Source organism: Mercenaria mercenaria, unplaced genomic scaffold (assembly GCF_021730395.1).
Source record: "Mercenaria mercenaria strain notata unplaced genomic scaffold, MADL_Memer_1 contig_791, whole genome shotgun sequence".
Taxonomy (NCBI): domain Eukaryota; kingdom Metazoa; phylum Mollusca; class Bivalvia; order Venerida; family Veneridae; genus Mercenaria; species Mercenaria mercenaria.
Window position 1 is genome coordinate 1 of NW_026463694.1, and position 63,571 is coordinate 63,571.

At 36.2% G+C, this 63,571-nt stretch overlaps 1 protein-coding gene across 1 annotated transcript; it reads left to right on the forward strand.

Annotated features, from left to right (window-relative positions):
* The first annotated feature begins 9,433 nt into the window (after positions 1-9,433).
* LOC128554832 (uncharacterized) lies at positions 9,434-38,561 on the forward strand. Its single transcript, XM_053536141.1, has 2 exons — positions 9,434-9,634; positions 32,255-38,561. Exons 1-2 carry the CDS (start codon positions 9,529-9,531, stop codon positions 32,938-32,940), a joined length of 792 nt encoding a protein of 263 aa, XP_053392116.1. The 5' UTR covers positions 9,434-9,528; the 3' UTR covers positions 32,941-38,561.
* The last annotated feature ends 25,010 nt before the right edge of the window (positions 38,562-63,571 follow it).

Genomic DNA, 63,571 nt, shown 5'->3' on the forward strand with positions numbered 1-63,571 from the left:
AGTCCACATTATGAAAAAAATTAACAAAAAATAGATACATTGTCGGCACTTTACGCGTACACGATTCTGCACAGTTTGTATTTATTAAAGTTTTCAGTTTTTCGAAGAATAAATGTGATACTATCCTCAAAATTGTTTGAGTCAAGTTTCTTTTTTGTACCACGTTTCTCTCCCGAAAAATTGACAGCATTTTGATTGGACATTTTGAACGAATGATGCTTTTCCCCAAGAAGTTTATGTTTATACAGTCTCATCGCGATTAACTCTAATTAATCCTTATTAAAGATCCCAACTGTTCAAAATAATTAATTCATTAGTTTAAATTAAAGGCAATTTTCATAACGTCTAAAAAACAAATGACTGCTAATTAAAGAAATCTTAATGTTTACATCAAACAAGTATCATTTTGGTACGTGCGAACAAGCATGACATCATCTCACTTTGATAATCGCCACACCTTTGATATGTCGGCATCACAGCTTACTGGTTAGGCAATAAACACGGACATGTGTTAAAAACCAACCACATTCACAATGACGTGTGAAAATTTCGCGCATATTTTCTCACTTTGACTTACCGAGTTTACAATGCACTTCAATTTTATTGACGGGACTGAAAATCCCTTTCGACTCATCCGGAATCTCGGTAAATAAAATTTTGACATAACCGAAGTTGAATTACATATATAAAGAAGGAAATTTGACGGGACTTAAGCGGAATTTCGAGGTAAGCGAGTTTGAGATATCGAGTTTCGACTGTATACTGATTTCCCTGTTAGCTCACCTGAGCCAAAGGCTCAGGGTGAGCTATTGTGATCACTCATCGTCCACATCCGTCGTCCATCCACACTTTCCTTTAAACAACATCTCCTAAACCACCAGGGCCTAGTTGTTCGAAACTTTAACTGGCTGATAAACTAACCTCCGGTTAAATTTCTATTCAAAATACTAGACTTGGTGGGACACTAGTATGATGTTTTGGTATTATTGTAAACATTTTCTAGTCTTCAAAATTCTTACCTCATACATTTGTTTTTCAAATTCTTCTGAAATGCCGAAAAATAACCTAAAAGTTAATCAACCGTTAGCTTAATCGCCTGTTAAAGTTTCGAACAACTGGGCCCAGGCCAATTTTGACAAAACTTCACAGGGATGTTCCTTGGATGGTCCTCTTTAAAAATTGTTCAAAAAATTGAATCCATACAGAACTCTAAAAATCTTCTTGTCCAAAACCACAGATCATAGGGCTTTAATATTTGATATGTAGCATCATCTAGTGGTCCTCTACCAAGATTGTTCAAATTATCCTCCTAGGGTCAAATATGGCCCCACCCTGGGGGTCACATGGTTTACGTTGACTTATATAGGGAAAACTTTGAAAATCTTCTTGTCCATAACCACAAAGCGTAGAGCCTCAATATTTGGCATGTAACATCATCTAATGGTCCTTTATAAAGTTTCTTCAAATTATGCCCCTAGGAAGAGGCCCCGCCACGGGGGTCCCAAATTTTACATAGAGTAATATAGAAAAAAAAACTTTAAAATTCTTCTCGTCTGAAACCGCAAGATCTGGGCTTTTGGTATTTGGCATGTAGCATTGCCTTGTGGTCCTCTACCAAGATTATTCAAATTATTACCCTGGGGTGAAAAGAGGCCCCACCCCGGGGTTCCCAAGTTTTACATAGACTTGAATAGGAAAAATCTTTAAAAAAAATCTTCTTGTTTGAAACTACTAGGCCTAGGCTTTAGATATTTGGTATGTTGCATTGCCTAGTAATCCTCTATCAAGATTATTCAAATTATGACCCCTAGAGTGAAAATAGGCCCCACCAAGGGGGTCCCAAGTTTTACATAGACTTACATAGGAAAAAAACTTTAAAAGTTTTCCTGTCCGAAAATTCAAGGCTTAAGCCTTTGATATTTGGTATGTAGCATTGCCTAGTGGTTCTCTAACAAGATTGTTCAAATTATGCCCCTGGGGTGAAAACAGGCCCCGCCCCGGGGGTGAAAACAGGCCCGCCCCGGGGGTCACTTGTTGTGTGTTATATAGGAAAACAGGAAGCTGCGTTCAATAAACACTTGATGCCTTCGGTGGCATCCTTGTCGATACAAAGCAACCTAAGTCCAAAACGAGGTCAAGTTCAAGGTCAAACTGAGGTCAGGTGATGGTTGAAATGATGAATGGTCACAGGTTACATCTGCATTGGTATCAAGTCATTCTAGTAAGGGGTATTGATGCTAGACAAACGGTCTCATTTGGTTAACCAGGAGATGGCCAATACAAAGCAACCTAAGTCCAAAACAAGGTCAAGGTCGAACTGAGATCAGGTGATGTTTGAAGATGAGGAATGGTCACAGGTTACATCTGCATTAGTATCAAGTCATTCTAGTAAGGGGTATTGATGCTAGACGAAACGGTCCTATTTGGTTCACCTTGTACTGACGGATGAACGGAAGGACGGACAGGACAATCACTTTATGCCTCCCGCATCAGTAGATCCCGGGGGCATAAAAATACTAAAAATAATCTGATCATATTTCCTAGACTGTTTAATTATATTTACCTGATGACCCAAAGCAATTAGGGCTCACTTGACTGTGACCTTGACTTGCTGAAATCGTGACCTACTGACCTACTTTATTGTTTTTGAATTTACAGTATAGAAATTTGGACCACCTGTATATTTTTTATACATATTTCAATACTCATCTTGAATACTCTTAATCGTGACCTTCTGACCTACCTTCTTGTTTTGGAAGATACAGCATGGAATTTTGGACCAGCTGTATAATTTTTTAACAGATTTACTTACTTATCTTGAAGAATCTTTACCATGACTTTCTTATCTATTTTTTTTGAAGCATTAGCAAAGAAATTTGTTTAAAGACACTGATTCTGGTATGCCAGGTATGTGGCCAATGGGAATGATAAGGTCTGCGTATTGGTGGTAATGGCCAATACACAAGACTGGACCATTGATAGACTTGCTTCTGTTTATCATAATAAGCTATAGCTACTGTGCAGTACATAAATTACAGGTGATATTTCTCACCTTCATAGCAAATCAGTTCTCACCTTTATAACGAGATTAGAAAGCTTTATTGAATTAGGGCTAAATAAACAAAGTGATAAGATACAACAGTGTTTTTTGTGGGTTTTTCATATTTTTAATAATCAAGTTTTTTTAACAATTACATTTCATCATTGCTGTTTTTTGTTGGTTTTTTTGTTTTTTGTTGTTTTTTTTAATCAAAAATATAAAAAATGCATTCATGCACATAGCTTTAAGAAGTAATAAATTATGTGTATTTTGAACAATGATATCTCTTTATTGCTGGATTTTATTATACATAAAAGAATCGTTATTTAGACAACACAAGAGGAATTATGCATTTTTAATATATAAAATCATTCTGTCCATATTCCATTTTATCTATTAAAAATGCAATTGAACGCTTCTTTAATTTCTAATAAAATCCAGCAATTACCATTTTTTTCTGGTTTTATTTTGTTACTTTTGATAAAAAGATCATAATCATTGAATAAACAAAGTTTTAATTTCTTTTATTAAGTTTTAAGTACTTATTTAATGGTTAAGGAGTGAGAATTGCTTTGCTATAAGAGTTATTGTTTAATTGGCCGGGACATTACTCAACATCAATTAAAATAATTTTGTGTACATTCTAAAAAAAACAGCATTTCAATCAATAAAATGCAAAATACAGGAAATAACCAATTTATCTGTAAGCAATAAAATTTATGATTCTCTGACAATAATTAGGCTACATGTCAAGTCTACAGGGGTTTTATGGACACTTATCAGACTAAACCAGACAGGATCTTGTATATTGGAGATTAAAAAGTCTGGTATTTGGGGGGGGGGGGGGTCACTTATATAGGAGATTTTCTTTGCCTTTAACTAAGCAATTAATCTCAGGTGAGCGATATAGGACCATCATGGCCCTCTTGTTTAAAAAATATATTTCTTGTTCTTTACAAATTAAGCACAACGATAAAGTCAATTCACACTTTCATGCATGCCTGATCTTCGTCACAGGTCTAGCCATCTTACGAGATTCAATTTTATTGGGTGATTTCATCCATAATTATGTTATAGGAATAAGGTCAGTAATTCGGTCGAAAATGTGCTTCTGTGCTTCCGTGGTGTAGTCGAAAGAAGTCCATAATAAATAGATCCTAATTTTCCAATTTTTTTCGCGCAAATTCGTGTAGAACGAGTGCTTTAATCACCATTTTTCACTACTAGAATATCCTCGAGAGTCCATATTCCGATGACATAAGGAAATCGACCCGCATAAATGCAAAAAAATTAAATAGGAAGTGTAGAAAAAATACTTACGATGAATGAATTAACCCTCCGGTAAGTTTTGCATCATCTCATCTGCATCATAGGTTAACTGGCCTGTACAAATTAATCAATAAAATGTTCCAACAACAAATGAACTTGTAGAAAATAATAAATTTAACTGTTTAACTGTTCTAACTACTTTGAAAATTTTATGCATGTTCAAGTTACTCTTCAGTGACACAGTGGGGGCACAGGAATGTGTCCCCCTTCTCACAACACGAACTGGTGTACAAAAGATCAAATGCAACCAGCGATTACAAGCCTGGCCATTTTTCACACCATCACACTTTGCCCATTTTACAAATATTATTGATGTACTTCTGGCTATTTCTTCTGGGCTAAACCTGTTGCAAACACAGCAAAGATCATCATCACTAATTTCAGAATCTACACTGTCGCTGTCAGAATCTAGCGCAAGATTTATATGAGATGGACCAGGTTGCGGAGAACATGCAAATACTGTTTTTTGTTTTGACTTTGTTTTTCTTTTTATGGAGACAGATTTCACCTGTGACTGCTTTACTGACTTTGTTACCTTTCTCTGGCTAATTTCAGGCACTTTCATTTTTTCAACAACACCTTCATTCAGTTCTTTTCCAGCAGCAATTTTACTCATAGTCTTTCTGGGTTTACCTTTTTTTCTGACTTTACTTTTCTCAACTGCTTTTCTTTTTCTTCAAACAAACTGACAGACACGGCTTCAACATTTACATCACCATCTACAAGAATACCACCCTCAACAGTTACCTGACTGTCATTATCATTGTCTTCATATATTTCAGCTGGCATAAGATATTCTCTTGGAACAACATCAGCATTGAATGGGAAAATCCCAGTACGGCGAAACCCTGACTGAATGTTATCCGGTGTCAGAGCTTTAGTATTCACATGGCAAGCCAACCCACATACATTATAACGAGAAATGGATGAAGAAGTTTGCCTGATAAGCTTGTGACATTGTACATTGTATATCTGCTGAAAAGGGCCATAGCATGCAACGTCTAAAGGTTGTAATATGTGACTGCAGTGAGCTGGAAGTATGAACAATACAATACCTATCTGCAGTGCCCACTCAGAAAGTCCTACAGTAACGTGTGACTTATGGCCATCGACTATCAGAAGTACTTTTTGGTTACTTCTGCCTGGGACATATTTCAAAGAATGGTTTTCAAGATAATCCCTGAAAATTACACCATTAGACCAGCCAGATTAACTGACAGTTCCATTTGTACCAGGTGATGATCCCGCTAAGAGCTCTGGCCTCATGCGTTTGCCTGGAAATACAAGAAATGGTGGTATTGCCTGACCAGCTGCACTTCCACAACCTAACAAAGTAACAGTCTGGCCTTTCCCTGAAGTAACAGCTGAAGGGCAGTATGATGAACTAGCAACTACATGTGGAGGTTTATGATCAACAGTTAGTCCCTTTTCATCCTCATTAAAAATCAAATGCGGCTTATCGATAAGGTCGTGTGTTTCTAAAGTGCGTTTCATGTTTTCAAAGTACTCATTTACGACACTTTCAGATGCCATTTTGGCTCTAACATGTTCAAGTGATCTGGGCTTCAGAACCTTAATTTCAGGCCATCTAGACGAAAAACCTCTCACCCACTTCATAGTTAATGGATTATCTTTAGATCTCTTACCAAGCACAACAGCATAGTCACTAGCAATGTCTACACATTCCTGTCTTGAGTACCCATACCCAAAATTAGTCATAGTCTTAAAATGTTCTACCAGATTAGCTTCTTCAAAGATAGTAAACAAAGGTAATTTCCCTGCAGCAACTGTATCAGGATTAACATGTCCTAATATTCTGTCCCTGAGCGTGGTTTCAGGCACTTTGTACACAATAGACGCTTTTCTGACTGAGGTGCCACCTTCAAGAACACACTATTATGCATTTGGGTGGTTTTCAAAATAATGAAGCAAAAGTGTGACATAGGGGTTAAAAATTCAAACTCATTTCTTATGGTGGTCACCTATTTTTTATGATAGCTAATACTTCAAAGTTGAAGGAAATAACTTTAGGAAAGTGTTGAGAAATGCCAATCGGAAAATATTTCAGCCTTTAATTCGAAAGTTCAGTGAATTTCCAGTAAGATGGGTGATAAATGTTGCATGGTTTTATGACAAGGAAATATGTATAACAGTATTTTTTTCAACATAAATGATAAGTAATGGGTGTATGTGTATGGTTTGAAACTTATTTAATCATATGTTTGTGGACATTGGTTTTTAAAATCACCCTTTCTGCACAAATCTGACATGAAAATAAAACTTTACATAGAAAAGTTGTTGCTGAATACAATATAACTAACATATAATTATAAAACCTATTTTTTCTCACATTTTGCATGTTTATAAACCACATGCCAAATTTCAAGAATGTCCAGTAATTCTAATTTCTAGAATTGTCAACTCAAAATTGAGTTATTTTACAGGTGCACAGGGGACAAACTGAAGATCAGTGTAATATTCATCCATTATTAGTTTTCTATTCATAAAAAGACTAATGGTAATCAACTTTAGACAAATACTATTAAAAAAATAGTTTATTCCACAAAATAACTACAAAATTGAAAATTTTCACTACAAAAACATGAAAATTCAACAGAATGTAATGCTTCAAATGAAAAATAAGTGACTTTAAACATAACTAACACATTGAAATCATTTAGTTTACATGAACTGCTTATTCAGAGTAGAAAAATGACAAAATGCCATGCATGATAAAACGGAATAGTAAAATTCATACATACTTTATAATTTTACTAAAAAGGGTGCACAGGGGACAAATTGTGTCAAAATATTTATTCATAGAATATGTTCATGGTAAGTAAAATTCTTTTAACTACACAATATTTACTAGTGAACATTTACATATGTAGGTAAACTTAAGAGCTTAAGAAGCAATTAAATTGATGTTTCCACTTTTAAACTTGAAAATTGGCAACTTCAGAAAAAAATGCGAACAATGAATTTTAAATTGTCCAGGGTTTCTTATATAATGCTAAATTATCAAGTAATGCCTAAATTTTGCATTCACACTGCTAAGAATATAGAACTGCCACCACAAATTACTGGAATGCTATGATAATTGATATATGTAAAAAAAGGGTGCACAGGGGACATCACTTTTGGCTTTGTGAATATTTAACAGTCTGTAATATGTGCAGTTGAACGCTGCTTTTGTATCTGTTGTTACTCCCCTTCAAGGAAAATAAAGTAAAATCCCATTTTATTTAAAGAATAAAAGAAATCTGACACTTAACAACTGAAAATGTGCACAGGGGACATTTTTAGGTGTATAGAAATTCAACAAGTTTCTGAGAAAAAAAAGTTGATTTATTAAAGAAAAAAATCATACTGTGTCTCCCAGCTGAAAGGATAAAGATCTTAGAAAAACATTAAGACTTTAGAAAAGTAATAGGGTTATGAAATTGTAGTGTTCAACATTTTAATTTAGTATATTTTTTTTCACTATTTTTTTGTGAAGGGGGTTCCATCACAAGATGTGAAATCTTGGTAACAATAAGATATATGTAATGAAAAAAAAGTATTTTATTTAAATGTGCAGAGTTTAAGTTACATAAAAAAGTCAAAGCTGTAACAATAAAGCATGATTTTAAAAAGTAAACCACAGTTGAAAACTTTACTTCATGTAAAATGTCACACTTTTTTGGGTGCACAGGGGACAAAATTAGCTATATAATTTAATATAACTTTAAAACTGCTTGAGCCATCAAAATAAGATTGCACACATTTATTGATTACATTTATTTGGATATAATTTGCTCCAAAACACAGTCTAAAACTGAACTGAATTAAAGTAAGGTGAGAGAGAAGAAAAAGCTTCATTATTTTGAAAACCACCCATTTGTGAGGCCTGTGGGTGAGTAAAGTCTGTTTTTCCTCCTAACAGGCTGAGGGTGTGCCTAAAAGATAAAAAATAAAACTAACCTCCATGAAAAAAATATATAAGGTGAAAAACAGAAAACCACTTGATTAAAATATGCTTGCCCTTTTTGTTTTAACCTTACTTCCTGTCCGCCATTACTATCAATGAATGGTAAACATTGCAGACGAACAGATTCAAATTTTCATTTTGGATTTTTTGGAGAAAAAGGGCATTTTTAAGGATGACCATTTGGAAATAGTAAAAAGTGAGTGTTTTCTCAAATATTACGTAATAGATGCCATATTTTCCTGTTTCTGACGCATTTTCGGATGTTGTTTACATTGGCAACATTTTACGTTCGTAGTAAAACTTTTCCCACGGTCGGCTGCGTGACCTCATGAAATACCGCGAGACACGAGATCAAAACAAAATGTCATCGGAATTAGGACTCTCACGGAATTAGGACCTCGAACGATACATTCTGCATGAAATGAGACGGTTTTCATGTTCATACACCCCACATGGCAAGTTTTGCAGATCGAAACCGGAAGTAGGTGTTTATTGCGCGGACGAGAGAAAATATGCGCCACAACTGACTGGCATTTCACTAGGAACTACATAACCCCTTTTTTCTTTTCATTTTTTCGTTAATTTGTGATAGAACTTCTATGAAAAATAGGTGTAGGAAAACGTGATGTTCTCTAAAGATACGTAAAGACGACCTGAAGTTGTCGTTTTTTATATGAAACAAAGAAGGATTTGAATTACTGACCTTTAACCTATAAGCACAGACTCATTTACCAAATGCGCAAGACAGTTACCTGCGCATATAACAAAAGGAAATAAGTTTGCCAGATTTACAAATCGTGACGCTAGTAACAAATTTGTTATTTGCGCTACCAGATTTACCAAACCTGCAGATTGGCTATTTGTGCGTAGGATGATTGGACATGCAGAGTAAACGACCCCTGCTGATTTAGGGCCACTCAATCAAAGATGAGCATGTATATACATTGGATCAACTGTTCAGACGGAAAAGAAGCTATGACTACAGTTCTACAATCTTCTATTGCTAAATACCCTTCCGTAGAAGTCTTGCATGTATTATGTGTGATCTTCCTTCATTGTCTTATTTGATTATCTGTTTCTGGTATTTAAAGGTAAACAAGATGTAACAAATGGCAGCTTGAAATTCAGAAAAACAAACGTTACATTTGGACCAGTGTCAGAAAGCCTAATCCATAAGTATGCAGAAGCCATGAAGTCTGTGGGAGCTTTGATAGGTGACAAGAATATTGGAACAATTTTCCGTGTAGGAAGACAGTATGGGATGACTGCTGCACACGTTATTGATTCCATTATAAGTAAGAATAAAATTGAATCATAATGCAGTATTAAGTATTTTGCAACTTGGCCCTTCTGATATACCTTACTGTAGCTCTAAGACTTTACCATTGAGTCCAATCATTTTGAGAAACCGGATCAGTAACGCATGATCTCGGATCAAGTGGGCGGTTTTGGTAAGAAAATTGTCTTTTTCAGTTATTTAGAAATTATTGTCAGAGACGATGTTCAGTGCAAGATGTGCTCTGAACATTATGGAATACTCGTTGCTATTTATTTTCCAGCAAATCTAAGCACTTTCTCAATTTATTCAGACTTTCATGCTGAAACAGCTGGTAAAAAATGCTATGACTCAGAAAAAGCGTTATTTCCAGTACGTTCTCTAATAACATACAATATTACCAATTCCGTGTTGTCCGTGATACATTCATGAAACACATTGGGGCTACAAAAGATGAATTAAAAGTTTTGAAAGGCCATTCATGTCTGAACTGATCAGTAATGCAGGAGCTAGAGGACCGGCGTTGCGAAATACAATGACGCAGGCGCTTCGGATTTACTTCTACGTTCGTTTTCATCAATTTCTAAGGGAAACATACTATTATTCATTTAATTTTCTTTCAGAAACAGCAATAAGTATTTTCTCCGGTCTGAACAGCAATTTATTAGTCCTCTACTGGTTGAAAACCAGTTTCGGGGACTATAGGAATGCGCTTTTCCGTCCGTCATTCCGTCCGTCCGTCCGCAATTTCGTGTCAGGTCCATAACTCTGTCATCCATGAAGGGATTTTAATATTACATGGAACAAATGTTCCCCATGATGAGACGACGTGTCATGCGCAAAACCCGGACCTCTAGCTTAAAGGTCAAGGTCATAAATTGAGGTCAAAGGTCAACAGGGATTTTTTCCTGTCCGGTCCATAACTCTGCTATACATGAAGAGATTTTAATATTACTTGGCACAAATGTACCTCATAATAAGACGATGTGACTTGCACAACTTTCAGACCCCTACCTCAAAGGTCAAGGTCACACTTGGCAGTCAGATATTAACGTGGCATGTACAGGGTCTGTTTCCTGTCCGGTCCATAACTCTGTCATCCATTAAGGGATTTTAATATTACTTGGCACAAATGTTCCCCATGATGAGACGACGTGTCGTGCGCAAAACTCGGAGCCCTAGCTAAAAGGTCAAGGTCAGCAGAGCTTTTTTCCTGTCCGGTCCATAACTATGTCATCCATGAAGGGATTTTAATATTACTTGGCACAAATGTACCTCATATTAAGACGATGTGTAATGCACAACTTTCAGAACCCTAGCTCAGATGTCAAAGTCACACTTGGCAGTCAAAAGTTAACATGGCATGAACAGGGTCTGTTTTGTGTCCCATCCATGAAGGTATTTTAATATTACTTGGTACATATGTTCACCATGATGAGATGATGTGTCATGCGCAAACGCTGACCCCTAGCTCAAAGGTCAAGGTCACAATTGGAGGTCAAAGGTCAATAGGGTTTTTTTTTCCTGTCCGGTCCAGAACTCTGACATCCATCAAGATATTATAATATCACTTGGCATAAAAGTTCTCCATGATGAAACGCCATGTCATGCCCAACACCCAGAACCCTAGCTTAAAGGTCAAGGTCACACTTGGAGATCAAAGGTTAATGGGACATTTTTCCTGTCCGGTGTATAACTTTGTCATGCAAAAAAGGATTTGAATATTACTTGGCACAAGTGTTCACCACTATGAGAGGGAGTGTCATGCACAAGAACCTAGTTCCTAGGTCGAAGGTCAAGGCCAGAAACAGATGCCAAAGGTCAGATACAAGAATGACTTTGTCTGGAACACTTCTTCTATATGCATGGAGGGATTTTGATGTTACTTGGCACAAATGTTCACCACCATGAGACACTCTTGTTTTTACCTCACCTGTCACAAAGTGACAAGGTGAGCTTTTGTGATCGCGCGGTGTCCGTCGTCCGTCGTCCGTCTGTCCGTCAGTCCTTGCGTCCGTCCGTAAACTTTTGCTTGTGACCACTCTAGAGGTCACATTTTTCATGGGATCTTTATGAAAATTGGTCTGAATGTTCATCTTGATGATATCTAGGTCAAGTTCGAAACTGGGTCACGTGCGGTCAAAAACTAGGTCAGTAGGTCTAAAAATAGAAAAACCTTGTGACCACTCTAGAGGTCACATTTTTCATGGGATCTTCATGAAAATTAATCAGAATGTTCATCTTGATGATATCTAGGTCAAGTTCGAAACTGGGTCACGTGCGGTTAAAAACTAGGTCAGTAGGTCTAAAAATAGAAAAACCTTGTGACCACTCTAAAGGCCATATTTTTCATGGGATCTGTATGAAAGTTGGTCTGAATGTTCATCTTGATGATATCTAGGTCAACTTCGAAACTGGGTCACGTGCCATCAAAAACCAGGTCAGTAGGTCTAAAAATAGAAAAACCTTGTGACCTCTCTAAAGGCCATATTTTTCATGGGATCTGTATGAAAGTTGGTCTGAATGTTCATCTTGATGATATCTAGGTCAAGTTCGAAACTGGGTCACGTGCTGTCAAAAACTAGGTCAGTAGGTCTAAAAATAGAAAAACCTTTTGACCTCTCTAGAGGCCATATATTTCATGACATCTTCATGAAAATTGGTCAGAACGTTCACCTTGATGATGTCTAGGTCAAGTTCGAAAGTGGGTCACGTGCCATCAAAAGCTGTCAGTAGGTCAAATAATAGAAAAACCTTGTGAGCTCTCTAGAGGCCATATTTTTCATGGGATCTGTATGAAAGTTAATCTAAATGTTCATCTTGATGATATCTAGGTCAAGTTCGAAACTGGGTCACGTGCCATCAAAAACTAGGTCAGTAGGTCAAATAATAGAAAAACCTTGTGACCTCTCTAAAGGCCATATTTTTCATTGGATCTGTATGAAAATTGGTCTGAATGTTCATCTTGATGATATCTAGATCAAGTTCGAAACAGGGTCATGTGCGGTCAAAAACTAGGTCAGTAGGTCTAAAAATAGAAAAACCTTGTGACCTCTCTAGAGGCCATACTTGTGAATGGATCTCCATAAAAATTGGTCAGAATGTTCACCTTGATGATATCTAGGTCAAGTTTGAAACTGGGTCACGTGCCGTAAAAAACTAGGTCAGTAGGTCAAATAATAAAAAACATTGTGACCTCTCTAGAGGCCATACTTTTCATGGGATCTGTATGAAAATTGGTCTGAATGTTCATCTTGATGATATATAGGTCAAGTTTGAAACTGATTCAACTGTGGTCAAAAACTAGGTCAGTAGGTCTAAAATTATTAAAATCTTTTGACCTCTCTAGAGGCCATATTTTTCAATGGATCTTCATGAAAATTGATCTGAATGTCCACCTTGATGATATCTAGGTCATTTTCGAAACTGGGTCATGTGCGGTCAAAAACTAGGCCAGTAGGTATAAAAATAGAAAAACCTTGTGACCTCTCTAGAGGCCATATTTTTCATGAGATCTTCATGAAAATTAGTGAGAATGTTCACCTTGATGATATCTAGGTAAAGTTCAAAACAGGGTCACGTACCTTCGAAAACTAGGTCAATAGGTCAAATAATAGAAAAAACCTAGAGACCATATTTTTCAATGGATCTTCATGAAAATTGGTCAGAATTTTTATCTTGATAATATCTAGGTCAAGTTCAGAACTGGGTCACATGGGCTCAAAAACTAGGTCACTATATCAAATAATAGAAAAAACGACGTCATACTCAAAACTGGGTCATGTGGAAAGAGGTGAGCGATTCAGGACCATCATGGTCCTCTTGTTTAGAGTTATTTCCCTTTGTTGTTACTATAAATAGCTTATATTGTAACTTACTTATTTCAGCCAAAGGGAAAAATCGAGACCAGTTTTTAGCTCACCTGTCACAAAGTGACAAGGTGAGCTTTTGTGATCGCGCGGTGTCCGTCGTCCGTCGTCCGTCCGTCCGTCCGTGCGTGCGTGCGTGCGTCCGTAAACTTTTGCTTGTGACCACTCTAGAGGTCACATTTTTCATGGAATCTTTATGAAAGTTGGTCAGAATGTTCATCTTGATGATATCTAGGTCAAGTTCGAAACTGGGTCACGTGCCGCCAAAAACTAGGTCAGTAGGTCTAAAAATAGAAAAACCTTGTGACCTCTCTAGAGGCCATATATTTCATAAGATCTTCATGAAAATTGGTCAGAATGTTCACCTTGATGATATCTAGGTCAAGTTCGAAACTGGGTCATGTGCCATCAAAAACTAGGTCAGTAGGTCTAAAAATAGAAAAACCTTGTGACCTCTCTAGAGGCCATATATTTCACAAGATCTTCATGAAAATTGATCAGAACGTTCACCTTGATGATATCTAGGTCAAGTTCGAAACTGGGTCACGTGTTGTCAAAAACTAGGTCAGTAGGTCAAATAATAGAAAAACCTTGTGACCGCTCTAGAGGCCATACTTGTGAATGGATCTCCATAAAAATTGGTCAGAATGTTCACCTTGGTGATATCTAGGTCAAGTTTGAAACTGGGTCATGTGCCATCAAAAACTAGGTCAGTAGGTCAAATAATAAAAAAACCTTGTGACCTCTCTAGAGGCCATACTTTTCATGGGATCTGTATGAAAGTTGGTCTGAATGTTCATCTTGATGATATCTAGTTTAAATTTGAAACTGGGTCAACTGCGGTCAAAAACTAGGTCAGTAGGTCTAAAATTATTAAAATCTTTTGACCTCTCTAGAGGCCATATTTTTCAATGGCTCTTCATGAAAATTCATCTGAATGTTCACCTTGATGATATCTAGGTCAGTTTCGAAACTGGGTCACGTGCGGTCAAAAACTAGGCCAGTAGATATAAAAATAGAAAAACCTTGTGACCTGTCTAGAGGCCATATTTTTCATGAGATCTTCATGAAAATTAGTGAGAATGTTCACCTTGATGATATCTAGGTAAAGTTCAAAAGAGGGTCACGTACCTTCGAAAATTAGGTCAATAGGTCAAATAATAGAAAAACCTTGTGACCTCTCTAGAGACCATATTTTTCAATGGATCTTCATGAAAATTGGTCAGAATTTTTATCTTGATAATATCTAGGTCAAGTTCAAAACTGGGTCACATGAGCTCAAAAACTAGATCACTATGTCAAATAATAGAAAAAACGACGTCATACTCAAAACTGGGTCATGTGGGAAGAGGTGAGCGATTCAGGACCATCATGGTCCTCTTGTTTATGACAAGGTGAGCTTTTGTGATCGCCCTTTGTCCATCGTCTGTCCGTTCACAGTTTCCTTGCGAACATGATAGAGACCACATTTTGTATTTGATTTTAATCAAATTTGCACACAACTTTTATGGGCATAATGTGAAATCATTATTATTCGTGGGGGATTAATTTTTGTGGATTCATGGTTGAGCTCAACCACGAATTTAAGTCCCAACGAACAAATTGTGCCCACGATAATTTCAGTTGTACGCAAAGTCGCCAAAAAAGAACCATTGCCGTTCGATCTGATCCGTAGTTGTATGCATGCGGCAGTACTAACCTGCAGCTTTCGTGTAGTTTATGGAGGCCATTACCAACTTTTAGTAACATCTCTAAACCGATAAGCGGGACAGATCTACCTGTCATAAAAATCAATAAAACCAATAATCCAATATCATCGCTACCGGACGGATTCGTTGATTTCCGTACTAATTGTTGTTGTTGTAGTAACACGGGGAGTGGGGTGGATAATTAATAGCTTTGGTTAGTATCTGATGCATTTACAGACGGGCGGTTTGCTAAACGATATACTTGAATGAAGTTTTAATAATTATTAAAGGGAAAATCGGAGCAAGTCGAAAATTTATATAATACTTTATTAGTTGTCAAATAAAAGTAATATTTAAGAATATGAATATGTTATCTAGAATATTTAGAAATCGTTACATTTTATACATCGAACACAGAGATTTACTTTCTTCCTAATACATGAAACATCATGCTAACATATACCTATGTACAGAAAAGAAATATTTACGCACAAGAAACTGCCTGTAAAAAAAATAAATATTCAAGAATATGAATATGTTATCTAAATTATTTAGAAAGCGTATATACTTCCTCAAAGAAGCATAAAAATAAATATAATTCATTTTTATAGCTCTTTGACTTCCTCTATACGCGCTTTCTTTCACATATTATGAACATTAGATTATGAGCTTTTGTTTCTAAAATATTTTCAAAATTCTAAATCACTAACGCTTTTTGATTTTCATCGTAAAAGGTAGTAAAAACGGCAAATTCTCATGTATTTCCGTACCATAAAGTTTGTCAGTAATTTTAAAGTTTTTAAGCCTTCATAAGAAATGTAGCTTTTTTTCAAGGTATCTAAAAGGTATTTTTGTTGTCGAACGATCTGGAGGCCAGTCGCTTTAAAGAAAAACAAGTATAGAAATAAGACTTATACTTTTAAAAGGAAATACTTAACCCTTACCATGTTGGACACTATTGGTTCTTCCTTTGCGATCAGTGTAGATCATGATCAGCCTGCAATTCCGTGCAGACTGATCATGATCTGCACTGTCTGCCATTCAGCCAGTAACTTTTTGGTATGCACCCCTTTTTATAATTAATAGTACTGTCCAAATTGAAAGATAGACAAGTTCATTATTGTAATTTAGCATGGTAAGGATTAAGTTTCTTATATCGTGCCTAAATAGAAATATCATATTTGCGTGACTTGAATAAGTACTGCTGACAAATACTACTACCATAGTATACTTTAACTATAAATATATTTTTACAGGAAAAAATCAACATTAAATAACAATAACTTCATCAATATCTCAATGTTAGAATAGCAGACTTAACTAAGTAATAACTAATAGGTTTTTTCGTGAAATTCGGGCCAGGATCTTTACTCAGCAATATTTACCTATTAACGAATTCTAAATTTGTACTGATTCTTCCTACTGTCATACGATTTATGAAATAAGGGTAAAAATCGTTATAACAAAATTCCTGAAAGAAAGGGAAAAGACTATATAAAGACAGAAGAAAGTGAAATATATATGTTACAACGCAAAAACCATAAAACCATAAAAATACCTATCACTTGTAGTAAAAAGTGGGGTAACATATCTTTTATGACCGGGCTTGAAACAACACTGACCGGATATTATTACATGACTGTATTCTATTGTTTCTCTGATTGGCTGAAAACGGTTCGAAAAGTAATGAGTACATATCATATCAACTTATCTTGGGTTATAAATAGTGCGAAAATAAAAATAGATCGAAATAGGTGCTCGGAAAACCAATATCAACCTGATTTGGTCTAAATGTATTCCTTATTTCTTTATTAAAGTAATAATTGTAATAACAAGACTGACTTTACATTTATTCATGTAATAAAACAATTATTGACTTTTTCATAGGTTGATATCAAGATTTATCAACCTATGAAAAAGTCGATAATTGTATATTATTTACCCCTAGGCAATATTGTAATACACAATAATTATCAAAGGGTCATTTTAAGATATTTGTTACAGTTAAATTATTTTATGCTTAATGTGATTGTGTGCAATCTTGGGACTAAAACAAATTATAGGTAACGAATGATTAAACAGAACAGAACAGAACAGATAGTTTATTAAGACTTGTACATAGTACATCATCTATAATACATATTCTATACATATATAATATCAACGTGACAATTAACATGGCATAATGGATCATTTATATTTAGTAATTTATCCTTGAATATAATTACATATACAGTAGAAAATATGTGGAGAATGAACATAAGATATCAACGTCCGACAGTTAGAATTGCATTTCTGATGGTTAGAGCTTCTTTTACATATCTAGATAATTGAATAAGTTCGGTTTTGTTATTTGAATTAAGGAGCTGTATGAACTTATACACCGATGGACGTCTAAAATATTCTACTTTTAAATATTTCTTTCTAATATTAGCGTAACATTTACATACTCAAACAAAATGGTATTCGTCTTCAATGTCTAAATTGTTGCAACATAAACAATATCTTTCCTCACGAGGAATTCGATTTCTATTATATCTGCCAGTCTGTATTCTGAGTGGAAGACCACTCATCCTATGTCTACAAAAATAAAATCTTAAGCATCTTGGCAGTATATCCAAATACCTCTCATATTCAAAAAGATATTTAACGTTTTTATACATATACAATACAGAACTGTTTTCAATATTAGCATACCATTCTTGTTTAACAGTGTCAATAACGCGACATTTAAATTCGTTCAAAAACAAAAGCTTATTTATACCTTCAGGATGATCAAATATATATGAAAACCCATAGTCATTTAAAAGTTTTCTAACATCTGAAACCCAATTTGTATAGCCATTAATACTATCTTCCAATGCTTGATTATACACTGTTTTTAATATTATGTTCTCAGTATCAATAATTTTCAACCAGTACTTAATTATTCTTACATACCTGTGAACATATAAAGGATATCGCCCAAGTTCACCATAGACACTAGCATTACATGTATTTGGCCTAACTTTTAATAACTTTTTACAGAACTTTAAATATATTCTTTCAATTTCTTTAGACTTAAGAGTTACCCCAGATTTCACATGAATAGTTCAGTATAGATAACACAAAAGCATCGAATAGCTGGCATAATGTTTTAGGACTAAGATCAAATTCCCTACATTTACACAAATTTTCCAGTATAATTAAAAATAGTACCAAGATAATTAAAATCATTAACTACTTTGATTACTTGGCCATTATAGGTCCAACGCTCGGTAGCTAGTAATGCCCCTCTTTTACGAAAAAACATAATTTTCGTTTTCAGTGTAATTACTTTAAGTCCCCAGTTATTACAATAAGAGTATAGAAGATTTAAAAGTTCCTGTGTTTCATCTGGAGTTATACCTATTATGGCCATATCATCTGCGAACAGCAAAAGTATTAAAACTATATCATCTAAAGAAAGACCAGACTCGGCATCTTTTTGTAGAAATAACTCAAGATCTTCTACAAAAAGAGAAAATAATAGAGGAGACATTACCTCCCCTTGACGTTAACCGACAGCATATTGAAAATAATCAGAATAGTTAGAACAAGCTTTGACACAAGATTTAACTTTTTGGTACATATCATGTATAATTCTGAGTAATCTACATTGTATTCCACAATGATACATTTTCAACCACAAGCCATTTCTATAAATGGAATCAAAACATTTCATCATATCAACAAAAATAACATACAATCTTTTATTTTCATTTAAATATTTTTGAACTAGTGACGTAAGTACAAATATAGCGTCTACAGTAGACTGTACCAAAAAACATGCATTAATTTAAGAATACAGAATAATATATACAAAGGAGGTTTGGAAAGAAGCAGAATTATCAGTTCATCAAGGCTATCTTTCAAATTAGTTTGGTCATATTATGAATAATAGAAAATGATTTTTTTTTTTGTTGCAAAATTATCAAAAATTCCCATATGAAGAAAAAAAGATGACCGCGTCGGAGATCGGACCCGGACCGCCGCGGCAATAAAAAAGTTTCCAGATCGTTCGGCAAAAAATAATATAGGTATCTGGAAATTAATCATCGCTATATTTAAGAATGCTTTGAAACTCAATTACTGACCGACTATATTTTACGGAAACACATGAGAATTAGTTGCTTTAAGTATTTTTTTTCGATGAAAAATAAAAGCATTCGATGAAAAATAAAAGCATTTAAATATTTTTGAACTAGCGACGTAAGTACAAATATAGCGTCTACAGTAGACTGTACCAAAAAACATGCATTAATTTAAGAATACAGAATAATATATACAAAGGAGGTTTGGAAAGAAGCAGAATTATCAGTTCATCAAGGCTATCTTTCAAATTAGTTTGGTCATATTATGAATAATAGAAAATGATTTTTTTTTGTTGCAAAATTATTAAAAATTCCCATATGAAGAAAAAAAGATGACCGCGTCGGAGATCGGACCCGGACCGCAGCGGCAATAAAAAAGTTTCCAGATCGTTCGGCAAAAAATAATATAGGTATCTGGAAATTAATCATCGCTATATTTAAGAATGCTTTGAAACTCAATTACTGACGACTATATTTTACGGAAACACATGAGAATTAGTTGCTTTAAGTATTTTTTTTTTTCGATGAAAAATAAAAGCATTTATATATTTAATGCGAATTGAACACTAAATCCTCGTTATTTTAAACGACAGCGGATCTAGGTTTCGGCGTTTCTGAGTTCAACAATAAATTTGTTTTAATTTGTCTAATTACAATCTCAGTTGTTTTTTGTTGTTGTTGTTTTTTTTGTTGTTTTTTTTGTCAATGTGAAGTTACCTACAATTCATAGGCTTTGAGCTATAACAATTTGTACCGACAAAGTCAGGCTAGCAGACGACAATATTTTCCTTAACAGCTTCCGAGTACTTACGGATAATTGCGGAAAAAGCCGGATTTTTTTAAGAAATGTTCACTGTACACACTAAAATGCAAGAAGGACCAATCAAACCATTATTAAATTTAAAACAAATTACACATAACGAAAATTGAATAATTTTTCTACGTTTTTATGGGTATCGATTTTTTGGTTATTTGCGGAAAATATCTCATTTTACCTGTTATATTTGAAAAAGTCAGTTTTTTACCGCTTTCCTACAGAGTCTATATGAACTGAGGTAGGTCTATTTAAAGTCAAAAAGGACCAACCAAATATTTTTTTTAAATATTCATAATATCCGGAATAAATTAAACTTTAATTTGTGAGGTATCGAATTTTTGTTTTCCAAATAGAACCTTTTCTATTTAAGTAATATTTTCCTTCTTTGTTTATATAGGCAAATTTATCAATTTTCGATAGATCGATGTTACTAAAAGTTCGTTAAATTATATGTAAAAAATCAAGAAAAACATTGTTTCTCCTATATATGCTATGTTCATTGATCTAGAGAGGAAAAATATTGTAAACTCTTGGGCATCATGTATGAATATTTCTATTGATAAACTTGGTTTTACGTATATTTTAAATGATTTTAATCCCAATGTAAATTATATGCCAATTGTAAAGAGACGAGTGTATGATCAATATATTCAGGATTGGTCAGCAAGTATAAATATTATGTCCAAGTTAGAGTATTATAGAAAGTATAAATGTACACTCAAATATGAAACATATTTAGATTTAGTGTCAGGTGACAAACTTCGCAAGAGTTTAACATGTTTTAGACTATGTTCACACTCCTTGGAAATTGAACTTGTAGAATATGCAATAATATAGTTGTTGAATCAGAGTATCACTTCTTACTTTGTTGTAATAAGTATACTGATATACGCAAAAACTACTTGGGCCATATGTCATGGCCATCTATGAACAAATTTGTTAATATCATGTCCTCAGGAAATAAATGTAAATTGCTTAGATTATGTAAATATGTAAAACATGCTTTTTCGTTACGAACTGATATCCTTGATACTTTACAAACTGTTCCTTAATTGTTATTTTGCAGACTGTTTGTATTGTAGTATATGTTGAGTGTGTTGCCATTTTCATTGTATGTGATTGTATTTGGCCAAAGGCAATTGTATTGTCGACTTGCTTTAATAAAACTTGAAACTTGGTAATGCTCGTTCAACGATAAACGTAGGCATGCGCGGAAACAAAACCGACTGTTTCATTAAGAAATGTACCCGTGGTTTGTTTATGACAGGCTTGTCAGAGTAAAAGAGATACTAAAAATGGCAGTTAGATGTAGCGTCACGTGCCAACCGCACTATAATGCGGCTGTTTTTTGCTTATTTCGACCCCACTATGCAATGTTTATTCGCTAACCTTTATTTTTGTAGTAAAATTTGACGACTTTGGAGCTATTAAATTAGAGAATCTAATTGCTAGATTTGCGACCGATGCAGTAATACTTTATTCGAGTTACATGTTTCTTGGCAGGAACTAACACACGCACAAGTTCAACATCTTGTAATTTAATCCAGTAGATGCAGATGCGCCATTCATTTTGCAAAAACAAAACAAAACAAAACAATTAAAAACCGGACCAGTTAATTATAGTTTATGTAACTATTACTAGGGTTATACTAGGATTAAAACCATATTGTTTGAATCTATAATTGTTTTAATTTGCATTACAATAACTAGTTCTTGTTTAAACAGGATCAAATGATCAATGATCAACTTGTGTATTTGTTTCGATTATGATTGCTAATTGTGCAAGGTGCTAGGGTTTTGACACTTTTGAATTGGCGCCGATTTTTCTTATTGAATATTTCTGTTTTGCAAATTAGGAGTTGTATAATCATAGATAACGCAGTCGTTAATTGGCACATGATCGCTCACTAATCTCCCGCAGCATAGATTGCAGTCTCGGTAACCATGGTAGCGCTGTTTGACACGTGTAGGTTGCACATGTCAGGACAGAAGTACTAGAAGATATATTCCTGTGGAAATGATATATTTTTGTGCTCCCCCCGCCCCCCCCCCCCACCGCATGAGTCGTGGGGGCATATAGATTTGCTCTTGACCATGCGTCTGACCGTCCGTCCGAAGTTCGTGACACGCCTAGCTCAAAAAGTATTTGATATAAATTAATGAAACCTTGCATGAGTCTTTAACATGATATGAACTTGCGCACCTTCTATTTTTCGTCTGGCTCCGCCCCCTAATTTTAGAGTTATGGCCCCTGAAATAGTCAAAAATGCACATTTTCACCTTGTGACACGCCTAGCTCAAAAGTATTTAATATAGATTCATGAAATCTTGCATCAGTCTTAATCATGTTATGAACTTGCGCACCTCGTATTTTTCATCTGGTCCGCCCCCTATTTCTTGAATAATGGCCCCTGAAATAGTCAAAAATGCACATTTTCACCTTGTGACATGCCTAGCTCAAAATGTGTTTGATATAAATTGATGAAACCTTGCATAAGTCTTTATCATGGTATGAACTTGCGCACCTCTTATTTTTCGACTGGCTCTGCCCCCTATTTTTAGAGTTATGGCCCCTGAAATAGTCAAAAATGAACATTTTCAACTTGTGACACGCCAAGTTTAAAAAGTATTTGATATAGATTCATGAAATCTTGCATGAGTCTTAATCATGATATGAACTTGCGCACCTCGTATTATTCATGTGGGTCCCCCCCCCCCCCCCCCCCCCCCCCATTTCTAGAGTTATGGCCCCTGAAATAGTTAAAAATGCACATTTTCACCTTGTGACATGCCTAGCTCAAAAAGTATTTGATATAAATTGATGAAACATTGCATGAATCTTTATCATGATATGAACTTGCGCATCTCCTATTTTTCATCTGGGTCCGCCCCCTATTTTAGCTCAACTGAGCACGAATGTTAACACTCTAGAGGTCACAATTTCAACCCAATCTTAATGAAACTTGGTGAGAATGTTACCCTTAATAAAATTTTGGACGAGTTTGATATTGGGTCATCTGGGGTCAAAAACTAGATCACCAGGTCAAATCAAAGGAAAAGCTTATTAACACTCTAGAGGTCACAATTTTGGCCCAATCTTAATGAAATTTGGCCAGAATATTGCCCTCAACAAAATGTTGGATGAGTTTGATATTCGTTCATCTGGGGTCAGAAACTAGGTCACCGGGTCAAATCAAAGGAAAAGCTTGTTAACACACTAGAAGTCACAATTTTGACCCAATCTTAATGAAACTTGGTCAGAATGTTTCTCTCAATAAAATCTTGGACAAGTTTGATATTGGGTGATCCGGGGTTAAAAACTAGATCACCAGGTCAAATCAGAGGAAAAGCTTGTTAACACTCTAGAGGTCACAGTTTTGACCCAATCTTAATGAAGCTTGGTCAGAATGTTACCTTGTATAAAATCTTGGACGAGTTTGATATTGGGTCATCTGGGGTCAAAAACTAGGTCACCGGGTCAAATCAAAGAAAAAGTTCGTTAACACTTTAGAGGCTACATTTATGACCATATCTTAATGAAACTATCTTGATGATCTTTAGGTCAATTGGTCAGGTGAGTGATACAGGGGCCTTCCTGGCCCTCTTGTTAGAGTTATGGCCCCTGAAATAGTAAAAAAACTGCACATTTTCACTTATGTGCCTCACTCAAAAAATATTTAAATAAATTCATGAAACGTTGCTTGAGTCTTTATCGTAATGTGACCTTGCACACTTGGCATTCTTCTTGGGAATTTTAGCGTTTATTACAGAGTTATGGCCCTTGAAATAGCCAAAATAGTGGATTTTTTGTTTGTGATGCTCATAGCTCAAAAAGTATATGGTATAGAATAATGAATCCATTTCATATTTTTTTTTTTTGAGGCTGTATCCCATTAAGGCTGCAAACATTTGAATGATTTCCCCATATTTGTGACAAATGTACCAGTAGGGGGCACACCCTGTGTCCTACAGACACATTCTAGTTTTTACAAAAATTGAAAATCAACGAATTTACCCCCCACGAAACAGCCATTTTGGGCAAAACCATGACACGACAAAATCAAATGATTTCACAGTAATATCTTGGTTCCTTTCGAAAGCTTACCAGATCCCATCGTGGGTTCCAGAGTTATGATCCCTTAAAAGGCCAAAATTTGCCATTTTTGACTTTTGAACATAATAGATACCACATTTTGCAATCAACTTTAATCAGACTTGCATGCAACTTGTATTGGCATAATATCTTGGTTCCTATGGAAAAGTGGCCAGATCGCATCATGGGTTCCAGAATTATGGCCCCTTGCTTTTTTTGCTTGTGAACACAATAGAGACATATTGTAATCAACTTTAATCAAACTTGCACACAACTTGTATTGGCATAATATCTTGGTTCCTTTCGAAAACTGGCAAGATCTCGTCATGGGTCTTAGAGTTATGGTCCCTTAAATGTCCAAGATTTGCTATTTTGGCTTTTGCAGCCATATAAAGACTTTATTAACATTCATTCACAATAAGATCTTGGTTCCTTTCGAAAACTGACTAGATTCCATTATGGGTTCTAGAGTTACTGCCAGGGCAAAATTTTCTGTATTCTGGCCTTCTCAGCCATATAGAGGTTTCATTTATTCTTTGATTTGATGCAAACTTGCACAGAATGATTATCTTGAGGATCTATAGGCTATGATCGAAACTAGGTCATGTCGAGTGAAAAACTAGGTCATCAGGTGAAATAAAAGGAAAAGCTTTTAAACAACCTTCAGCCCACATATATCTTCGTGAAACTTGTTTATCTTGATGGTTCCTAGGCCAAGTTTGAAACTGGGTCATATGTGGTCAGAAACTAGGTCATCCCCGTTCAAATCAAAGGAAAAGCATGTTAACACCCATGTTCATTCGATTTGCATGAAAATTGGTCGGAATGTTTGTCTGCATGAAATATCGTATGAATTTTTAATCTGGGTCATTGGTCAAAATATAGGTCACCAGGTCAAAGCAAACGATAAGCTTGTTTACACCCTAGGGTGCACATTTTTGTTCTATTTTCATAAATTTTTGTCAGAATGTTTGTTATCATGAAGTCTTGGACAAGTTTGTAACTTGTATATGTAAGGTAAAAAAGTAAGTCAGTATGTCAAATCAAAGAAAATGTTTGTTTACACTCAAGATGCCATGTTATTTGGTCCAATATTTTGGTCAGAATATTTGTTTCCATGTAATCACTAGGTAAAACATGTTTTCACTCTTATGGTGTGTTACACAGGTGAGCGACCTGGGGCCATCTTGGCCCTCTTGACTACGTAAAGTAATAAAAATATGTACTTATAGCTAGCTCCTTTTCAAATTAGAGGCACGATTGCGAAAAGCCATTTTTGAGAGATTTTTCGCGAGATCAGAATTAAAATGCTGTTACACGGAACTACTTTTCGTTCTACAATGTCATTTAATTTCTCAACTTAGCACATATATTAATTTACTGTATTTCACCCAAATTGTCAAAAACATTTGCACTGAACACTTGAAGAATACCTTTAAGAATTCCAGAAGTTAGATCTTGTCCCGAGTTACGTGACCATTCTTAGATGGTTCTCACCCTTGTGATTTTACCTCCTTCAGACTTATATGGACATTTTCCTTTTTAATCCCCCACCACAAGTGGTGTGGTGGGTTATAGGAAGGTGTCCGTTCTTCCGTCCTTTCATCCGTCCTTCTGTCCTTCCATTTGTCGTTTACACTTTGATGTCCGCTCCATATCTCCTAAAGCCTTTGAAGGATTTTCTTGAAACTTTGGTCAAATGATCACCTCATCAAGACGATGTGCAGAACTTACGAGCCAGCCACGTCTGCTCATGATCAAGGTCAAAACTCAAGATCAAAGTTTTAAGCCTTCCATTTTGTGTCTGCTCTGTATCTCCTTAACCCCTTGAAACTTTGGTCAAATGATCACTTCAGCAAGACAACGTGCTGAACCCATGAGTCACCCATGTTGTCTCAAGGTCAAGGTCACAACCTAAGGTCAAATGTTAGAGCCTTCCATTTCATGTCCGTTCTCTATCTCCTAAACCCCTTGAAGGAATTTAATAAAACTTGGGTCAAGTGATCCCCTCATCAAGACAATCTGCAGAACTCATGAGTCAGCCATGACAGATCATGGTCATGGTCACAATTTAAGGTCAAAGTTTTGAGCCTTCAATTTTGTGTCTGTTCAGTATGTCCTCAACCCCTTGAAGGATTTTCATGAAACTTGGGTCAAATGATCATCTCATTAAGATGATGTGCTGAACTTAAAAGTCAGCCATGTCGGCTCAAGGTCAAGGTCACAACTCTGGGTCAAATATTTGAGCCTTCCATTATGTGTCCGCTCTGTATCTCTTAATCCCCTTGAAAGATTCCTCTGAAACTTGGGTCATGTGATCACCTCATCAAGACGATGTTCTGAACTCTTTAGTCAGCCATGCAGGCTTAAGGTCAAGGTCACAACTTAGGGTTAAATGTTTGAGCTTTCTATTTAGTGTCCACTCTGCATTTCCTAGACTCTTTGAAGGATTTTCATCAAACTTGAGCCAAATGATTTCCTCATCAAGAACTCATGAGTCAGCCATGGCAACTCAAGGTCAAGGTTACAACTCAAGGTCAAAGGTTTAAGCTGTGTATCTCCTAAATCCCTTGAAGGATTTTTGTCGAGCCCGCTTGCGGAAGCGAAGACATAGTTGTTCAAATGGCTGTTTGGTGTATGTGCGTACGTGCGTCCATCCATCTGGATTTGTTTGTCCGGACCATAACTTTGACATGCATGGAGCAATCTCGTTTATATTTGGCATGAATGTTAACCTCATTGGGATAGGTAGTCATGTGCAAACCGCAGGCTCCATTCTCTAAAGGGCACACTTGGAGGTCAAAGGTTAAATTCAGTAATGACTTGTCCGGAGCATTTCTTCTTCATGCATGGAGGTATTTTGATGTAACTTTGCACAAATATTCACAACCATGTGACGGAGTGTCATGCGCAAGGACAAGGACCCTAGGTCTAAGGTCAAGGTCACACTTAGGGGTCAAAGGTCAAATACAAAAATGACTTTGTCCAGAGCATTTCTTTTTCGTGCATGGAGGGATTTCATGTGCAATAACCTAGAATTACTTCCCTTTGTTAATCCCCCGCCACAAGACAAGTGGTGGGGGTGGGGGGCGTATATGAATGGTCTCCGTCCTTCCGTCGGTCTGTCCGAAAACACTTTCGTGTCGGCTCAATATTTCTTAAACCCCTTGAAGGATTTTCATGAAACTTGGGTCAAATGATCGCCACATCAAGATGATGTGCAGAATCCATGAGTCAGTCTTGTCGGCTCAAGGTCAGTGTCACAACTCAATGTCAAAGGTTTGAAATTGAGCCTTCCAATTTGTGTCTGCTCTTTATCTCCTAAACCCCTTGAAGGAATTTTAAAAATCTTGGGTCAAATGATCACCTTATCAAGACGATGTGCAAAACCCATGAGTCAGCCATGCCGGTTCAAGGTCAAGGTCACAAAGTTAGGGTGAAAGGTATGAGCCTTCCATTTTGTGTCCGCTCTATATCCCCTAAACCCCTTGAAGGATTTTCATGAAACTTGGGTCAAATGATTACCTCATCAAGGCAATATGCAGAACTTATGACTCAGCCATGCCAGCTGAAGGTCAAGGTCACAACTGAAGGTCATAGGTTTGAGCCTTCCATTTTGTGTCTGCCCTGTATCTCCTAATTCCCTTTAAGGATTCATATGAAACTTTGGTCAAATGATCACTTCAGCAAGACAATGTGCTGAACTCATGAGTCAGCCATGTTGGCTCAAGTTCAAGGTTACAACTCAAGGTCAAAGGTTTTAGCCTTCCATATCAAGTCCGCTCTTTATCTCCTAAACCCCTTGAAGGAATTTCAAAATCTTGGGACCAATTATCACCTCATCAAATCGATATGCAGAACTTATGAGTCATCCATGCTGGCTTAAAGTCAAGGTCACAACTTAGGGTCAAATGAGCCTTCCATTTTGTGTCCACTCTGTATCTCCTAGACCCCTTGAAGAATTTTCGTCAAACTTGGGTCAAATGATCACCTCATCAAGACTCATGAGTCAGCCGTGTCAACTCAAGGTCAAGGTCACAATTCCAGGTCAAAGATTTGAGCTCTGTATCTCCTAAACCCCTTGAAGGATTTTCATGAAACTTGGGTCAAATGATCACCTCATCAAGATGTTGTGCAGAATTCATGAGTCATCCATGTCAGTTCAAAGTCAAGGTCGCAGCTAAAGGTCAAAGGTTTACCCTTTCACTATCCATAGCAGTGGCGGGGGATTTAGCTGTCTTTCAGACTGCCTTGTTGTTACTATGAAAAGCTTATATTTTAATATTTTATTACTGGTCATAGGGAAAAATCAAGACCACTTTTCTGTAGTACAATATGCATGTTACATCCAGTTTTGAGGTGTATTTTGACCTATCTCTACTGATAAGAATTTTTGTGTGGATTTTAAAGATTTACTTCCCTTTTTTGTTACTATAAATAACTAATATTGTAACTTTTTGCAATCATTTTTTATTTGGCACAAATGTTTGCCTCAATGAGACAGTGTGTCATGTGCAACTCCTAGTCCTTTTGACAGCTTGCAGGCTCGACATGTTGCCCGTGGGCGTCTAGTTACCAAACTTTGGTCAAATAATCACCTCATCAAGACGATGTGCATATATCATGAGTTAGCCATGTCAGTTCAAGGTCAAGGACACAGGTCAAGGTCAAAGGTTTACACTTTCACTATTCACAACAGTGGCGGGTCCGATTTAGCTGTTTTTCAAACTGCATTGTTCAGACTAAATTTAAAGCAAAAGCTTTTGGGTTCTTGACGACAATCACAGACTTTTAGCTACAAACTTTATTCAGTAGTAAAATCGACAATATCTAAACTGAAGAATTATGTGATTACCGGGTCTTTAGCAGAAATAATGCAATTTTTCTAGAAATATAAATTATCATATCATTGCTTTGCAAATTATTCTATCCAAAGTCATTGCCTTTAAACACTAGCTCCACCTTGTTGTAAATTGAGGAAAACGAACACAGAAGAAAACTCCGAAGCTCCTATGTTACTTTATTTTGCAGTTGCTGATCCTGTGTTTCCTGCGTTACTTACCAGCATGGTCATGAACCGCCATGTATTGGTCTTGTAAGAAATATATTTCATCATTTGTTTAATAAACTAGGTTTCTGGAACAAAACTATGACTTACGGTCGTATACATAGGTTCACGTTCTTAAGCTATGGTTCACACTGGCAAACCCAGGTTCACGCCCATTAACATAGGTTCTTGCTCAATCTGAAATTGTAGTACAATATCAAATGTAAACATGGGCTCAAGAGCGTAAACCGTAAACTAAGGTTATCTTACGTTTTCACTCAAAAATATTGGTTATTATTTGATCATCCTATTTTTTCGACCAAGAACATAATTATTTGATAATTGCCTTGCTGTGAACCATAGTTTACGGGCGAGAACCTATGTTTATGACCGCGAACTTGGGTTTACAAGTGTGAACTTAGTTTTACGAGCTCAAACCGTACGTACTAGTTTATAAACGTGGACCTAGGTTTACTTCCGATAAACTAAGTCTCTCGAACAAGACTATGATTTTCAATCATTATCCTATGTTTACAAGTGTGAACTTAGGTGTAAACCCACTTTCATTATCATAAACTATGGTTTACACTAATGAAACCGGGTTTAGGCCCATAAATATAGGTTCACGCTCATGAACTTAGAACAACAACAGAAATTCATAGTTAACAGAGAAACCTAGTTTATCGAATGTAAAGGTGCGTTCACGAGCTTTAACAATGGTTTACACCCGTCATCTTGTGTTTTCGCTTGAAAATACAGGTTAGTATTCGAAAAACATGGTGTTCGAAAAAAACCTAGTTTATCGATCATTAATCCAAGTTATTCGATCGTAAACCTGGGTTCACGTAGTTATTGGACAATTGGTATGCCATAAATGTTATGGCTCTCTTGTTAGCTCACCTGAGCACGAAGTGCTCAAAGGTGAGCTTTTGTAATCGCCCTGTGTCCGCCGTCGTCCGTCGTCAACAATTTGACTGTTAACACTCTAGAGGTCACAATTTTGGCCCAATCTTAATGAAACTTGGTCAGAATGTTACCCTCACTACAATCTTGGACGAATCCGATATTGGGTCATATGGGATGAGAAACTAGGTCACCAGGTCAAATCAAAGGGAAAGCTTGTTAACACTCTAGAGGTCACAATTTTTGGCCAATCTTAATGACACTTGATCCGAATGTTACTCTTAATAAAATCTTGGACGAGTTAAATAATGGGCTATCTGGGGTCAAAAACTAGGTCACCAGGTCAAATGAAAGGAAAAGCTTGTTAACAATCTAGAGGTCACAATTTTGGTACAATCTTATTGAAACTTAGTCAGAATGTTACCGTCAATAAAGCCTTGGACGAGTTCAATATAAAGTCATCTGGGATCAAAGACTAGGTCACCAGGTCAAATTAAAGGAAAAGCTTGTTAACACTCTAGAGGTCATAATTTTGGCCCTATCTTAATAAAACTTAGTCAGAATGTTACTCTCAATAAAATTTTGGATGAGTTTGATATTGGGTCATCTGGGTTCAGAAACTAGGTCACCAGGTCAGATCAAATGAAAAGCTTGTTAACATTGTAGAGGCCACATTTATGACTGTATCTTCATCAATCTTAGTCAGAATGTTAATCTTGATGGCCATAAGGTCCAGTTTGAATCATGGTCATGGAGGATCAAAAACAAGGACACTAGGTCAAATCAAAGGAAAAGCTAGTTTACACCGTAGAGGCCACATTTATGACTATATTTTAATGAAACTTGGTCAGAATGTTAATCTTGATGATCTATAGGTCAAGGTCAAATCTGGGACAGGTGGGGTCAAAAACTAGGTCACTAGGTCAGATCAATGGAAAAGCTTGTTAACACTCTAGAGGCCACAATTTAGGTCCAATCTTAATGAAACTTGGTCAGAATGTTACCCTCAATAAAATCTTGGATGAGTTCGATATTGGATCATCTGGGGGGAAAAACAGGGTCACCAGGTCAAATCAAAGGAAAAGCTTGTTAACACTCTAGAGGTCACAATTTTAGTCCAATCTTAATGAAACTTGGACAGAATGTTACCCTCAATAAACTTTTGGACGAGTACCATATAAGGTCATCTGGGGTCAAAAACTAGGTCAGATCAAAGGAAAAGCTTGTTAACACTCTAGAGGTCACAATTTTGGTCCAATCTTAATGAAACTTGGTCAGAATGTTACCCTGAATAAAATATTGGATGAGTTCGATATTGGGTCATCTGGGGGGCAAAACCTACCAGGTCAAATCAAAGGAAAAGCTTGTAAACACTGTAGAGGTCACATTTATGACTGTATCTTCATGAATCTTGGTCAGAATGTTAATCTCGATGGCCATAGGGTCCAGTTTGAATCTAGGTCATGGAGGATCAGAACCTAGGACTAGTTTACACTGTAGAGGCCACATTTATAATCATATTTTAACGAAACTTTGACAGAATGTTAATTTTGATGATCTATAGGTCAAGTTCAAATCTTGATCAGGTTGGGTCAAAAACTAGGTCACTAGGTCAGATCAAAAGAAAAGCTTGTTAACACTCTAGAGGCCACATTTATGACTGTATCTTCATGAAACTTAGTCAGAATGTTAATCTTGATGATCTTTAGGTCAAGTTCGAATCTGGGTCATGTGAAAAACTAGGTCACCGGGTCAAATCAAAGGAAAAGCTTGTTAAAACTGTAGAGACCACATTTATGACTATATCTTAATGAAACTTGGTCAGAATGTTAATCTTGATGATCTTTAGGTCAATAGGTCAGGTGAGCGATACAGGGCCTTCGTGACCCTCTTGTTTTCAAAAAAATCTACATGGCTTGTTAAAGGGACTTCCACAGTAAAAATAGAGAATCATTTAAATGAGTTTTAAGGAACAGCTTAACGAATGTTCTTTAAACTTTGTCAGAATCAAGGTCTAAAGGTCATGGTCCTCCTTAGGTGGGGGGCCTTTTGTTACCGAAAATCTTGAAAAATCTAAACACTACCTCAATTGACTCCTAATGTATTTCAGATCCACACAACTTGCTTAAGGGGCGTGAGGATTTAAACCAGTTGACACACTGCTGTGTGCAATTTCGTGATCGAGGAAAGATATTTAAACTTAAGCCTGTACTGCATTTTAAAGATAACAGACTTGATGTGGCTGTAGTTGAGTTTTTAGTCTGTGATATACGAAGACTTCCTCCACCTCTGCAGCTTGTGAGAGATGATGTTTCTTCCACATTAAAATCAGCTGTTATGATTGGATACGGAAATCCAGAACAGTCTGGGAAATTTCTAGAGTCTGGTGTTGATGTCATACAACAACATGATATTCCGAAGAAAGAAATCATTGAATTTATAAATCAGCACAAGAAAACATTTCGTACTGCTCTGAAAATATATGGAAGAAGTGCAGATATTGTTGAAACAGGCTACTTAGGTTGCGAAGCTGATACCCTTATGCTTTTGAACTGTATGATGGGACCAGGAGCTTCGGGTTCCCCAGTATTTACCACAGAGTATCCAGCATCATTGAAGGTTACAGGACTTTTTATTTGTGGCTATCCAAAAATGTACTATGAATTTCCCGATTCTGTGCAGAAAAAGTTTCCCCTAGAGTTCACATTTGAGGCAGCAACCAAAACAAGCGCCATCTATGATGCTATGTGTAAGAATAAAAAAACAAAATTAGCTAAAGCTATTTTTGGATGCTGAAGGTAAATAATTCTCTTTGTCCCTTTGTCACAATGGTTGTTATTTGAAAAATAAGAATATATCGGTATGCAAATTAAAGTAGGCAAAGGGTTGAAGTTCCAAGAATTTAATATTTTCAGCCGGGACAAGTCCAATTGTTCATAAGACTTAGTTTCATTTGATGAAATGTTGTTTCACTTTTGAGATACCACACCACAGGACAGTATTGAAAGGAAGCAAGACAGTAAACAGGATATGTTTGTACTTTTTCATATTTTATTAGTTTATATTTATGTTTTTGTTGTCTCTACAGTGGTTCTTAGTCATGATTTGTTTTATTAAACTTCACTGTAATGAAAAATACTTTATTTAAATAACCAGTCAGTGTCATGTGATGAAATATTGTATTTCCATGTATTTTGTTATATTGTTTTGAGTATTTTAATAAAACGTGATAGTTAACTGCTATTGGAAAATGCCACCTGGCAAGTTTAGTCAAATTGCTGGAGGAAGACAAGAATTATGGCCCTTTATGCACATGTTTAGTGTCTGTATTCAATTTTCTATCGGTCCAGAGTCATCTCAGTCATGGTTTGAAGGATTTCGACAAAACAAAGTAGAATTGTTAAATGCTATAGGTAAATGTAGCCCTGCATATTTCAGTTAGATTGGTTCAAGAAAACAAAGATTTATGGCCTTTTGTACTGATATATATGTATACAGCACATATAAAGTGTTTTTACTCTATTTTCTGTCCGTCACGAGTATAATCTCCGAGACGGCTTGAAGGGATTTCAAAAAAACATCGTTGAAATGTTAAATGCTAAAAGGGAATGTGGCCCTGTAAGTTTCAGACACTTCTTTAAGAAGACAAAGCTTATCAGCCTTGCTATTTGTATATATAGTACATATATTTTAGTGGGTTTCCTAAAAAACTATTGGTCAGAATAATGCCGGACTTGGTCTGTATCACCCTGGCATATACCTTTCTCAAACTTGTTCATATGGTTCAGCTTGGTTACATTTAGAGGCCGCCAGAGCTAATAATAAAGGAACTTTTAAAACACTTCCCATGAACGAACAACTGGATGGATATTCACCAAACTTCTGTCTGTAGCATCCTTGGATGAACTTTTCTCAGATTTGTTCAGATTATTCCATTTAACTGCACTTAATGACTGCAGGAGCTTAAAATACGAAGAAAAGCCTGTAAACAACTTCTTATGAACTGTAAGTTTTCAAAATAAATTTTACACACGTTCCTTGGGTGACCCTCTGCCGAAGTAGTAAACTCGTGTTGATTTGTTATAAACCATAGCACCAATGAAACATGTTTCAGCTGTGAAATTCAGGTGAGTGGTCTAGGGCCAATACCATTATCCAGTTTGGCGGGGGATACCAATTCACTGAATTTGCTTGTTTTGAATCTGTGAGCATGACATTTACTGAAAAATGCAGTACAATGAGCATAATTAGACCAGATATGTAAGTCAGGGCCATTATGCAATACAGATCAGTCATAGTTTTCAAAATGTTATCATATTCCCTGTTGCCCTGAATAATATATACTTTTTAGCTCGACTATTAGAAGAATAAGTAGAGCTATCCTACTCACCACGTCGTCGGCTTCACATCTTGGTTAAGTTTCTTGTACAAGTCCACATTTTGACAAAACCTTTTGAGATAAAGCTTTGAAACTTCCAACACTTGTGTACCATTACCCTGTCCAGTTTTAGGCAAGAGTACATAACTCCATCAAGGATTGTGGCTGAATTATTGTCCCTTTTAACTTACAAATCTTGGTTAAGTTTTTCGTACCAGTTCATATTTTGTGTAAACTGTTTGACATATGGCTTTGAAACTTTTATCACTTGTTTATTATAACAGTCTCTATCTGTAGGCAAGAGTACATAACTTTGTCAAGTATTTTGGCTGAATTATGTCCCTTGTTAGACTTGGAAATTGGTTAAGTTTTCCTACAAGTCAACGTTTTGTCAAAGTTATTTGACATGTGGCTTTGAAACTTTGAACACTTGCTTATCATCATGATCTTCATCTGTAGGCATGAGTACATATCTCTGTCAACTATTTTGGCAGAATTATAGCCCATTTTGGACTTGAAAATCAGTTTAAATTTTTCATACCAATCTATAGTTTGCCTAACCTGTTTGTCATGGCTTTGAAACTTTCACCACTTGTTTACCATCATAGTCTACATTTGTAGGCAAGACTACATAACTAGGACAAGGACTTTAGCTCAGTTATGGCCCTTTTTTGATATAGAAATAAGTTTAGGTTCGCATACCATTCCATATTTTGTCTAAACTGTTTGATATATGGCTTTTAAACTTTGACCACTTGCTTACCATCATGGTCACTCATTGCCATATAGTGCAAGACTTATCCAAATCCACAAATACAGAAACATTGTTTGTCTTATCTATTTTTCTTCTTTTGTCTGAAAATCTCTGGTAATATTTTGACCCCATACTTCCATCAACTCTTCCAATAGTCGAGCCCGCTGTCAACAGACAGCTCTTGTTATTATCTAAGATGAATAGGTGGCTTCATTACTCTCGCTTTCATAGCTCTTTGTATTGTTTATTGGTGCCTGCAATTTAATTTTGTCTTTTGACAGTTTCTGTGATAAGCAGGCTCCAGTTTCTGTGATATGTAGGCTCCATAACCTCGGATCCTCTCTGTTAATTCTAGTTTGTTTAGTTTTGCCCATTGTTTTGTTGTTTAGGGCTAATTTGCATTAACTGGGGACCATACCCCGCTTTTCATGGAATTGCATTCTAGTGTATAATAGAAGGTTCCATGTACTCCATCATACAAACACAACTGCAGATGTCTCTAAATTGTATAAGTTGGTAACATGTGTAGATGTTAAGTTCTGCTCAAGGACTAGATGGTGTGGATGCTAGCATGCATTTCCACTACCGTCAACTGAAGAGTCTCAATCAAATTGAGCCTACAACATTTTCATTTTTGTTTTTTTTTTTATTTTTGATGTGTTGGGTGATATGTGGGTTTGAACTTTTCCTTTTGTATTTTTATGGCGTTACAAAAAATGTCAAATTTTCTACTTAGCATTTTGATAAGTTGTACAAAATATAGAGACTAGGACTGTATTATTTGTCAATATTCAGCTGAGTTGTTTTGATAGTTTATATATTTTGTAATTGTTTTATTATACGCCCGAAGGGACATATTATAGTTTATATATTTTGTAATTGTTTTATTATACGCCCGAAGGGACATATTATAGTTTATATATTTTGTAATTGTTTTATTATACGCCCGAAGGGACATATTATTTTATAACACTGGTGTCCATCTGACCGTCCGTCCGTAAGCAATTTCGTGTCCACTGTATAACTCTTGAACCCCTTGAAGGATTTCAAAGACACTTGGCTTAAATGTTCACCACATCAAGACAACGTGCAGAGCACATGTTTTGGATGGCTTGCTTGAAGGTCAAGGTCACACTTAGGGGTCAAAGGTCATATAACTTTGTATCGTGTCCGCTCTGTAACTCTTGAACAGCTTGAAGGATTTTAAAGAAACTTGGCACAAATGTTCACCACATTGAGATGACTTGCAGAGCGCATGTTTCGGATGGCTCGCTTCAAGGTCAGACTTAGGGGTCAAAGGTCATTTGGCTTTTTTTCATGTGTATATTGCACTGCATTGTGGTGCTCTTGTTTTTATTTGGCAGATCCCTTTTTTATACGCCCGTTTGAAAAACGGGACGTATTATGGGAACGCCCCTGGCGGGCGGGAGGGCGGGCGGGCGGCGTCCACAGACTTTGTCCGGAGCATATCTTCTACATGCATGGAGGGATTTTGATGAAACTTGGCACAGTTGCTCACCATCATGAGACGGAGTGTCATGCGCAAAAACCAGGTCCCTAGGTCTAAGGTCAAGGTCACACTTAGAGGTCAAAGGTCAAATTCAAGAATGACTTTGTCCGGAGCATATCTTCTTCATGCATGGAGGGATTTTGATGAAAGTTGGCACAATTGTTCATCATCATGAGACGGAGTGTCATGCGCAAGAACCAGGTCCGTAGGTCTAAGGTCAAGGTCACACTTAGAGGTCAAAGGATACAAGAAAGAAAACTTTGTCCGGAGCATATCTTCTTCATGCTTGGAGGGATTTTGATATAACTTGGCACCAATGTTCACCACCACGAGGCGGAGTGTCATGCGCAAGAACCAGGTCCCTAGGTCTAAGGTCAAGGTCACACTTAGAGGTCAAAGGATACAAGAATGAAAATCTTGTCCGGAGCATTTCTTCTTCATGCATAGAGGGATTTTGATATAACTTTGCACAAATGTTCACCACCACGAGGCGGAGTGTCATGCGCAAGAACCAGGTCCCTAGGTCGAAGGTCAAGGTCACACTTAGAGGCCAAAGGTCAGATACAAGAATGACTATCTCCAAAGCATTTCTTCTTCATGCATAGAGGGATTTTGATTTAACTTGGCACAATTATACACCATCATGAGAGAAAGTGTCATGCACAGTTCCTTTCTTTAGAATTACTTCCCTTTGTTGTTACTATAAATAGCTTATATTGAAACTTCTTCATTACTAGTCGTAGGGAAAAATCGGGACCACTTTTCTGTAGTACAACATGCATGCTACATCCAATTTTGAGGTGTATTTTGACCAATCTCTACCTGGTGAAGACTTTTGTGTGGACTTACATTTTTTTTTTTGGATTTTTTTTTTTTTTTTTTTTAAGATTAACTTCCCTTAGTTGTTACTATAAATAACTTATATTGTAACTTTTTTATAATTGACCATAGGGAAAAACCAAGACCACTTTTCTGTGGTACAACATAGATGTTACTTTCAAATTTTAGGTTTATTTTAAGGTCTCTCTACCTGGTAAGGATTTTTTTTTGTGGACTTAGGAAAACAAAAGACTTACAATGATTACTAAACAACCACAAAATGAAAATTCATTTGCAGTACAGCAGCTAGAGTAAAGAAATTTGCTGTGACAGGCGTATATTGTGACATTCTGGCACTCTTGTTGTTCACTTACAATAATTGTTTTATTGAATTACTTCCCTTTTATGTTACTATAAATAGCTTATTTTGTAACTTTTTTATTATTGGTCATAGGGAAAAACTGAGACCACTTTTCTGTGGTACAACATGGATGGTACCTCCAATATTTAGGTGTATTTTGACATATCTATACCAGGTTAGGATTTTTTTTTTGTGGACTTGTAATTTTTTTTCTGTCAACTTAGAAATTTTTTTTGAATTTTTTCCCTTTGTTCTTCCTGTCCTTTGGGCTTCTTTAAATTTTGCTCCCATCCTCCTCTGACCCTTCGGGTGTATATTGCCCCGCTTGGCGGAGCTCTTGTTTTCAATGCATTATACTTGTTTATGTTTATTGATATTAATCATATTTTACAGATCTGTCATTGTATTTTTAAGGTGAAGACTTATTTATGTAAAATTATATATTACTTGGCAATGTCTGTATTTAAAAATTGTTTTTTGTTGAAAATACTAATGAAGTTTGTATAATATGAAGATTGCAATAATGGTTATGTTGTCTGGAGAAAAAGTGACTTTGAATAATTTGTTAATAAATAAAAGTATTTGTTTTCCTTGGCATTGATTTTAAGTATGCTTTAGCCAACGCCTCAAGATGAGTATTTTCAGTTGCTTAGTATCCTGTGTCTGTCATTCCATGTTGGGCATAAACTATGGCTTATGGATGCTCTGTTTTAGCTTTTGTGACTGCTCAAATGTGTGCCATCAGTCGTCCATCGTCCGTCCGTCGACAATTTCTAAAAAAAATCTTCTTGAAAACCACTGGGCAGAATTATACAAAACTTCACAGGAATGTTCCTTGGGTGGTCCCCTTTCAAATTTGTTCAAAGAATTGAATTCCACGCAGAACCCTGGTTGCCATGGCAACCAAAAGGAAAAACTTTGAAAATCTTCTTGTTCAAAACCACAGGTTCTACTGCTTTGATATTTAGTGTGTAGCATCATCTAGTGGTCCTGTACCAAGATTGTTCAAATTATCCCCCTTTGGTCAAATACCGCCCTGCCCTATGGGAGGGGGGGTCACATGGTTAGAGAATTTTGAAAATCATCTTATCAAAAACCACAGGACTTAGGGCTTTGATATTTGGTATGTGACATCAACTAGTAGTCCTCTACCAAGACTATTCAAATTATGCCCCTGGGGTGAAAAGAGGCCCCGCCCCAAGGGTCCCAAGTTTTACATAGACTTATATAGGAAAAAAACTTTAAAAATCTTCTTGTCTGAAACTGCAAGACCTAGGCATTTAATATTTGGTATGTAGCATTGTCTCATGGTCCTCTACCAAGATTTTTTCAAATTATTACCCTGGGATGAAAAGTGGCCCCACCCAAGGGGTCCCAAGTTTAACATAGACTAATATAGGAGTTGTTTTTTTTTTAAATCTCCTTGTCTGAAAGTTCAAGGCCTAGGCCTTTGATATTTGGTATGTAGCATTGCCTAGTGATTCTCAAGAATGTTCAAATTATGCCTCTGGGGTGAAAAAAAGGCCCTGTCCTGGGTGTCACTTGTTATATCAGTTATATAGGAAAAAATACTTTCAACATTTTCTGATCATATTTCCTACACTGTTTTATTATAATTACCTGATGACCCCAAGTAATTAGGGGTCACTTGACTTTGACCTTGACCTACTGACCTTCTTTTTTTGTTTTTTAAGATATAGTCTGGAAATTTGGATGACAAATACAGTTTTGCACACCGATCTTAAAACTGACTTTCAGTGACCATGAATGTGACCTACTGACCTACTTTCTAAATATTTTAGCATTAGCTTGATATTTGAAACATGTAGCTCATTACTCAGGTGAGCGGTCCAGGGTCATCATGACCCTCTTGTTATCATGCCTGTTAAGCGTCCTCCAGAGCTTATGATTGAAAAACCTTTAAAAGAACCCTACTTATGAATGGCATTCTAAAGGCACGGGACAGTGTAAACAGTAATCCCGCCAGGTGAAACTCGAACACATGGAATGGAAACAAAAAGGCATTGAATGTAAAACACAGAAATGCTCCTGTGTAATTATATTAAAAGCAAACCAAGAACCAAACACGTATGTACTCGATGCCTTTGTTAGAAGACAGAGCATTAAGAGAAACACCCTTAAAGGCCAGAAGACAGAAATCAAACCAGTTCAGTCCTGGCAGGATTTAAAAACTGCTGGTCATGGAGTCCATTCAGACACAATCAAAGAGGGAAGCGTAGTGTCCGACTGTAAATGTGCTATGTTTAAAGATAGTCCATTTTAGAAATTTTGTAAGGTAAATGTTAATAAAATTCTATCACAGAAAGAACTGCAGGTAATTAAGTTAATGATTCGGACAGACAAACATCGTGTTTTTAGCTCACCTGTAGCTTTTGTGGTCACCCTTCATCCCTCGTCTGTCCATTCACAATTACCTTGTGAACAAGATAGAGACCACATTTTGTATTTGATTTTAATCAAACTTGCAGACAACTTGTATTAGCATAATATCTAGGTTATTTCAAAAACTGGCCAGTTCCCATCATGTGTTCCAGAGTTATGGCCCCTTAAGGGCCAAAATTTGCCGTATTTGGCTTGTGAACATGATAGAGACCACATTTTGCAATCAACTTTAATCAAACTTACAAGTAACTTGTATTGGCATAATATCTCGGTTCCTTTCGAAAACAGACCAGGTCCATCATGGGTTCCAGAGTTATGGCCCCTTAAAGGGCCAAAATATGTTATTTGGGCTTGTGAACACTATAGAGACAACATTTTGCAATCAACTTTAATCAAACTTGCACACAACTTGTATTGGCATAATATCTAGAATCCTTTCGAAAACCAGTCAGATCCCGTCTTGAGTTCCAGAGTTATGGCGCCTTAAAGGTCCAAAATTTGCTATTTTGGCTTTTGCAGCCATATAGAGACTTTATTATGTCTCCCCCAGGAGACATATTGTTTTTGCCGTCCTTCCGTCCGTCCGTCCGTACGTCACACTTCATTTCCGAGCAATAACTGGAGAACCATTTGACCTAGAACCTTCAAACTTCATAGGGTTGTAGGGCTGCTGGAGTTTATTGATTTTGGGGTCACTCCGTCAAAGGTCAAGGTCACAGGGGCCTGAACATTGAAAACCATTTCCGATCAATAACTAGAGAACCACTTGACCCAGAATGTTGAAACTTCATAGGATGATTGGTCATGAAGAGTAGATGACCCCTATTGATTTTGGGGTCACTCCGTCAAAGGTCAAGGTCACAGGGGCCTGAACATTGAAAACCATTTCCGATCAATAACTAGAGAACCACTTGACCCAGAATGTTGAAACTTCATAGGATGATTGGTCATGAAGAGTAGATGACCCCTATCGATTTTGGGGTCACTCTGTGAAAGGTCAAGGTCACAGGGGCCTGAACATTGAAAACTATTTCCTGTCAGTAACTTGAGAACCACTTGACCCAGAATGATGAAACTTCATAGGATGATTGATCATGCAGAGTAGATGACCCCTAACGATTTTAGGGTCACTCTGTTAAAGGTCAAGGCCACAGGGGCCTGAACATGGAAAACCATTTCCAATCAATAACTTGAGAACCTCTCGACCCAGAATGTTGAAACTTCATAGGATGATTGTTCATGCAGAGTAAATGACCCTTACTGTTTTTGGGGTCACTCCATTAAAGGTCAAGGTCACAGGGGCCTGAACATTGATAACCAGTTCCGATCAATAACTTGAGAACCACTTGACCCAGAATGTTGAAACTTCATAGGATGATTGAACATGCAGAGTAGATGACCCTTATTGATTTTGGGGTCAGTCTATTAAAGGTCAAGGTCACAGTGGCCTGTTCAGGTAAAATCATTTTTTGGAAATAACTTGAGAACCACTTGACCTACAATGTTGAAACTTAATAGGATGATTGGACATGCAGAGTAGATGACCCCTATTTATTTTGAGGTCACTTGATCAAAGGTCAAGGTCACAGGAGCCTGAACAGTGACTTGAGAACCACTAGACCAAGAGTGTTGAAATTTAGCGTGATGACTGGACATGCCAAGTAGATGATCCCTATTGCAGCCAACCATCAGTCTCTTCGACTTTCGCTCCTGACCCCTATTGACTTCTTGCCTATAGGACTTTGCATTGGGGGAGACATGCGCTTTTTTACAAAAGCATTTTCTAGTTTATTTATGGTTTGATTTGATACAAACTTGCAAAATGTCTCCAATAACAATAAATCTTGGATTCCATGGTGAATCTGTCAGATCCAATCATAGGTTCTAGAGTTACGGCCTCTTATTGACCCCTAAGACAGCTAGAAGTCGGTAATTTATACCTTGTGAACATGAAAGAAGTGACATTCTATATTTGATTTTAACCACACTTACACGCAACTTAAGTTACAGTAAGGTCTCTGATCCTCTCAAAAACCGGCTAGATTCCATCATGGGTTCTAGAGTTACTGCCCCTAAAAGGGGCAAACTTTTCTATTTTGGCCTTTTCAGACATATAGAGGTTTCATTTATGCTTTGATTTGATACAAACTTGCACAGAATGATTTTCTTGATGATCTCTAGGCCTTGATCGAAACTAGGTCATGTCGGGTCAAAAACAAGGTCATCAGGTCAAATCAAAGGAAAAGCGTGTAAACAACCTAGAGGTCCCATTTATGACCCTATCTTCATGAAACTTGGTCAGAATGTTTATGTTGATTTTCGTAGGCCAAGTTTGAAACTGGGTCATATGAGGTCAGAAATTACTGTGAAATCATTTAAATTCGCTGGCATGAAATTTCGCGCAAACGTGAAAAAGGACTGTTTCGCGCGGACTTTTATTCGCGCATTTTCAATTTATAAATGGAAAAATAAAATCAAAAAATAATAATAGCGCAGTCTTAAATTCGCACATCGGTCCTAGCGCGAAATACGCGAAAAATAGTCCTACGCGAATAAAAATGATTTCACAGTAGGTCTCGCAGTCAAATAAAAAAAAAAAGCGTGTTAAGGTTATAACACACTAAATAGCCACCACTATATATTCTATATAAAATGACAAGTTTTCACAATGCTGCAATACACACCTAGACCCATTTTAAATTTCTTTAACTTACATTTTCTTGTAGAGCAACATTTATACTGTAAAAATATCCAAAGAAAAGTAGGGGTCATGTTTGATGCAAGAAAAATATTTCTGGTCAAACGGACACACCATAATTTTTACACTGAAATGACAATCACAATTTAGGGTAGGGGTGTATGAATAAATTTCACATGTTAAATCAGTTTGGAGTCTTTTTTCAACATGCAAATGCTACCAGTATGTCAAGTATAGGCATGCAATATGATTTCAACCAATATATAGCAATGATTTCAAGGAAAAATCCTTCTTACAGCAAAAAAAACTGAGAACTATTTGAATCCGCCATTATGCGACTACCACTTTTTCATAGGTGCTCAGGCTATTTAGTGTCTGTATGCCTATAAGGAAATATGAAATTTTTTTTTTCAGCTTTTTTGCTCTCTATGTGAAGTTTCATCTATATTCAGCTTATAAAACAAGTTTCAGCCCAAACAAACCAGTAGTTTTCTCAAAATCACTATTTTTGTACAGCCATCATTTTGTCCAAAGACTGCGGTTTAAGCCGTTAAATTTGGCTGAATCACATATAGTCATTAAACGCTGTTTTTTCAAAAAACCCGTAAGATATTACATCAAATATACCACCAGCAAGTGCGGAATAGACAACCACACTGAAAAAAACTTAAAATTATGCAACTGTGATAAAATATAGAACAAAATTAGTGTTTAGTGAATTTTTTTTTTGTTAAAAAAAAGCTTATTTTTCAGTAAAAAGTGGGAAAATTGTCTTTTTTTTCATCTCAAATGCAACAATACTGCATATTTTTGCATTCTATAGCTAAAGTCATATCTCATGGCCATGGTATTCAAGTTCTCTCCAACTATTCATGTCAAAATGTAACTAAAAAGATGTTGATACTGCACACCTGGTCTCTGCTCAAATGGAATGAAATGGTATCTAAGGATATTACTAAAGATCTTCAGATTTCACACCACACAGGTGATGGAGATTCTAAAGGTCATTCTGGTGTAGACAAAGGTCAAGGAACTAAAACTGTGCACTTGAAAGATGTGAGGCACCTAGCAAATTCTCTAAAAAGGCAAATTAACCGGGCACCATTTAGTGACAAAATGTTCCGTGGTAAACAGAAGTCTAATCTAAAAAACAGATTTGCTCTATCTATTAAATCTAGGTGTGTTTCAGAGCTATCAAGTGCACATAAGAAGTACAAAAGCAATTTGAAAGTAATAAAGCACAAAATGCCTAATATAATTTCAGCAATAGTACTATGTTTCAAAGGTTACTGTGGTACCTCATGTTCTAAATACAGCTTGGTTTGTTCTGGCAACTACAGAAAAGCAAAAAACTATATGCCAGACAATGTCAGGCTTAAAATGACTGATGATGATGAGACTTTACTCAGGAAATGTATTGAAATTCTCCTTGGTCCAGAAAGCATAGAAAAAACTAAATTTTTAACATCTACACAGAAATGTGAAGCAGTGAACAGATCCTATAATGCATGCTTGCCCAAAAATGTTACATTTCTCTGCAACTGCCATGGCCGTATCCATGGCCAGATTCTAAGACTAAATCATGGGCTTGCTGACACTGTTATCCTTAAAGCTAGGGTAAATGGTGTAAAACTGTCACATACCTCTTCTGTTATCAGACACCTTTTAAGAACAGAGTACTACGACAAGTTGCGTAAAACTACTAGGTACATATCGCGAGCAAGACGCAGTCGTTTTGCATCACGCCAGTATAGGTACAAATTACATACAGATTTACACTATTCAAAGGGTCTCACTGACCCCAAGCCTGACTTTTCTAGCACCCCACACCTAAAAGATCATGCTTATGCATAGAGTGTGATATTAGAATGAAATAAAGATGGTTATAAGTAAAATTATTGTGCTGCCTTGTGGCCAGCTGAGCCGGCACTGCACACATATAACAAGTTATATTAACCGCACAAATGTAAATAAGCCTTGTATAAGTTGTGTATATAATAGTGCTATATTTATCAAAAATATACAAAAATAGTAAACTACTGTATACCATAGAATACAGTCCTTGAAAGAAAACTTCCTAAACTTATGGCCTGAGCATTGGTCCCCACATTCCTGCCTTTCATTATTTATGAACTGGGGTTCAATGCTCAAATGTTCCGGGTTCACACACAGAGAAAAGTGGCATATATGCGACACGTGTAGGCCTTCGGATATTTTTAAAATATTTCTAGTGGCCTGACACATAAGTCTGTGCACATAATATTGTTTTCTGACAGTTTCTCCAGGCAGTTTTGTGGTTATTTTTCCATAGCTAGGATTTTTATTTACTGTCGTACAACCAAGCCATTTCCGACACCCTTTTTCCCCCACCGGTATAGAATTATCATTTATTTTTTGCTTAATTCTTTCAAAAATCAATTGTCTGGGTTGATGTGCCATATTTACAAAAAAAAACTTTATTTGCAGACGACAGAAAATTTTAGTAATTCTACCGGGTGACAATTCTTATAGGTTATAACACACTAAATAGCCACCACTATATATTCTATATAAAATGACAAGTTTTCACAATGCTGCAATACACACCTAGACCCATTTTAAATTTCTTTAACTTACATTTTCTTGTAGAGCAACATTTATACTGTAAAAATATCCAAAGAAAAGTAGGGGTCATGTTTGATGCAAGAAAAATATTTCTGGTCAAACGGACACACCGTAATTTTTACACTGAAATGACAATCACAATTTAGGGTAGGGGTGTATGAATAAATTTCACATGTTAAATCAGTTTGGAGTCTTTTTTATACGCCCGTTTGAAAAACGGGACGTATTATGGGAACGCCCCTGGCGGGCGGATGGGCGGGCGGGCGGCGTCCACAGACCTTGTCCGGAGCATATCTTCAACATGCATGGAGGGATTTTGATGAAACTTGGCACAGTTGTTCACCATCATGAGACGGAGTGTCATGCGCAAGAACCAGGTCCCTAGGTCTAAGGTCAAGGTCACACTTAGAGGTCAAAGGTCAAATTCAAGAATGACTTTGTCCGGAGCATATCTTCTTCATGCATGGACGGATTTTGATGAAAGTTGGCACAATTGTTCATCATCATGAGACGGAGTGTCATGCACAAAAACCAGGTCCCTAGGTCTAAGGTCAAGGTCACACTTAGAGGCCAAAGGATACAGGAATGAAAAATTCAAGAATGACTTTGTCCGGAGTATATCTTCTTCATGCATGGAAGGATTTTAATGTAGCTTGGCTCAGTTGTTCACCATAATGAGAGGGAGTGTCGTGCGCAAGAACCAGGTCCCTAGGTCTAAGGTCAAGGTCACACTTAGAGGTCAAAGGATACAAGAATGAAAACTTTGTCCAGAGCATATCTTCTTCATGCATGAAAGGACTTTGATGTAGCTTGGCACAACTGTTCACCATCATGAGACGGAGTGTCTTGCGCAAGAACCAGGTCCCTAGGGGTAAGGTCATGGTCACACTTAGAGGTCAAGGATACAAGAATGAAAACTTTGTCCAGAGCATTTCTTCTTCATGCCTTGAGGGATTTTGATACAACTTGGCACAAATATTCACAAGCATGAGACGGAGTGTCATGCGCAAGAACCAGGTCCCTAGGTCAGATACAAGAATGACTTTGTCCGGAGCATTTCTACTTCATGCATGGAGGGATTTTGATGTAACTTGGCACAACTGTACACCATCATGAGACGGAGTGTCATGCACTGGTCCCTTCATTTGAATTACTTCCCTTTGCTGTTACTATAAATAGCTTATATTGTAACTTTTTCATTACAAGTCGTAGGGAAAAATCGGGACCACTTTTCTGTAGTACAACATGCATGTTTCATCCAATTCTGAGGTGTATTTTCAGCTATCTCTACCTGGTAAGGATTTTTATGTGGACTTGTAATTTTTTTTTATTTTTTTTTTTTTATTTTTTTTTTTTTTTTTTTTCTCTTTAAAGATTAACTTCCCTTAGTTGTTACTATAAATAACTTACATTGTAACTTTTTTATAATTGACCGTAGGGAAAAACCAAGAGCACTTTTCTGTGGTACAACATTGATGTTACTTTCAAATTTTGGGTGCATTTTAAGGTATCTCTACCTGGTAAGGATTTTTTTTGTGGACTTAGAAAAATAAAAGAATTTCAATAATATCTAAATTAAAACAAACATTGTAAACAACTAGAAAATTAAAATTCAGTTTGCAAATACAGATGCTAGTGTAAAGAAATTTGCTGTGACGGGCGTATATTGTGACATTCTGGCACTCTTGTTCAACATGCAAATGCTACCAGTATGTCAAGTATAGGCATGCAATATGATTTCAACCAATATATAGCAATGATTTCAAGGAAAAATCCTTCTTACAGCAAAAAAAAACTGAGAACTATTTGAATCCGCCATTATGCGACTACCATTTTTTCATAGGTGCTCAGGCTATTTAGTGTCTGTATGCCTATAACACTAATGTTTATTTAATGTGCATGAAACTTTGGTCAGAATGTTTGTCTGCATGAAATATCGTATGCATTTTTATCTGGGTCATGTAGGGTCAAAAACCAGATCACCAGGTCAAATCAAAGAATAAACTTGTTTACACCCTAGGGGGCACATTTTTTATTCTATCTTCATAATTTTTAGTCAGAATGTTCGTTATCATCAAATCTTGGGCAAGTTCATATCTGGGTCATGTGTGGTCAAAAACTAGGTCACTAGGTCAAATCAAAGAAAATGTTTGTTTACACTCGAGATGCCACATTTTTTGGTCCAATCTTACTGAAAATTGGTCAGAATATTTGTTTCCATGTAATCACTAGGTAAAACATGTTTACACTGTTATGGTTTGTCTCACGGGTGAGCGACCTAGGGCCATCTTGGCCATCTTGTCATATTTAGACTTGTCTATATAAACCCAATCCATCAATTATTCAAAAAGGTTGCTCATTCAGGAATACTAATACCATAAATTACGTAAATCCTTCTGTAAGTTATCGTTAGGCAATTGGAACTTATTTCAAATTACATTTGCCTCTCGAAACATAGAACACCACAAAGCAGAATTTTAGCACATTCGGTCTGACAGAGGTAATGAAATGTGCAACACCCCTTGGCCCTTGCGCTTCACCAGCTTTGACTTAGGCGGTATTCTATCATACATGACCTTTGAATGTATTCCATGATCCGCTATGATGGTGCAGTGTATATCTTTAAATTCAAGTATGAGTAAGTCTACTCGTAGTCCAATATCACTTTCATTTCATAACAGTCTTGGACAGACTGTCAAGGGAGGTAGTCATAGACACGGGTTGGGACTAGTCTATACGTAACTCTTAGTGAAATGCAATGGCATTGAAACATCATTGAATTACCATTTATTTTTGGGAAACTAACCATTGACATATCTTCTTTTTTTTTAACACATTATAGTGCAATCATTTAAAGCCATTGAATTACCATTGAAATGGGCCGAAATATGGAAATGACCTCACTTAAAAAAATTAAATTTCAATGATTTTTAATGGTATTTCAATGGTGTCCCTGGAGGAATTCTAATGGAAAATAAATGGTATTTAGTGGTGTTTTTACCCAAAATAATGGTGAATCAATAAATATTTATAAATGGAATTGCAATGATTTCTAATAATGAAGTAGATAAAGACCAAACATGCTGTCAGTTTCAAAATTTACTATAGTTCCAACGTTTCAATTACATGCCTTCTTCAGGGAATAATAATAATAATATTAAACAATGGAAATAACATCATACATAGTATGCTACGTTACGCTAAAATAGCGGGAAACAAACGACAGTAAAAATGTGACGGACATCACATGTATTACTTGTAATGTGTTATAATGAAAAAAATACATGTACATGTAAATAACTGATACCTATAATTAAAGTAAAGAAATGCGTATAGCAGCAATAATGCAGCGTACTATAAATTATCATCTGATCAAAAGGATACACATCTTCCTATAAAGATATGGAGAAAAAGGAAGAACAGGAACAAACGATTCTAAACAATGAATGATTACATGTACATTGTATTTACATTACTACATGTCAATTAACAGTTTTGCATTGAGCCCTTACGGATACATACCGGTAGTTTGTAATTTATGTATCCAAAACGTTTCTTTACACAAACGACTAAACTCATTACCAACAATGTCAAAAGGTATAAATGAAAAATCACTTATTGAATGTCGAGGCGAATTAACATCAAAATGATGGCTACTTTTTTTTTATACTTTTTTTTTAACGATTTCTAATGAAATTCAATGGTATATTTGGGAAACCATAGGATTCCCCCTATAAGCAGTGAAATATGCAAAGTTTCTAAAGCAGAAACCAGTTAAAATCAGCCTAGCCAATATTAAGCAGGAAAAATATGCCTTAAAATTCCGTCAAGTGAATCATATAAGGGGCAATAATTCCAATGTAGCAGTCTTAGGGGGTGTAGCCTCAAGAAACATTTTATATAACAGATTCATTACATTCTGAGCTATGAGCATCACAAACAAAAATCCACAATTTTGGCTATTTCAAGGGCTGTAACTTTGTAATTAGTGCTAAAATCTCAAGAAAAATGCCATGTGTGTCAGGTCACATCATGATAAAGACTCATGCAAGGTTTCATGAATTTTCATAAAATAATTTTTGAGCTAGGCACATCATTGGGCGGAGCCAGACGAACAATAGTAGGTGTGCAAGTTCATATCATGATTAAGACTCCTGCAAGGTTTCATCAATTTATATGAAATACTTTTTGAGCTAGGCACGTCACAAGGTGAAAATGTGCATTTTTATGCCCCCACTTTGGGGGGTGCATATAGATTTGCCCTTGTCCATCCGTCCGTCCTTCCGAGAATGTTGTGTCGCACCTAGCTCAAAAAGTATTTGACGTAGAGTCACAAAACTTTACAGGAATGTTGGTCAGCATGTGTAGTTGTGCACCTGGGGTTTCGCGTCCGGATTCATTCAGTCATGTAGGAGTTATGGCCCCTGACTTTGTAAAAATTGGTCATTTTAATGTTGTGTCGCGTGTAGCTCCAAAAGTATTTGACGTAGAGTCACCAAAGTTTACAGGAATGTTGGTCAACATGTGTAGTTGTGCACCTGGGGTTTCGCGTCCGGATTCATCCAGTCACATAGGAGTTATGGTCCCTGACTTAGTAAAAAATTGGTCATTTTAATGTTGTGTCGCGTGTAGCTCCAAAAGTATTTGACCTAGAGTCACCAAAGTTTACAGGAATGTTGGTCAGAATGTGAAGTTGTGCACCTGTGGTTTCTTGTCCAGATTCATTCAGTCGTGTAGGAGTTGTGGCCCTTGACTTAGTTAAAAATTGGTCATTTTAATGTTGTGTCGCGTGTAGCTCCAAAAGTATTTGACCTAGAGGCACCAAAGTTTACAGGAATGTTGGTCAGCATGTGCAGTTGTGCACCTGGGGTTTCACGTCCAGATTCATTCAGTCGTGTAGGAGTTATGGCTCCTGACTTAGTTAAAAATTGGTCATTTTAATGTTGTGTCACGTGTAGCTCCAAAAGTATTTGACCTAGAGGCACCAAAGTTTACAGGAATGTTGGTCAGCATGTGCAGTTGTGCACCTGGGGTTTCGCGTCCGGATTCCGTCAGTATTGTAGGAGTTATGGCCCCTGACCTAGGAAAAAATTGCCATTTTAATGTCATGTAGTGGGGGCATCAGTGTCCTATGGACACATTTCTAGTTCACTATTTCAGGGGCCATAACGCTGTAAATAGAGAGAGGAGCCAGACTAAAAATAGAAGGTGCGCAAGGTCATATCATGATGTTAAAGACTTGTGCAAGGTTTCATCAATTTATATCAAATACTTTTTGAGCTAGGCACCTCACAAAGTGAAAATGTGCATTTCTATATTTCAGGGACAATAACTTTGGAAATAGGAGGCGGAGCCAGACAAAAAATAGGAGGTGTGCAATTCATATCATGATTAAGACTCATGCAAGGTCTCATCAATTTATATGAATTCCTTTTTTAGCTAGGCGCATCACAATGTGAAAAAAAATTTTTTTTTTGACTATTTCTAGGGCAATAACTCTGGAAATAGGGGGAGGAGCCAGATGAAACTAGTAGATGTGCAAGTTCATATCATTATTAAAACACGTGCAAGGTTTCATCAATCTATATCAAATACTTTTTGAGCTAGACGCGTCACAAACTTTTTTCAGATGCACGCACTTACAATTGGACGCACAGATGCACAGACAAGACCAAATCTATATGCTCCACCACTTATAGTGGTGACACAAAAATACCTATTTTGACAAAATAAGAAGCATAGAAATCAAGAACTGATCAAAACATTTACATGTATACACAGGAATTAAAGGTCATGAAAACCAATGACAAAAATGTGTATGCATCTGACCAGAATTATATGAATCAAAGAAATGGAAAAATATCACATTTTACTTTTGATTTACATTTCTTGTATATTCAATATATATAAAGGCACTTACTCTAGCTGATACCATGCTATTCACATAAATCTTCTGTGCTCCACATGGTCTAGAATTACAAACTATATACAAACCATCATTTTGCCGCCAAAACTGGTGCTATATTATTCACAAATCATGAAATTCATTAAGTCAGCCTAATTTAGAAATGGTAAATAATGGTTCTTCAATGAAAAACAATGAAGCAAACTGACTGAACAAACTTTAATATTCTGTAATGAAAAACAATGTTGTTCCAATGAAAAACAATGGACCAAACTGATATATCTAAGTATATTCTGCAATGAAAAACAATGGTGTTTCAATGGTGAAGTCTTACTTTAACCATTGATTTTATCAATTGTTTTTCCATTTTTTGAAAAAGAAATGCTGTTTTAATGGGAAAAAATCATTGAAGTCAATACATGTTCCGAAGTAACCGTTACAAGTGTAGTTGAAAAAGAAGCACAATATGTACAAAGAAACTTTATGTAAAACACATATTCATGTAATCATGTCTATGACAAATGAATGTTGTTGGATTTATCGTCGCACCGACACATGTTAGGTCATATGGCGACTTTCCAGCTTTAATGGTGGAGGAAGACCCCAGGTGCCCCTACGTGCATTATTTCATCACAAGGGGGCACCTGGGTAGAACAACCGACCTTCCGTAAGCCAGCTGGATGGCTTCCTCACATGAAGAATTCAACGCCCGAGTGAGGCTCGAACCCACATCGATGAGGGGCAAGTGATTTGAAGTCAGCGACCTTAACCACTCGGCCACGGAGGCCCCCTATGTCAAATGAAAGTGTGACGAATACAACACTAGTATTCAATGACAGAAGACAGATTAATAAGAGAAGCACCAATTTAGGGACTGATTCTACCAGAAAATCCTTTAATCATCTTTGATTAAATTAACACCTCTGTAAGGCCGCTAAACCGTTAATCATTGATTAGATTAACACTTGTTATACTACTGCTAGATCTACTTGTTTTTATTAATTCTAGTGGTTATCGTTAATTTTATTTATCAATGTTTCTTATCAAGTACACATAATAATGAATTAATATTTCTTACAAAGTACTTATAATTATGAATTAAAAATCTTAAGTAATAATAGTTCTGATCCCGCTGACGTCGTGTGTGCTTTCCGGTGATCTCGAGTGAATATTGAGTTTAGTAAGTCTGTTTCTTGCTCGTTTTTTTTTTTCGTGTTTATTTCTTGTGGTTATCGTTTTGTTTTTTTTAAATTAAAGTTTCTTATCAGGTTATCAGGTATTCTAATGATGAATTAACTGTCTAACTTTATAAATAAAGCGTGTTATTTTTTAACATTACATATCTTAAGTAATATATTGTGATGTCTTATGTGCTTTCCGGTGATCTAGAAATGTTTAATAGTCAGTCAAAGTGAGTTTATATAGGTCTGTTTTTGCTACATATAATCCAGATATTGAAAACTAAAATATAAATATAAAAACACATTTATTTTATTTTATTTTTTAATCAATTTCTACAAAAACACTTCTGTTAGTGCTTTCCGGTTTCAGATGTTATGTTTTTATGAACTGCTTTTCGACAGCTTGGCGAATATGGTTTACTGTCATAGACCCAACGTAATTGCATCATTTACATATTTTTTGGCAAAATTATTATATATCTTAAATATTTCTCACATTACTTTTATATCCAACGTTTTTTTGTTTTTTTTTTAAATTCTGACCGAAAAGCACTACTCAAATGAACATAGTCACGTCATCAGTATGATCAAATATAAATCTATGTGAAACAGATTACTTAATAAATAAGTAAAACCACTTAAAAGCATGTAGAAAGATAAAATTGCACTATATTTCTAACAGAAATATATATATTTCTTCTTTTTTCACTGACCGGAAAGCACTCGCTAATTGTCAATTATCATACTATCCTGATACAAGCAAGTTAACTGGTCAAAATTTTATCAAATTATACGTTTTTTTCAATAATAAATCGATTTAAACCATTGAAAACTCACCCAGAACATCCCTTATATGTTTTTTATTAGAAATTTGAGTGCTTTCTGGTGTTTCGGTGCTTTCCGTTCATTCTATTCACCGAAAAACAGACTAGAGTGGTGGAACCTATGCTCGCGGTATTTTGTACATATATAATCTTTTTAAGAAGCAAGAAAAAAATATTATTTCGATTTGCCTATGCTAAAACTTAAAGTTATCCTCCTTTTATCGAAACATATTGTTGATGTGCGTCATCACGTGACTTGGTCGTCTCGTGAGCTATCGACACGGCATACGTGAAAAGGTGAAAATTCGCCCTGAAGGGAACCTATGCTGGCGGTATGTAATATCGATTAAACTAAGGACGAAAACAAAAATTCAGCAGGCTTAAAATGAACAAACAAGCATATGCGAATATAATATTTAGCACATTACTCATTTATTATGTGAAAAACAAAAGAAATGAGGATAAAATTTAGTATGTGCCTCTATGTGTATATTTCCCTTACAGAAATAGAGTCACTATTAGAACAAAGCTTAAAAACGTATAATAATGTTGTTTAAAACAGAATGTTCAAGTATTAAAGATTCAAACAACGACAGTGATTAACTCGCTAATGTTTTCTACACTTCTTTTTTTGTGTAGGAAATTTACTCCTCCCTACATCTCAGAAAGAACCATTTGGACTTTGTCAAAATACCAAGATAACATCGATCTTTTCATGGTTCGCAAGGCTATCGTAGTGTAGCCAGGCGTCACACTCATCCCATCTTGCTCTTAAATGTATCTTATATCTGAATGTAATGCATGATTTCTAAAACAACTTACTTTAGTTAGTGATTTTGACATATTTATGTGAGATTTGTGCGACGGATACAGATTGTGTAAAATGTATCGGCTGCTGTATACGTCACGTGAGCGGCACGCGCGGCTATCGCTACGTTTGTTGTAAAGGCATTTCACCACTGACCGGTGTTGAACATAGCATGATGAAATATTTTTTATCAGTGCTTCTGCAGAAAGAATATTTATCGAAATACCGCGAGCATAGGAATACCGCGAGCATAGGTTCCACCACTCTAATCCTATTTTGCAAAGGACTCAATTCTATGGCAAATCTTCCACTTGATAATCTGCAACGACCATCTCATTTTACAAAGAATATACATAGTGATCATTTCAACAGAATTTATGCAAGAACTAATACATTAAAATACAGCTTCATCCCAAATACAGTCTGTGACTGGGACTCTCTACCTCAAGATTTAATTGGTAAATACATGACAGCAACCAATCCAGTCTCCACATTTATATCAGCAGTCGGGGGGGGGGGGGGGGGGGGGAATTCTAAAATATTAGCAACTTGATGCAGGGCGGTGAGTAAATGTTTCTTATGTTTCACCGTAATCAATCAAGATCAAGGTGGACTAATCCAAATAATAAGACGTTTTGGGACAGCATGATAACTTTTTTTGACTGTCGCTGTCCGTCAGAGGGATGACAACTCCGATAAGGCTAGCTATAGGTTAAAGGTCAGTAATTCAGATCCTTCTTTGTTTCGTGTAAAAAAACGACAACTTCAGGTCGTCTTTACGTATCTTATTTATTATAGACTTCTTTCGACTACACCACGGAAGCACATTTTCAACTGAATTACTGACCTTATTCCTATAAGAAATGTTTCTTATCAAATTTCACACCATTTTCATCTCTATTTTCAAGAAAGATGTAATACCAAACATCAATCTATATCAAATACTTTTTGAGCTAGACGCGTCACAAACTTTTTTCAGATGCACGCACTTACAATTGGACGCACAGATGCACAGACAAGACCAAATCTATATGCTCCACCACTTATAGTGGTGACACAAAAATACCTATTTTGACAAAATAAGAAGCATAGAAATCAAGAACTGATCAAAACATTTACATGTATACACAGGAATTAAAGGTCATGAAAACCAATGACAAAAATGTGTATGCATCTGACCAGAATTATATGAATCAAAGAAATGGAAAAATATCACATTTTACTTTTGATTTACATTTCTTGTATATTCAATATATATAAAGGCACTTACTCTAGCTGATACCATGCTATTCACATAAATCTTCTGTGCTCCACATGGTCGGGGGGGGGGGGGGGGGGGGGGGGGGGGGTGAATTCTAAAATATTAGCAACTTGATGCAGGGCGGTGAGTAAATGTTTCTTATGTTTCACCGTAATCAATCAAGATCAAGGTGGACTAATCCAAATAATAAGACGTTTTGGGACAGCATGATAACTTTTTTTGACTGTCGCTGTCCGTCAGAGGGATGACAACTCCGATAAGGCTAGCTATAGGTTAAAGGTCAGTAATTCAGATCCTTCTTTGTTTCGTGTAAAAAAACGACAACTTCAGGTCGTCTTTACGTATCTTATTTATTATAGACTTCTTTCGACTACACCACGGAAGCACATTTTCAACTGAATTACTGACCTTATTCCTATAAGAAATGTTTCTTATCAAATTTCACACCATTTTCATCTCTATTTTCAAGAAAGATGTAATACCAAACATATTGCCAAGTTTCATTGTGAAATGTCGAGATTTTAGAGAAATATAGACATTTAATAGAAGCCACCCCCTACCCATTTACTGGGCTAAATTTTTGCTCTATGGTCCTTTTACTGTATATTTTGGTAAAAGTTTCACTTGTTTGCATCATTTTTCACTGGGATTCTGAAATATCATTCAATCCGTCATGAATAAGACCCAGAAGGATGCATTTTGTGCATTTTCTAACATTCTGGAGACAAAATATTGGCTTTTTAATCCATGAAATCACTGCTGAAATAGGCCCATCTACTCAAAATATGGTCAAAATTCAAAATTTTTCAAATTTCATTATTATTTTGTATTGGAAGCACCCTTTTATATCATATACAACCGATTTATGACTATTAAGACTAATTGCGATGTGTTTCGAGAAAAGTTTTATTACATCTCTTATAGGTTAAAGGTCAGTAATTCACATCCTTCTTTGTTTCATATAAAAAAACGACAACTTCAGGTTGTCTTTACGTATCTTTAGAGAACATCACTTTTTCCTACACCTATTTTTCATGAAAGTTCTATCACAAATTAACGAAAAAATGAAAAGAAAATAGGGGATTGAGTAGTTCCTAGTGAAATGCCAACATCGAACACTCGTTCTACATGAATTTGCGCAAAAAATGGGAAAATTGGGATCTATTTATTATTAACTTCTTTCGACTACACCATGGAAGCACATTTTCGACCAAATTACTGACCTTATTCCTTTAGGTAGTCCAACTAAATGTACGCGAGTTGCGATATTGTGATAATTTTTGCATAGGTCAATATCTCTCCTCCACGTACAACATAGAAAGGACCTTTTCAGAACCTCTATGCGGCAATTTTAAAATCGCACTTTAACTATTAAAAAACAAAAATATTAGTGAAATTTTAAGATACCTGGAAAGAATATCCATTTTATCCTTCCATTCAATTGATATTTATGTGAATAACTGACAAAACATGAGTTTGTCACTGTTTTAAACAAAGCACCCTAAAGTTTACACAAATTTTACATGGCTCTGATTCGTGTCACGTGATTGATAATGACCAACCACACTGTCGGCTGTACTGAGTGTGATGGCCGACATGTAAATACAGTGAGGTGGCCAAAATGAATCATTGTAGTATTTACATTTTATCAACGTGTTATTCACCACAGAAAAGGTCTTTACTGGTTTTGACATAAAGAGGGGGAGTCTGCCCTATCACGAAAATATCTCAGAATCAGTTCTGATGTCAAATTATTAGGACTTGGCTATAGGTGGACTGAGTAGCCAGAGCAGCTTACAGTCTTCTACTTTTTCTAACCCCATGATCCCCCTTCCAACCCTGCATGACCATGGCCATGACCTATCAGTATTGAACGTTTGTCATTATTGTAAAAGAAGAAGAAAAATATCAACTCCAACGTTGATTCAGATAGGAATCTTGCCAGATGGGCCTCAGCTGAATAAAGTACACACGATTTCTTTTCATAAACTGCAGAAACATCGCTGCAGATATGAAAATGACAATCAAACAAAAAAAGATATAATTAAAAGAAAATTGATTTCGAATTAACAACTTTGAGTGCTTCATTGTTTCACTGCAGCAGGTTCTTGCAGGGGCGGATATAGAGGCATAATTTTGGCCTCTTTCTGCTCTCCAAAAAATATGTTGTTCTCTCATTTTTTCTGACAAAAATTATGTAGTCCAACCAACACTTTTAGACCATATGAAAATGATACATTATAAAACATTAAATTTTATCTCTTCTTGAGTAATATATTCTTTTACTCATTGTCTCAACAAGTAAAGGTAACTTTGGCCTATGTACAATCCTCAAACTTAATGGGATGCTTGCCGGGTTCAGAGAATTAGAAAACCCTTTAAATGACTTTTCCTTATGAACCACTTGATATATCTTCACCTGGCTTGGTCTGTAGCATCCTTGTGTGGTCCTCTTTCAGGTTTATATAAATGATTTGCCTTGATGCCTTTTAGGGGATGCCCAAGTTAAAAATTTAAAAAAAAGCTGTTTAAACAACTTCTTCTCATGAACTATAAGATGGGTCATCACCAAACTTGGCCTGTAGCATTCTTGCACTGACCTTCAGAATAAAAAATAGAAAAACTTTTAATTGTCTTTCCATGAACCGCTTAGATGGACCTCCACCAATGTTCGGTAGCATTCTTATAAGGTCTAGTTTTTCCAAATGGTTCCTCTTGGCCCATGTAAGGGGCCATCACAGTTAAAAATAAATACCTCATAATGATTTCTTCTCATGAACTGCTTGATGGATCTTCATTAAACTTGGCCTGTAACATCCGTGATTGAACCTCTCTCAAATTCTATAAATGGGTTCCATTTGGCCCCTTGTAGGGGCCTTTAGATCTAAAAATAGAGAACCTTTAAATGACCTCTTTTATGAACTTCCTGATGGATTATTACAGTACTTTGCTTGTATCATCCATACCTCTTGTCAAATTTGCTGAAATGGTTCCATTTGGCCACTTTTAAGGGCATGCAGTGCTAAAATATTACATTCTTTAAAGAAATTCTTCTTATGAACCATTTGATGGACTAAACTTGATCTGAAACAACCTTGTTTGGGCCTCTCTCAAGTTTGTTCTTTTGGTTACACAGATTTGGGCAATCACAGTAGAAAAAAGAAAAAGCTTAACCTTACTTTGAATGAACTGCTTAATGGATGTTCACCGAAATTGGTTAGCAAGGTCCAGGGATTTCCTGGACACAGGTTTTCTGCGTCTCTGACACAATTTTAGGGCCCAGGACCCGCTTTTGTCACATAATATGCAACATATTTTGTTGCATCCTGGGGACCCCCAAAAGTTTGACACCCTGTTGAGTTGTTTACCGCTCTTTCCAGAGCTTTCAATAATTTGTTGCTAAATAAAAAAGATTCCTTCCAGATTCTTTTAACGCTCTTACAAAGCAAATGGTAGGTATGTCTACATCATTATGGCCAACAGTGAACATTTTTTCTGTGAATAAGCAAGTCAAAGATGAAACAGGCAAATAGAACAGGCATGGTTGGCCTGATATTGATGCACATATCAAGGGAAGTACAAATGAATATTGATACAAGAGTCATCCATAAAATGATGATAGGCAAAAAGCACAATTTTCTGGTGGACTGGTCCATCCATTTTTTAGGTAACTGTATGTGGTAACAACATGTTTTTTTTTCTCTCTGTGAAAACATGAAAAAAAGATCTATTCACAATGGGTGCAGCAATTTCCGGAAGTCAATGCTCTTAAGGTACCAAGAAAGTAGGAACCATACTGACTGTCAAAAAATAAAAACTGCACAATCTGATATGCAGAAATCTGTAAAACAATGGAAATTAAATGGTGCATGTAGGTATAGGGACCCCCAAAAATTACAAAGGACCCCTCAAAAAGCAACCATGAGGGTCCTGGGGGCCCCAGTTAAAAAATCCTAGGGAACACCCTAAAGGTCAAAAGGCTAAGGTCTTCCTCAGGTGAAAACTTAAGTCTATTTAGGCCTCTTTTAGATGTGCTGGCAGTAGAATTATGACCTCCTGATGGGCCTGCAGCACCAGACATAGACTATATAGAAGTGTTTTTTTTATATGAAATTTACATCATTGATTATGAGTCATACAACCATTTGGATGGGGCACATTGATCTTGGTATAGGGTCAGGTACCCTAAGGTTAAAGTCACTGGGGTCAGATTTTGTAAAAGTTTTGGGTAATTAAAGTTGTTAAAGTTTTATGGCAAGCATCACAATTTCACTGCCTTACAAAACCAACTTATATCTTAAATTGTTTCTTGATATGTATCCTTCAACACCCACAGTTACACCCCACTTCTTCATGCCTCCCCCTCCAATTCTTTTAGAATTTTTAACACAAGTTTATATCTTATATCTCATATTGTTTCTGAGTATCCTGCATTGCTGTTACTACCCACCCCTTCTTTTTTTCATTTACTTTATGTTATATCATATTATACCAGATTTTTATAGTGCCCTTTTCATGATAAACAGGTTCAAATATACTTTACATAGCAAAAATATAACTATTCTATGATGAAAATAAATATTTTATCAAAGTTCTCTTGTGATTCTTCTTATAGAATAACTCAGTGGTATTCAAAAGACGTATTTTGTTGAAATATTACAAAAAAAAGTATTACTTAAAAAAAGGAAGAAAATTAAAATAAAGTACCAGTACGAGTTTACAAATTCATATATTGCAAAACATCCCTTTTACACACTACCCACACACACCCTACTACCTCTCCCCTAATGATATCATAGTATGGCACCACCACCACATTACATCCCTTCCTTCTGCACATAGTCTGCTGCGTTCATTGTTTTCTGTCATTTTCACTTATCTATTTGCAAATGTTTTCAAATAGCCAAAGGACCTTATCATGCTGGACATGATTGATTCTGCCTTTGTGACCAGTGTAGATCATGATCAGACTGCACATCCATGCAGTCTGATCATTGAGATTTGCACTGTTTGCCATTCAGTCTGTATTTTTTGGTAAACACCCCTTTTAACAGTTAATGTTACTGTGGACAAGTTCATTATAGAAATTAAGCAGGGTATGGGTTCGCTTTTGTTCATCTTTCATTTATAATTATCTTTGTCTAAAGGCAGTGACATACCTATCTGCCTACCTAAGGTGGCAGATGGTACAGTAATTTGACAATTTAAGACTTGGAACTCAATGATAGTCACTCAAACAGTCTCACATGGTGGCAAAATTTCACTTGTATACTGAAATGGATTGGTAGAGGAAGACCTTAAGGATTGTAGTATACAATAGGAGACAGATATTAATTTTATTAGCTCACATGTCACTTTGTGACAAGGTGAGCTTTTGTGATCGCGCAGGGTCCGTCGTCCGTCCGTGCGTAAACTTTTGCTTGTGACCACTCTAGAGGTCACATTTTTCATGGGATCTTTATGAAAGTTGGTCTGAATGTTCGTCTTGATGATATCTAGGTCAAGTTCGAAACTGGGTCACGTGCGGTCAAAAACTAGGTCAGTAGGTCTAAAAATAGAAAAACCTTGTGACCTCTCTAGAGGCCATACTTTTCAATGGATCTTCATGAAAGTTGGTCAGAATGTTCATCTTGATGATATCTAGGTCAAGTTCGAAACAGGGTCATGTGCCTTCAAAAACTAGGTCAGTAGGTCAAATAATAAAAAAGCCTTGTGACCTCTCTAGAGGCCATATTTTTCATGGGATCTGTATGAAAGTTGGTCTGAATTTTCATCTTGATGATATCTAGGTCAAATTCGAAACTGAGTCACGTGCGGTCCAAAACTAGGTCAGTAGGTCTAAAAATAGAAAACCTTGTGACCTCTCTAGAGGCCATACTTTTGAATGGATTTTCATGAAAGTTGGTCAGAATGTTCACCTTGATGATATCTAGGTCAAGTTCGAAACTGGGTCATGTGCCTTCAAAAACTAGGTCAGTAGTCAAATAATAAAAAAACCTTGTGACCTCTCTAGAGGCCATATTTTTCATGGGATCTGTATGAAAGTTGATCTGAATGTTCATCTTGATGATATCTAGGTCAAGTTCGAAACTGGGTCAACTGCGGTCAAAAACAAGGTCAGTAGGTCTAAAAATAGAAAAACCTTGTGACCTCTCTAGAAGCCATACTTGTGAATGGATCTTCATGAAAATTGGTCAGAATGTTCACCTTGATGATATCTAGGTCAGATTTAAAACTGGGTCACATGCTTCAATAACTAGGTCAGTAGGTCAAATAATAGAAAAACCTTGTGACCTCTCTAGAGGCCATATTTTTCATGGGATCTGTATGAAAGTTGGTCTGAATGTTCATCTTGATGATATCTAGGTCAAATTCGAAACGGGGTCAACTGTGATCAAAAACTAGGTCAGTAGGTCTAAAAGTAAAAAAACCTTGTGACCTCTCTAGAGGCCATACTTTTGAATGGATGATCCATCTTCATGAAAATTAGTCAGAATTTTTAGCTCGACTATTCAAAGAATAGTCTAGCTATTCTACTCACCCTGGCGTCGGCGTCGGCGTCGGCATCACACCTTGGTTAAGTTTTTGCATGCAAGTACATACAGCCATCAATTAAAGGCATATAGCTTTGAAACTTTTTTTATCTTTTTCTAGGTCAATTACCAACCTCTCTGGGTCAAGTCCCATAACTCTGACATGTATTTTGAGCAAATTATGCCCCCTTTTGGACTTAGAAAATTTTGGTTAAAGTTTTACATGCAAGTTACTATCTTCAAAACTAATGCAGATATTGATTTGAAACTTCACATGTGTCTTTGGGGTTATAAAACTAGTTGATTGCAGCAAGTCCCATAACTCTGACCTTCATTTTGGCTAAATTATGCCCCCTTTTGGACTTAGAAAATTCTGGTTAAAGTTTTGCGTGCAAGTACATACAGCTATTTCTAAAAGGCATATAGATTTGAAACTTATTTTTTCTTTTTCTAGATCAATTACCAACCTCACTAGGTCAAGTCCCATAACTCTGACATGTATTTTGGGCAAATTATGCCCCCTTTTAGACTTAGAAAATTTTGGTTAAAGTTTTACATGCAAGTTACTATCTCCAAAACTAATGCAGATATTGATTTGAAACTTCACATGTGTCGTCGGGGTTATAAAACTAGTTGATTGCAGCAAGTCTCATAACTCTGACCTTCATTTTGGCCAAATTATGCCCCCTTCTGGACTTAGAAAATTCTGATTAAAGTTTTGCATGCAAGTACATACAGCTATTACTAAAAGGCATATAGATTTGAAACTTATTTTTTCTTTTTCTAGATCAATTACATACCTCACTGGGTGAAGTCCCATAACTCTGGCATGTATTTTGAGCAAATTATTCCCCTTTTTGGACTTAGAAAATCCTGGTTAAAGTTTTGCGTGCAAGTACATACAACAATTTCTAAAAGGCATACAGATTTGAAACATTTTTTTTTCCTTTTTTAGATCAATTACCAACCTCACTGGGTCAAGTCCCATAACTCTGGCATGTATTTTGGGCAAATTATGCCCCCTTTTGGACTTTGAAAATTCTGGTTAAAGTTTTACATGCGAGTTTCTATCTCCAAAACTAATGCAGATATTGAATTGAAACTTCACATGTACCTTCGGGGTTATAAAACTTTCAATGGATCTTCATTAAAATTGGTCAGAATTTTTGTCTTGATGATATCTTGGTCAGGTTCAAAACTGGGTCACATGAGCTCAAAAACTAGGTCACTGTGTCAAATAATAGAAAAAACGATGTCATACTCAGTTCAAAACTGGGTCATGTGGGGATAGGTGAGCGATTCAGGACCATCATGGTCCTCTTGTTGATTTTGTTCCAGTAAATAGGGACAATTTTTAAAACCTTGGTGAATTCTAAAGAGATATTCAG

Bases quoted from the DNA above. Each gene is read 5' to 3' on its own strand.
- LOC128554832 (XM_053536141.1), top strand. From the start codon at position 9,529: ATGAAGTCTGTGGGAGCTTTGATAGGTGACAAGAATATTGGAACAATT. The intron at 9,635-32,254 runs GTAAGAATAAAA...AATGTATTTCAG, and splicing joins CGTTATTGATTCCATTATAA to ATCCACACAACTTGCTTAAG.